At 49.2% G+C, this 71,364-nt stretch overlaps 2 protein-coding genes across 5 annotated transcripts; one reads left to right on the plus strand and one right to left on the minus strand.

The window, feature by feature from the left end:
- Positions 1-759: 759 nt before the first annotated feature.
- On the minus strand, positions 760-51,998 carry IRF8 (interferon regulatory factor 8). 4 transcript variants are annotated; one of them, XM_070388601.1, is made up of 9 exons: positions 51,978-51,998; positions 17,893-18,067; positions 11,847-12,030; positions 9,258-9,346; positions 8,117-8,222; positions 7,046-7,093; positions 2,641-3,027; positions 1,875-1,990; positions 760-1,446 (listed from the first exon to the last, which is right to left on the minus strand). In XM_070388601.1, the coding sequence occupies exons 2-9, from the start codon at positions 18,064-18,066 to the stop codon at positions 1,270-1,272; spliced, it is 1,281 nt and encodes a 426-aa protein (XP_070244702.1). In that variant the 5' UTR covers position 18,067; positions 51,978-51,998; the 3' UTR covers positions 760-1,269. The 4 variants fall into 4 exon arrangements, with proteins under 4 accessions (XP_070244702.1, XP_070244698.1, XP_070244699.1 ...); XM_070388597.1 differs by lacking the exon at positions 51,978-51,998 and adding an exon at positions 21,928-22,068; XM_070388598.1 differs by lacking the exon at positions 51,978-51,998 and adding an exon at positions 21,843-21,969.
- On the plus strand, positions 21,604-22,020 carry LOC138991661 (uncharacterized). The gene has a single exon (XM_070386773.1). It carries the CDS (start codon positions 21,604-21,606, stop codon positions 22,018-22,020), a length of 417 nt encoding a protein of 138 aa, XP_070242874.1.
- Positions 51,999-71,364: the final 19,366 nt, after the last annotated feature.

The following is a 71,364-nucleotide window of genomic DNA, read 5'->3' on the forward strand; positions in this document are numbered from 1 at the left end:
AGCTTCTTATCCACGCATCTGTTGATGGACACTTAGGTTGCTTCCATGTCTTGGCTGTTGTGAATATTGCGCTGACTACAGGGGTACGGGGATCTTTGCAAAGTATAGCTTTGTTTGCATACGTGCCCAGGAGTGGGACTGCAGGATGCTGAAAGCCCTGTTTTTAGTGTTTTAAGGAACCTCTGCACTGTTCTCCACAGTGGCTGCCCCAGTGGACATTCCCAACAGTGTAGGAGGGTTCCCTTCTCTCCACGCTGAGCAGGGTCATCTTTGACCCCCAAGGAGCACTAGGGCCAGGGGACCAGTGTCATGGTGAAAAGCAGACACATCCCATCCAATGTCCCCGAGCCGCCCTCACACATCCCACACCCCTGGCCCATGAATGGGTTGACTGAATCAAAGGCACAATCAAAAAGTCTATTCCATCCACATATTTTTGAACTTGTGGTTTATATCTTGCCCACTTTATATAAAAAAGATTCAAGACAGTTTACAATAGGACCATTAATTTAAAAAAAGTACAAATATTTTAAAAATAGGTCAAACCATTGAAAATGAAAGAGTTGTATGTTGGATGATTTAATTACAGAAATGAAAAATAAATTCAGCTCTAAGCTTCCTGGCAACAAAGGCCCAAGAGGGAAGTTTTCATCATCTGAAGATGGAGACACCAGCTCACCTGGCAGGGAGACGCATGCCTGACACCAAATTCTAGGACGAACACGCCTTCTTCCGAAGAGCCAGGAGTTCTGCTTTCACTTATGAAAGGTAGGCTGGTATCCAAGTGTTTTTAAATCTTATCAACATGCTTAAAGGTAAGGAGACACTTCACTGAATCAAGCACATGGAATCCTAACTCTAGCTCTAACCAAAGATAAAAACAAAAGTGGTCTTCTGCTTTTCCAGAATTTCTTTCGTGGAAACAGCTACCTGCTAGTAAAACTGAATGCCAGGTCTCTGGAAACATCAGGTAGCCCCAAATGCTGAAAAAGTCATAGCAACTAACGATGATCAGAGGGAAATGAAGGAAAGAATGTCCTAACCGCAGGACACAGCTCAGCCTCCAGAGCATCTGCTTGAGTTTCGATGCTTCTACCTGAGTGACAGAAGTGGGCATGGCGCTGTTCCCCGTCGGGTCCTCAGGACGCCCTTACTGAACGAAGAGCAGGGTGAAGCCCTCCACCCCCGGCAGGGGCCTCCACATCCGACAGTGATTGTAATAATGAGACTCTAGCTGTGGGGGCGGGTGGCCAGCAGTGCCCTGGAGACTTAAACTGTGATCTGTTGGTTTTCTCTGAAGAAAGGTCTCTGGTGGGAGGCACAGATCTCTGGAAACATCCGAAAGACCTGGTCTGGTGGGGGCTCCTCGGGGGCCTGCATCAAGGATCCAGGGCCGCAGCCCTTCCCCGCTTCTTCCACCAGCTGCCGGACGTATAGCTGCTCCACCTGGGACATCAGCGGACGGGTCAGAGACGAAGCTGGCGGGGGGGCGCTCTGCGCACCTGGTCCAGAGCTGTCACCCAGAACCTCCGGGACCCCCAGAGAGCACGCCACACCCTCCCAGCAGTGTCCCAGGCTGGTGAGCCGGGGCCCACAATTCCACCCGTGGGGTTCACTTCTGACTAGAGCTCACCAGGGCTGGCAAAACCCTCATCTATCGCCTAGACCTTAAGAAAACTGAACTGGGAGACTTTCTGAAAAGGTGGTTTCAAGTTTTTAAAAAAACTAAGAGTGGAAACCATGTAAATTTTGAGAGTCCTAGAAACAGAATTTAGTTCAGAGGTGAAGAGGATCCTCTTGCCCACTTAGGGTCTCACCCAGGCTTGCTCACACGTGAGTCCCTGTCCCGTGGCCTGGGCCCACCCTGCTCTCACCTGGACAAGGATGAGCTTGGAGCGCAGTGGGGTTGTGTCCGGAAACTCCTCTCCGAAGCATAGCACCACTCTGCTGTCGGGCAGCCGGCTCTGGCTGTTGTAGAACTGCTGCAGCTCTGTGGATGGAGCAGGGGGTCGGGGGAGGTAAGGGGGTTTGGTGAAGCCCGGCCACCCACCCCCTTGGCTAGATGGAGTCAGGGCTCTTGCACCTACGCCCGCCCACCCTTCCTGGTCCCTTCTCTAGGAAGCCCCCTAGGAGGTGTCTGGCAGCAGATGCTGCTGCTACAGAGAGAGGATCAGGGCTCTGGGGACTGGCCGGAGCCTCAGGACCAGAGTGAGTGATCCTCCGGCCTGAGCTTCCAGGGGGAGCTCCCGCAGCGGGAGCTTAACCACCCACCTCACAGGCAGAAGCAGCCCCAGGCAGCGCTCCCACACTGCGTGCACAAGGTCAGCGTGTCTCAGAATGTGGACACAGCCCCTGGGGGCCTTGTTGCCAAGATGTGGGTTCTGACCCCACGGGCCGGAGGTGGGGCCTGAGACTGTTCCTCCCAGCTCCCCGGCAAGGGGACAGCCCACAGCAGCGGGCGAGGCTCTCAGTGCTGTGACTCTCCCTCAGCGGTGCCCCCTCCAAATGGGGGGGTCAGGAAAGAGGGGCCTGGATGGCTCAGGGAGAACCGGCAGAGCTCAAAGGCAGGGGCACCCCAGCCCAGGCCCCTCGGCAGGCCAGCCGTGGACGCAGATAGGAGGGAGGCGCGTGGGCACTGACCTCGGAAGAACTGGCTGGTGTCGAAGACCCTGACCACCTCGTCGCGCTCCAGCTTGTTGGGCCGGTCGCGGGCGGGCGCGGCGTTCCCGCTGTAGAACACGCGGCCCTGGCACAGCCGCTTGACCAGCACGCCCTGCCTGCTGCTGTGCAGGAGGACGCCGCGCTCCAGGTGCCCGAACAGCTTCCGCGTCACCTGCCGCTGCCGCTCGCTGGGGATGGCGTCAGCCGGTGGGAAGCGCACCAGCTCCAGGCCCTCCGGCCCGTACAGCTTCCCACCCGGCAGGCCAGGCTGACCCAGCGACAGGCGGCAGCCCTCGGGGCACGTGGTGGTAGTCTGGCCCACCAGCTTGCCCCCGTAGTAGAAGCTGATGACCATCTGGGAGAAGGCTGTGGGGAGACGGGGACGGTCAGGGGCCGCGGCGGGGCGGGGGCACTATCCCTGCTGTGCCCACCTGTCCCGAGCCTGCCTGCCCGGGAGGGTGGGAGGGGGTGGCCCTCTGCACCTGGGGCCTCCTCACTTTCTGGGGAACTTCACGCACCCCTTCTAGAAATAACGTTTTTATAAGCATGAATAAATACCGAGCATCACCAAGGAAGCCAGTGAGTCAAAGTAGTAATATTCACTGTGGTACCCCCACCCCAGTTCTGTCTCTCAACTGCTGTAATTTACAAGTCACAGCTGAGGGTCAGCCGTGTTAATTTCTTAGGAAAACAGCTCCACCTCACAGGCACTGCTACAGCATTGACATACCACAGCATGCAATGTTGGACTACGACGTGTACCCATGTATATACATATATATAAATGTACATACATACGTACACACACACAGCACTGCCCACATTCATAATGAAAGGAAACGCTAGATGTGATTTCCAGGTTAGGGAAAGCAAAGATGTAATCTGTTTCCTGGCAAATTCACAGTCGCTTTGGGGTTGCCTGAATTTCCAATTAAGAATCTCAAACCTTTCATCCAAACCTATTCTTGGGAAGAAGTCTGAAAAGTACTCAATTTAAGGCAATGTTTCCCAAAATGTGCCACACATAAGATTACCGTGGGGGGAGGAGTGGAAACAGCATTTAATAAATGAAAAGGTTATCCCACTTTCCACACACTCTCAGTGTCTGGTCACCTCAGGAAGAAAACCCCAGTGCGATGCTGATGAGTCTTAACAATGCCGCCCACCTCCCTCAGACCAGACAGAGGCCGTGAGCCGTGGGGGCGGACGGCGCAGGGTCTGGGCTCCCCTGAACCTGCTGTGGCCTCGCCTTCCTACTGAGAGCAAGCACAACTGGTTCTGTTTTACAGGCAACGATGGATCGTCTCCACTTAAGTTTAAATTGTAAAAGTGAGACTGACAGAAAACGCAAGACATTGACAGTAGTCTAGGCAACACCCTGATGTGAGAACCGATGGCAAAGGTGGGGCCTCAAGTGACTAATGTTGGGGCACCTCTGCGGTGGGAGTGAACAGAGCATCAGATCCTAGGGACCACCCCTTCCCCAGAAGGACCTCTATTGTCATAGGACTCAGTAACACCCAGCATCTGCTACAAGAACCACACACACACTACCGATGGGCCTGGGGCCCCAGCCCCACCGAGGGCCACCTGCGGAGCCACACCAGCCGTGAATGGCCCAACTCCACTGTGTCCCCGAATGTGTGCGGTGTACCAACCACCTGCCCCACTGTTGGGGGTGGCCCTGCAGGCGGCCACCTGCCAGGCCCAGGCGGACCCTCGCGCTGGGCTCTGCACAAGGAACCCCTGCTCAGATGGTGAGGCTGCCTGCTGTAGCTGCAGGCACCATCTTCTCCCAGCTGGAGCTCAGCGGGGTCCCGGCTCACACACTGTTGGGGTCTTCGGGTGCCCTGGTCTACCTCATTTACTTGACTTTCGGGAAACTGAGCCCCCAGGGCTCTGCGCCTGTGTCCCCAACCCACATCTCATCCCCTCCCCCCACGCCTCGTCTGCACGCCCGACACTCCCTCCCCTCCAGAGCAGTGCCAACCTTTGTCCCAAGTGAACAGAACACTCCAGCTCAACTGTCACCACTCTGCCCCTTGGCCTTGTCATCACCGAGGCCTTATCTCACACCAGCGCCTCTGACCGTGTGAACGTCTGCCGCACAGGTGCTCTGGAGAGGCAGGGGCAAGGGGGTGGGGGGCCCAGGAGGGCCTGAGCAAGGTCATGCACCCACCCCAGCCCTGCAGAGGGGGCCCCGAGGAGAAGCGCCTCAGCACGGCCCCCAGTGAGCCCACCACAACCCTGCCCTGCTCCTGGAGGATGGCCCTGCTGGGGGAGAGTCTGACCACGGCAGCGGCGCAAAGACACCAGGAGCAGGGACCCTGGGACCCAGCCACCTGATGCGGGGGCCCAGCCAGGGGTTGGGGCAGGGAGTCCCCTGCTCCGTGCCTCAGTCTCCCCCTCAGCAAAGTGGAGACGACAGCCCCGCCAGGTGGCTGAGGGCCATGGGAGTGTGTGTGTCTGGCACGAGTAAGCACCGTGTCAGCAGTGGCTCCATGGACTGGGATGACACGGAGCTGAGAGCCGAATCCCGTCACAGCCCCACTCTCAGCTGCACCAGGTGCCGTGCCCCGGCCTCGCTCACCGAGTCCTTGCACCCACCCGAGGACGAGGCCATCACACCAGCCTCCAGGCAGGGGTCGCGTGCACAAGGTGACGGGCTAACCCTGACCACACAGCTTCCAGGTGGGGACCTGGCCCCAGCCCTCCCCGGCAGACCGCCCCACGTCCACGGCGCGGTCCGCTCCAGATGTCGCCCGCGACCCCGGCCACCGCATGGACACAGCGCACACCAGCACCCAGGCACATGTGGACCGCTGGCGGCAGGGGCCCTGAACACGCATGCGCTGCCCACATTTTGTATGGAAGGTTTCACACAGAAACCCAGATGCCAAGTCTCTAGAAAATGTGGGGGAGGTGAGCCCAGCTGTGTCTGTGTCTACAGGGCCGCCCAGAGGCGGGGTCCCCGCTCCCCACTGCGCCCTCCCGCCTCGCTCGCTGCCTCCTCCCTGCAGGGCTGAGGACAGGGGACCCTTGACGACCTGTTTACCCAGCGGGGCGTGTGTGTGAACCGAGCAGAGGGACCGAAGTCCACCACCTCCGCAGGAGCGGCGGTCGACTTTCCTCACTGGGCCACGGCCGTGGGTCTCCCCACCTGCTGGACGGCTCCGGCACCACCCAGGGCTCTTCCTCCCCAGGCTGTCTTCTCGCCCCCAGGCCCCCAGCCCTGTGCCTGTGACTCCCCGGCCCAGAAAGCACCAGTTAGCAGGCTACCCTAGACGCTGCCTCTGGTGGGCACAGATGCCCAGGTCTGAACCCTGAACCCTGCTTCCCTGGCTGTGGGACCCCTGGCAGAGTACTGAACCTCTAAGCCTAGTTCCTCCTGTGAAGCTGAGTCCTGACCACCCCCAGCTCACAGGCTGCTGGCAACGGCGATGAGCTCTAAGGCCGGGGTAGTTTCCCCTATCCTCCTGCCTGGGGAGACCCAGCTCCACCTCCCCCCAGTACCCGTCTGGTGAGGGCCATGGTTGAGACATGGCCCACCGAGCCCCGTTCCCTCCGCTACACCGGGAAGCCCAAAACCCACAGCCCTGATGTCCCGTGGTCCGTCTGGATGAGCCAGGCTGCTCGCTTCTCACAGAGCCAGGTAGCTGCTGGGGAAGACAGCGCCTTCCTCCACCCTGAAGATGCCACCGCTGAGCCCGAGTGTGAAGCCAAGAGGCCACAGTCCGCACCCCCAGCAAAACAAGACCACCAGAAAGCAGCACAAGCACCTCTGCTGCGGAGACGGGAGCACATGGGGCCCGGGGCCTCCGAGCAGCGGCACCTGCCTGGAGGTGGCACAGTGATGAGCGGCGTGGATCCAGTGCCAGCTGGAAACGCGTGCAGTGACGTCCGCCACCGCCACTACCAGAGTCATCGTCGTAAGCTCAGGCGTGGGGACGGGATGTCAGCAAAGCAGACTGACATCAGCAACAGGGGCCAGCAAGCTGCAGTAACGCCACACCAGCCCTCAAGGCGCCGCTGGGGGGGCTGTCACGGCTGTTCCTACTTCACGGAGGAGGAGCCCGAGGTGCCGACGCTTCGCTCAGTCCACCTGGGCTCACCGAGTCCCCACACCCATCCTCCTGCAGGATCTCACCTGTCGGGAGCTCTGTGGCTCCGTCTGTGGGTCCAACCCAAGAACAGGCCCTGAGAGGCCGGTCGCTCACTCCCCAGCAGTGAGGAGGAGGAGCCGGGCTCCCCACCTCCAACACCAGATCGCACTCATTCACAACCCTCGGGGCACCCACTGATCCTGAGAGCTCTGTCTTCAAAGAACATGCTGCCCCATCCCCCCCAAGACCCCACCCTGCCCTGAGCCCCCGAGCCCCACTACCTGAGTGGTGGGCGTCATAGGCGCTGTACCCCGGCACCAGTGGCAGGCCTGCCGAAGAAAGAAAGCAGCGTCAGAGGCAGCCCCGTGTTCCTCCAGATTTCGCTAAAGGCCCCGCGCGCTCCCCAGGCCCTGCCATAGGCCTCCACCGTGCTGTGTTCTCCCCTCCAGCACAGCGACCATGTTTCAGAAAACCGGACCTCAACCTGACCGGCGTGGAGGAGACTTCCTCTGTCCTGTGGGACTGTGGACCGGTGACACTGTGGGGCCACACTTCCTTCCCACCCGGGGGGCTCTGCTCCTGAAACCACCTCTGGACTGTGGCCCCCACCCCAGCTTGATCTCGGAAGGGAACCTGGGGCTCGAGAGATCCCCATGTGTGTTGCTGCGGCTCAGGGACTCAGGGCAACACCAGGCCCTGAAGTCTGGCCACCTCTGAGGCCACTGGGCCAGCGGTCACCTCCTGGTCTACCACAGGGGACAGGGGACAGAAAGGTGAGGGAGGAAGCAGAGCAGCCAGTTCCCGGGCGAGGAGGGTCGTTTCAAGGAGCAGGACGGGGCATCAGGAGCTAATGAGAGGGCGGAGACCTCAGTCCATCCTCACGACCCTGGGAGTGGGTCCTGGTGTCTCCACTTTATATCCAGTAAAAGGGGGCTCGAGGCAGGCACGCAGCCTCCGGCACAGGCTTCAAATCCAGGCTCCGTGCTCCCTCCGTCTCAGACACGCTGGGTCACCCCCGACTCCAAGGCCTCAGTGTCACAGAGGCTGACCTGACAGATCTACAGCCCCCGTGGCCTCCTGCCCCTCCGCCCACTCTCGCCAGGACCCCAGTGGGGAGCGCCACCTCCAACACGAAGGACACATTGCCTTCAGGGGACAGTGGCAAGCGGGGCCTAGCCATGGCCGGGCTCTGCCTGTGGGGTCGGAAGCCACCACAGTTCGCTGGGCGCGGTCACCCTCAGGAAAACAGGAATCAGGACTGCCCTGCTGCCCGACCGCCCCCAGCAGCAAGGCATGAAGACTGATGGCCGTCAGGGCACGTCCGCCCCACGGTGCGGGGCTCCCGCCCTCACCTGCGCTGGGCTGCTGCACCCACCAGTCCGGGAGGAGCTGGCTCCGGCAGGCCTCGGGCGGTGAGGGGCTCCTCTTCACCATCCCCATGTAGTCATCCCCGGGAGGCTGCAAGAGGAGAGTGAGGCCATCACTGGGCTTCGAGTCTTAACTAGACCCATACCATCACCTCCATCACACGAGAGGAAGGGGAGACCCAAGACGATAAACCCACCAGGCTGAGCGATCACAGCATGTGACCGAACCACTAGCCTCTGCGGGGCCCTCACCTGTTCTCTGGCCTTTTACAGGGAACTGCCCGCTGAAGCACCCATGAGCCCAGTCACCCGGCTGCCCTGACGCCCTTGGGGAGCCCGCAGCGATGCTAGGCAGTCTGCCACACTCCAGCCGCCCCCAGAGACGTAATGGCTGTCACCTCCAGGGAGGAGGGCAGCCCAGAGGAGGCTGCACTCAGCTACCTGCATCCTCTACCTTCAAGCTTCTCCAGAAGGTTCTGTCACTGCCCTGCGGGTTCTGAGAACTGCTAGAGCACCTACACCACCTTCTACAAAAGCTGCGTGGGATTACTTTAGCTAGGCAGTGTCAGCCTCGCGATGGCCACAGAAAGAGAGCTAAGGAGCTAAGGTAGCTATAATCAGTATTCAAAACCATGTGTTTTGCCTAAGGAGACCCTGGGAAGCCTTTCCTTACAGCCTGTGAATTGTGAGCTTACATACGATTCTAATAAGCCTGGTTAGACGGCTCTCCAGCTCCTTGAGGACTAGGAGCAGCACCCACAGGACAGGCACCAAGCCGCCTGAGGGCTGGTGGGTAATCCGTGTCATGAACCCAGCCCCCAGCAGCAAGGGAAATTTATGGGTTTTTTCCCACTGCAGCCTGCCTAAAAAAGGCCAGGTGATACATGGTGCCATCCAAAATGTTCAAAACCTGACAAGTCTAGGGCTGAGGGGAACTCGGTGGATGCAGAGGCAGCTGGGCGCCAGCCCTCGGGACAAGGGACGGAATGCGAGGTGCAGGCGCTGGCAAGTGGGCGAGGCCAGGCCCTCCTGTCCCATCCTGGCAGGCGTGCCAGCCCGAGGCCCCCGGTGCCCCAGGCGAGGCACCGCTCTCCCCTCGACGCCCTGGACACGCCGCCCCGCTCACCTCCTTGATCAGCTCGTCGATCTCAGATCGCCCACACTCCATCTCCACAGCCTCGCTCACACAGCCCGGGGCCGCCACACCTAATTTGCCTAGGGAAAAACGGACAAGCGCGTGACAGAGGGCACCGAGGCGTCACAGCCACCAGCAAGGCCACAGGCGGCGGTTTTCTAAGGCTAGGTTGAAGGAAACAGAAGTCAGCGTGTGTCTTCTCTGGTTTGGGAAAGGCCGCGCGTGCGTCTTCCCATGCTGCACCAGTCATCTAACCAGCAGGGTCGAGGAGCAGCTGGCCGCTGCTGTGCCCAGCGCCCCAAGGGCCGAGGCAGGGCTTGGGTCTCTTCCTTCTGTCTGCCGAGATCTAAAGTGAGCTCACATCCACTTTGCTCCACACCCAGCAGGGCTTACAGTTATAAGCTTGGGCATCTGAAAACACGCAAAGATTTCCTGGCAAATGTGTGTGCAGGCTGGAGTCTTTTTTTGAAGTCAATGGGCAGGAAATCCCTTTCTGGCCTTTCCAAATATACACATGTGCATCTGTGTGCACACACGCTGAGCACCACAGGCTCAAGGGTGCCCAGGCTGGAACCCGACCGCAGCAGGGACCGTCCACAGGCGCACCAGTGTTCCCATGACAACCACTCTGGACCGGGCTATTTTCTCCCTCTATCACCAGGCCGCTTCCTGGGCCAGAAACTCGCCTCGTTATACCTGTCCAACGTATTATGACCAACAAACACTGGTTTGCTGGATTTCGTCACTCCTCGTCATCTGGAGAATCAACCCACCGCTTCACCCGGGCTGAACTTTTTGGATTCCATTTTGACAGATTCGGGAATTCACTTGGAAGCTGCTGACGGGGGAAGCAGGGGGCAGGTGGGGCACCCCCAGGGCAGCCAGGAGAGTGCGCCCACCTGGACATTATGCAAATGCATGGCTCCCTGGCCCCTGAGAACCCTGTTTCTGTAACATCCACCCTGCAGGTGAGGCTGGCTGCACTCTGGGCTATAAACACACCAGGGTCACCTGCCTGGTCGAGCCTGGCTGACCCTGGGGGCGGGAGATCAGAGAAACTTCCCTATTCCTTCAAGTCACAGTTAGCTCCGTGCTGATGAGAAATGATACAAAACTGATAAGTAAACTGGGAAGAGAGCCTCCCAGTCTTCGCTGAGAGGCGTCCCCCTGAGGGGAGGCCAGCAGATCCCCCAGGGGAAGGTCAGTCTGTCTGACTTACTGCTGATTATCGATGAGGGTTCAGAGTCTGTAGAGCTGGGTGTTAATTTACAGACAACTAAGCTACAAATGATCAGCAGAAGAGATCACCCCCAACCATGGCCCGGCAGGATAGGCAGTTTCGGCTCAGCCTCCTGCCACTGACTGTGGGCCACAGCAACACGTGTTGTCCCGCAAGACTTCTGACCACGCAGGCGCCCTTGTTAACTGGCTCAGCACCTCTCTGACCCAGGCTCACCACATACTGGGTTGGCCAAAAAGTTCGTTTGGGCTTTTCCATAGGATCTTGCGGGGAAACCCAAAAGAACTTTTTGCTCAACCCGGTGTTTGTGACAGTCCCAATTTTTAACTTTGCAAAAACTACATGTCAACATCATTTTCAACCTCCCTGCAGTGCTAAGAGCTCCCTCAAAAATTCTGAATTTCTGCCCAGCCCTAGGCAGTTTGAAGGTTCAACTTCTTCCCAGCTGGCATGACTAGACGACTAAGTTAAGTGGCTAAGGACAAAAGGATGCTGTGCCAAGACTAACTGCAACGTCAGAGGCTAAGAGAACCAGGATTAGAAGATTTTAAACCCAGGATGGTAATGAGGCTTCATCCCGCTGGGCCAGCTCTGACCTGGAGCGGCCACAGAGCACAGCACCGTGAAAACGACTGAGGCCAGACCAGACAGCCACACCAGATGGATTAGTGATGTCTGCCCAGAGCAGTGCGTGGGAAGCAGGACTGTGTTCCGAGGTGGCTTCGGTTATTCTGCTGTAATCGCCTCAAAGTTGCTTTCCTGGGGATTTACAGCGGGAGGAGACTGTGGGAATTATCACATCCTGCAGTTCCCAATTGGCCATCAGGACCCAGCATCTAGAAGCCTATCCAGTCTCCAGCCCTGAAGCCAGCAGTGTGCCACATGCAAATTCACTCCAGAACCTTGCTGGAGTGAATCACCTATCAGCCGTCCCTTCTCTGTCCACCTTCCTCTCTCCTAGCCCACTCTGTGGGCTGCTGGGAAACAGAAGGGATCCCTCATCCACACCATCGGGGGAGCCTAGCTCCCATCCAGGCTGGTTGCTGGGCCCCAGGGAGGCCCCAGCACATGCTCCTGGTCCTATGGTCAGCGGGCCCCTCACCAGCAGCTGCCCCATCTCCCCACCACCTCTCACCCACCATGAGGCTGCCCCATCTCCCCACCATGAGGCTGCCCCATCAGTCGGCAGATGGTGGGTGAGGTCAGCGGAAAGAGACCTTGGCCTCTGCTGACACAAGAGAGAGCGCTATTTGTTTAGCTGGACCCCGTGGGCGGCCACTCGGATCCCAGACCCAGGCGGTCTCTATTGGGCCGAGTGCCCATAAAGAAAGCACACTTACATTTCTGCTCCTCCTCGGGGACGATGCGGTAAACTTTATACGGCTCAGAAATGTCCAGCTGGGACCGGTCTGTCACTTCCTCAAAATCTGGGCTCTTGTTCAAAGCGCAGCGTAGCCTCGTCTTCCACGTGGCTGGCTCAGCCTTGTCCCCTTCCTTAAACTTCCCTTTAAAAACGGCCCAGGCCTGAAGGAAGACAAGAAACACATGAAACATGCAGCTGGCCCCGGGACGGCACACCCAGGACCACAGGCAGGACCTGCTCTGTCTATCCCCCCGGAAGTCCTCCTGAGCCAGTCACGCTCAGCTGAGGAATTTCAGGGATCAGAGACTCCCGTCGGACCACTCGCTTTGACAGAAGTGAGAAGACACACACACACACATGCACACACGCACGCAGCGTGGCTCTGCCTCCTGCACAGAAGTGAGGAGACAGACACACATACACACGCACGCACACACAACATGGCTCTGCCTCCTGCACAGAAGTGAGGAGAGACAGACACACACACACGCACACGCAGCATGGCTCTGCCTCCCGCATACCCTCTCCCGGACCCAAGGAACCCAAGGTTAAGGGCACACAGAGAAAGCTGCAGTTGCCTGGAGTTCCACTACAATGTTCAAAACAAAAAAGAATTTAGTTGCTTTTTCAAATCACCCTGGAGCTCAAACTCAGCCTGAAAAGGGAACATCTGCAAAAAGTCTGAATGTGCCCTGCTACTTGTGACAGAAATGTGGTTCTGCATTTTGGCCTTCGGTCTAAACCTCCCTGCCCCCTCTCTCCCCTTCCACTCCCCAGGGTACTGTTTAAGATGCAAAGAAGTGTTTTCCCTCTCTGTGGGTTTCTTCACAGCTCTGTCTTCTGACCTCTCCAAACCTCAGAATCTCAACTGAGACCAGAAAGTCGAAGCTGGAATCTTTAAGTCAAAATGTAAACTGGAGCAGTATTAAAATAATAATAATAATAACGTGGATGAGCAAGTTTTCAGATCTCAAAATTGGAATACAGACACACTGACTGGGAGCTCACTACTGTCAGGTCAAAGTAACACTTGGCGTCAGGAAAATCAGACATCCTTCCCGCCTGAAGGGACCGATCGAGGAGGACTCTCAGCCCCGACTCAGGAGAAACGCAATCCTGAGAGCTCGCTCTCCCAAGGTGATCTGGTCTGGAAACCAGCTATTCTGACTTCCAAGGAATTTCAAGCCAGCAAGCAGCAGGTGTTTCCGACTTCAATGCACACCCAGTACCTGGGGAAACTTGTTCCGATGAGGATTCCGGGGCCTGCCCCCCAGAGTTTCCCTGGCTGTGTGGGTTACCTCTGGGAACCTGCACTTTTAGCCAGCGTCCCAGGGATTCTGACTTAGGCTGCTAGGAGGCCACACTTCTGGAAACCCCTTAACACCCCTGAGTCACATCCTCATTTAAAACAGTCTTAGATTTTTCCCTGGTGGTCAGGCCTGCACTGTCTCCCTGCTGATGCCGAGGGCGGGGTCTGCAGCCCTGCCCCGGGGGAGAGACCAAAGGAGCACCCCGCATCCTACTAGAGAGCGTGAGCAGTCCCTCCCTCCTCTCAGAGACATAGGACTCCCCTCTAGAAGCCTCTGTGAAAGTAAACGGTTTCCAATCCTTTTAGTTTATTAACTGCATCACAATGCACTGATTTTTTTTTCACGGAAATTGAAGAGTAAACTCTGTACATGCTGAACAGTAACTTCAAATTCATACTATGCCACATCTGAGTTTCTCCACCTGGCACCCCTGACACTGGTCACTCTTCACGGTGGGGTGTCCTGGGCTTGTGGGGACATCCCACAGCACCCCGGCCTCCTCCATGACAGGAGCAGCCCTGCTCCCCGCTGCGACACCCAAACGTCTCCACATACTGCTGAGTGTCCCCCAGGGAAATAACATCATGCCTCACAGACGGCCTCATTTGAGAACCACTGAGCTGGTTAATCCACATCACAAATGGGGCTGGAAGAGTGTGGATTTGGGGGCCATATCAGGATAGCAGCAGAGCCCACAGGGCGCTGCAGTGGGCGCTCACCCCCATGGGAAATCCAGGACACCCACGGAGCAAAGCAGGGGCCCCCGAGCCAGGACAAGCACTGGGCTGGCATCAGGTGCCAGCCTGTCCTGAGCCCTCTCTGCCTGGAAAATGCCACCCACCTCAGCTGGGTGACCTCTCAGGACACGAGACAGAACAGTGACCTGAGGCCCGACAACAACAGCCACGCATCAGCTCAGAACTGAGGTCTGCGGAGCCAAGGCCTCCTCCCTGTGCTGCTCTGTGCTCATCGGCAGCCAGCGCTAAACCCAGCACCACCAGTCCCCCCAGTTTAACACAGTGTCTCAGAGAACAGACGTGTGGGTGCCAAGGGGGACCAGACGGAGCGGGTGACTGGGAGGCTGGGCTAAGCAGACGCAAACTACAACAGACAGGATGGATGAACAACGAGGTCCTCCCGTAGAGCACAGGGAACTCTACTCAACACCTGAGATAAGCCTTAACGGGAGAGAATATGAAGAAGAATGTATATACACGTATAACTTAGTCACTCTGCTGTACAGTAGAAAGTGACAGAACACTGAATCAACTACACTTCAGTAAGATTTAAAAGAAAAACAACATCATTGTCTCGTCTCATCTCGTGCTTTAAAAATCAAATGAGATTTTTTTTTTTTCTCGAAGGCCTACTGAATTTGAAACACCTGCTACTACATAGGTTCTAACTTATTCAGGCCTGTCACAAAGCCTGGTCAATGGCAGAAGAATTAGTGAATCACAATCCTCAGTTCTGGACATGAGAATTTGAGCAAACTCCAGGAGATGGTAAAAGACATGGAAGCCTAGCGTGCTGCAGTCCACGGGGTCGCAAAGACTCAGACGTGACTGAGCGACTCAACAACAACAACCCCCAGTTAACCAGATCTTCCCCCAACTTTATGAAAAGGAGGCAAAAATACTTTCTTAAAAATAAGTATGACCTGCTACCAGGGCCTCATCGGTACAGTCAGGGATGCTGGAAAATGAGCTGATGTCGTTCACTCTCCTGTCTCTGGTCCACACCACGAGGCTGACCTCAGAACGACACCTGGAGACAATGAGGGATCCTCTGGTATAAGTGGCTTCTTATGACCTGTGACTAAGGCCAGAATGCAGGCTCATTTTTTCTATTAACTCATAATAAATGTTTGAAACAAAGGGTTCTCTACTTAAGCAGAAAACTCCCAGGATGGCTCAAGGCCTGACTATTGGCATCTTCCAACAGCAAAGTTCTGCTCGGGGACCTGGCAGAGAAGGCCCCTCAGAGGATGAACTGAACACAAGTCAGGGACAGGCCAGACAGGTCCCTCCACCATCTTGCACCCACCAGCCTGGGCTATCACCCTCCAGGGGGCCGCCCAACTCTGGGTGGGCACCCGGCTCCCTCCCGCCCCCATTCCTGCCGAGATTGTAGACTCATCTCAGATTGCCACACTGAGCGACTGCGTAATCAACGGAAACATTGGGAATCTTACACATTTTTCTCAACGCTGTTGAAACGGCCATGAAGAGCATTGCATAAGACGTATAAATCTGGGGCTCGATTTCATTACCCCCCGGAGCAGAGCTCACGCAGGGAGCAGGGGGAAGGCAGAGGCCTGCATCCCTGCAAGAAGCCACAAGCCGGACCGTGCAGCCGCTGGTCCCAGCCCCAATGGCCTCCCGAGGTGGTCTGACTGATGGTCAGCCAGCAACTGTGCCCTCAGCGCCCCACGCCTTCACTTCAACCTGCTTGTCCTGGTCTTGGTCAGCTCCTAGAGGGGTTCTCAATGGAGAGGGAGAGTGTGCCCGCTGGGGGGGCACCTGGCAATGCCAGGGAACTGCCTGGCTGTCATGGTGGGGTGGGGATGCCACTGGCATCTGGCCGGCGAAGGCCAGGGTGCTGCTGACACCCTTAGGTGCACAAGACAGACCCACACAAGCAACTGGCCCCAGGTGCCCACAGTGCCAAAGCCCTGGCTCGTAGCCATCTGTGATTCAGAACTCCCACTGGACTGGCTGGACCAGGGACAGCGGGCAGTATTAAAATTCAGACAGAGCCATTCCCAAGGATGTTCACTGTGACACCAAAGCCAAAACCTTCTCTGAGAAAAGCACCCACAACACGACCAAGAAGACTGGAGGCAGGAGCAGTGCCCAGGCTCCCAACCTGGGTCCCCAGGGAAGAACCGCCAGAGGTCCAAACCGCAAGGGGCCCTGAAGGTAGCACAGAATGCCCACATGAGCCCACTTTTCTTGGAGAGACCAGCAACTGGCATCAGACCACCAAAGAGCTCTGACCTGGAAGAGAACCGCTAAGACGCACAGCACCCCCTGCAGACACCAAGCGGAGCCGTGAAGGACTGAAATGCCTCCTGAGCCCGCGATGACCACTGGTGCTCTGCTCTGGGCCTGAGGCATGATCTCTTATTTTGGTTGTGTTGGGACACTCATTCCCGGCAAGAGTCCAGGGCTGCCCTGGGGTCCTACAGGCCCTTGCTCCCGTCGCTCACGCCCATGAGGGTCTGGCTCTGGCCCTCCCCGCTCCTCTACACTCACTCACCCTCCCCTCCCAGACTGCCCCAAATGTCCACAATCACACATGGCAGCAGTCTGTAACCTGGACTTCGAGTTGGATCAGCTATAAGTCTGTTTGCACACAGGGAGGCCTGGGCGCACCTTGGCCTGGGCTCCAAATCTCCTGGGGTTGGGGGAGAATGGAGCCCACACTTCTGGAGCCTCAGAGAAGCCCATGGGTGACTCTGACAACCTGGCTGGGCTACAGAGCTGGGCAGCCCCAGCTCCCAGCTCCTCTGCCTGGATCTAGTGACAGATACAGCCGGGGGCTGGGAGTCTGGATTCAAATGCTGGCTCCATCACCTAGGAGCGGGGAAGCCTTGGACAAGTCACTCCTCGTGGAGCCTCCACAGAGCAAGGACAGGAACAGCACCAAGTGCACAGGAGTATGTGAGGTGAAACAGCACGTGAGCCACGCCTGGAGCTGGACGAAGGCTCAGCGTGGTGCTGCCGTCACGACTCGCACCATGGAACTGACCAGCAGGTCGCTCCAGGCTCAGGGGAACAGACGATTCTCAAGGGAAGTGGGCTATTTTTAGACATTTGCTGCAGGTTCAGGACAGCCACATGACCTGCCCCGGAAGTCATGACAGATGGTGTCTCTCATCTAAGCTGACCCTCCACTGCCAAGCAGAAGTAAAAACTATGAAACAATGAAGAATTAAACCTTTCCTAGAACTGTAAGTGGAATTTAGGTGGCAGACCACGGGGGAAAGGTCTTAGTCTGAAAGAAGTACGTTCCCTATGAGTCTGCTAATCCTCATGCAAGTTTCCCTGGTGGCTCAATCAGTAGAGAACCTGCCTGCAGTTCAGGAGAGCCAGGTTCAATCCCCGGGTCAGGAAGCCCCTGGAGCGAGGAACAGCAACCCACTCCAGCATTCCTGCCTGGGAAATCTCATGGGCGGAGAAGCCTGGTGGGCTACAGTCCATGGGGTCACAAGACTCAGACAGGACTTTAGCGACTAAATCACCATGCAAAGGCAATGGCAGAGCAGAAGAAAGTGCCCTTGGTTTCTTATAGGAAAGTGCCAGCTATAGAGAACTGACCTTGTAAGTGGTTAAATCATACGACAGACGTGAAGGCACCTACTACTGTGTTTTTTCTGAGACATGTTCAGCACTCAATATTTGTTTTAAGAAACTGGAGCGGGACTTCCTTTGTGGTCCAATGGTTGAGAATCTGCCTTGCAATTAGAGGGACGTGGGTTCGATCCCTGGTCGGAGAACTAAGACCTAGCCTGCTGCAGGGGCAAGTAAGTCTGCAGGCCATGACCAGAGTCGGTGTGCCACGATCAAAGACCTTGCCTGCCGCAACTAAGACCTGATGCAGCCAAATAAATATCTTAAAAAAAAAAAAAAAACTGGATTCATTTTCAAGGGAAGAAGAGACATCAATCGCTCGACAGCTCTGCAGGGCCCCTGGGGGCCGGGTCTCTACCTTGAAGATAGAGGCGTCCACTTCCTGGTTGTAGTCCTGCTTGCCGGCGTGTTTCCAGGGGATCCGGAACATGGTCTTCTCGTCGTTCTCCCAGATCAGCCCCGGGTACATGGTGCTGTCGATCTGCTCAATCAGCCACTGCCGCAGCCGTCGGCCGCCATTCCGGTCACACATCCTTGGGAAGAGAAAACACATCCTGTGAAACTTACAAACACAGTCTCATTATTCGCAGCGCTCCAGGTACTCAACAGCCAGGAGCTGCTAACAGGAAAGTCAGAGGATCTCAACACAGGTGGGGCTCGGGGAAACCCAGGGATCCAGGAACTTGGGCCATGTGCGATGAGAAGACAATGCACCTGCCTCCAGGACCTCCGACCCCAGCGGAAACAGAAAGCTCCCTGGGAAGTCTGCAGCCGCGCCCTGGCCAGATGTGGGCCCAAGCAAAGCATTGGCTACGCTCACCCCAGCTCTCACCCTGCTCTGTTTCATGCAAACAGCTGCACCTGAGGGCATCACTCATCACTCCATTTTTAGCACACAGTGGGGGAAATCACTTTCACCTTTTCAGGCTCCCTCAATGAGCAGTCCATCATTCTGAGAGCCAATTCTATTACTTAATGTTCGGCTGGAACATTGTATGTGAGCAAATGTGACGTTTGTGCTCTTGGAAAAAGAGGAGAAGTCCACAAGGCTGTCTGTCCCATCTAGAATGCCCTTCACAGCTGCTCTGGGAATGGGACAGGGCTGGGGTCCCATTTGAGTCCCACCACCTGTCAGCTGGGTGACCCTGGATCGTCACCAATGCTGATACACGAGGGTAACCTCAGGCACCTGGCGTCACTGTGGTGGGGACTCAGAGGACCCGTGGACAGCAGCCCACACAGCACCTGGACCTTAGAAGAGTGTCACTGAACAGGACATGTTGTATTACTGTCCCAACTTTCTTTCCTGGAACTCATGACCAACCGGAGCCTCGCAATCAGGGTGCCCAGAGACGTGGCGGGGGAGGAAGATTCCTGCAGAGTGGGCAGCTTCCTGATGGCACAGAGAGAGCGCAGCCCTGTTGTGCAGACTCACAGCCCACAGTTACAAGAACAGGCTGGAAATCCCCCAGGCTGTTGGACAGACGCCCACCCAAAAAAAAAAAAAAAGCCCAGCATTTCAATTCTTCCGATTAAAATGTGACCTCTTCGGGCCAAACAGTTTGAAACAATCAGCAGTGACAAGACATACTGTCCCTAAGAACATGGTCACATCCAGAGCCACTCCGGCCCATAAAGCAAGAAACGTGTGTTTTGGACACCCGAGCCACCCTGCAGGTGGCTCTGCGGTTGGAGACTGGGTCCCAGGCAGGAGGGGGTTCAGGCCCGTGAGCGCCACCTGAAACCTTTTCATCCAGTAACTCCAGCTTCCTGCTTGTGGATTTACAGGAGTGAAGCAAGCGACGTGGGAAGCGGACTTCAATTCTGAAACTCTAGACCCCAGAGAAGGCTCTTCTCTAACTAGACCTCAGGAAAGCCACTTGGCCATCTCTCTCTCTGAAGCTCTCCTCATCTGCAGAGACAATGGATCTCAAAGTCCCAGAATTTGAGTACAGCCCCTCGCACTTGTAAGCAAAAAGGGAGAGACTTGGGAGGGACACCTGGTGGGAGAAAAAAAAGGCCACCACCACGCACCCCAGAAAATAACCTAGCCAGGCAGAGGTTTCCCAGAGTTTTCCCAGAAGAGAGACGGAACAGCTCCCCTAACCCCAGGAAGGAGCTGGGTGAAGGGTGAGAGGGGCCCAAACATGAGAGAAGGCAGGGGTCTGTCTTAACTCGCTAATCTCTCGATTAAATGAGATGGTCCCGCTTGGCAGCATTTTGCTCACTTCCTTAGTACAAAGTTCATAAACTGGAGTCCACGCTCCAGGAGTCTCCTGAAATAAAACGCAAAGCTTTTGTTTGTGCAGGCATTTTTCTAGAAAGTGGAGCAACACCTTCCCATCAGGATTTCTAATGGATCCATAACCCCCAAAACTGTTAAGAACAAACTCGTGGTGATTTAGAAGAAAAAGAAAAAAGAAAGTAAAGAGAATGGCATTGAGAGGAAGAGTGAGTCATAGAACATCAAATACTCTAGAAATCATCTAATCCAGCTCCCCTTCCTTCAAAGGAGGAAAAACTGAGGCCCAGGCCCCCACACACCCCAGCAGGGTCTGGTTTCACTCACCTGGAGGCAAAAAACCACGGTTACAAGTGAGAACCTCAGCACATGGACAGCTCATCTCAATCATCACTGACATACCCCACCCCCGCCCCCAGATTAGAGCCCTGCATTCAAAGCCTCTTACAGTGTGATCCATAACGACTTACTGAAGACGAACCAATTAATTCCACCAAATGCCGAGCCGGGAAACATTTATAGGCGCAGTCACATGTTGATGACTTCCTCTTCCTTGATTTTTAGGTAATAATTCTCTTTATGGGCCAAGTCCTATCTGAAGCTAATCTGCATCTCTGCAAATCAGCCAGAGGCCAGGCTTCCCAAGCGGGAGGTGATAAAAGGCTGCTCTGGGCCCACCCCACGTGGACTCCAGGAAGGGTCTGGAGGTGGGACAGGTGCAGAACACTTGCCTTCCCCACGCCTCTCAGGGCGCCTGGTCTTTGGCCCTGGATGCCAGGAAGACCAAAACCATGAAAGCCATTTCTCCTTCTAGCCCCAATCTTGCTGAAATGCCTGTGTGCGGGCGGGTGTAGTCACTCAGTCGTGTCCTACTCTTTGTGACCCCATGGACTGTTGCCCACCAGGCTCCTCTGTCCATGAGATTCTCCAGGCGAGAAAACTGGAGTGGCTTACCATACCTTGTCCATGGGATCTTCCCCACCCAGGGATCGAACACTGCAGATCTCCAGCACTGCAGGCAGATTCTTTACCATCTGAGCCACCGGGAAAGCCCACTGAAATGCCTGTACTGGAGTGGGGTGCCACTGCCTTCTCTGACTGAAATGCCTACGCTCCTCCAGTTCAGGTGGGAACCTGACAAAATCCAAAAGAACTGTCTCCAAAAAGGCTGGCTCCTAATTTGGGTTTCAAAAAAAAGTGTTACATCCCTCATAAATTTGGGAGGTGGGGGGTAGCTGAAAACTCTGGAAAATTCAGTTTCTAGCTTCCATTCACGCTCTGAGCAAGGAGCACACCTCACCTTAGAGAGCCTGCCCTTTGCCCTGCAGCTCAAGTTACACCACAGAGCTCTCTCAGCTGTGACCCCTTAGCAGACTTTCTTGCTAGGAACGACTGGAATACGATGGAAGCAAAAGACCTCCAGCCGCACTCAGACATCTTAAGTGTCATCAATCAGAATTTAAAAACTCCTGTACGCCCCGCTTCACACTCTAACCCCACTCGCGCGGCTGCTCGGGGCGGGGGACAGTTTCACTGTCAGAACTCCAGCCCTGTTTCAAGAGCAGGATTTGAGCGGGAAAAGGAGCAAGTCTTACGATAATGGGTCAATATTCTCCCTCTCTGTATGCGCCATTCTGAAGTTTTCCAAATAAAACCAAATTTTAAGAAAAATGGGGTTATTTTAAAGCACCGGCCAATCTCTGGAAGCAGCCGCACCTGGACGGTCAGTTTGTATTCGGGAGGAAACAGGCCGCGAGAGCACGGGCGCCGCCTCGCCGCCAGGTGCCTTCCGCGCCCCGTGCCCGCCATCCACCTGCGCCGCCGGCCATGCTCCAGACCTCTGGCCTCCCCGGCCGCCGTCCGCGCCCCGCGCCCGCCACCCACTTGCGCCGCCGGCCGCTCTCCCGCGCCTCCCGGCCGCCCGCTGCCGTCGATGCCCCGGGCCCCGCTCCCGACCCCCGGCCCCCGTGCCCGCCGCCCGCCCGCGCCCCACGGCCGCCGGCCGCACCCCCAGCCCGGAGCCCGCCAGCCCCGTCCGCGCCCCGGGCCCCCAGCAGGCAGCCCACCTGCCCCGCGGGCCGCACCCCAGCCCGGAGTCCGCCAGCCGCGCCGACCCCGTCCGCGCCCCGGGTGCCCCTGCACGCAGCCCACCTGCGCCACGGGCTGCCGCCGCCGCCCGCGTTCCCACGTTCGCCGCTGAGCTCCGAAGATGCGCTTCTGCCCGCGGCGCCCGCGCAGATTTAAGGCCGGGGGCGGGCCCGGCGTGCGGAGCGACGGCCGCGACGGCCAACGGGCGCTGGAGGGCGGGAAGGGCCGCCCCCGGGGCGCGGCGCGCCGGGCCCGCCTTCTTCGAAGCGCTCGGCTTTCCGAGAAATCACTTTGCGCGGAGGCGTCGGCGGCCCCGGGTCCTGTCGTCTTCCGCGGTTCGCTCCGGGGGTCCCGGCAGCGTCCGCAGAAATTCCCGAGGGCCGCGGGGGCGTCCGCCGGCCCAGGTCAAGGTCAGGGCGGGTGGTGGGTACCAGATGGCGGAAGTCAAGCCAGTTAGGACAGAAGCGGGAAGGCAGATGGCGGAGGTTAGGACTGTGGGGGGATGGAGGGAGGGTGTCAAACGGCCAGGTCGAGGCCGAAGTGGAGATCAGATAGCGCAGGTCAAGGCTGGGGTGGCGGGGGTACAGAGGTCAGTGCTGCAGACGGCCAGTGGGCCCCCCAGAGCCCCCACCCTGGCCGGGTTATCTCAGCCAGTGTGGCCAGAGCGCCTGGGGCTGCGTGGGAGGATCGCCCCCATCCTGACGAAGCCCCTCGGAAGGTGTCCAGACAGTCATGACCTTCCACCTGAGATGTGGTTGAGGAAAGAACCAGCGACTTACAGATCCGGTCCTAGAGAACCAGTCACTTGCAATTCACTGGAGGTGTCAGAAAAGGAAAAAAAAAAAAAAAAAAGCCAGCTGAAGGCATGTCTGAAACCACTGCCTCTGAACATCGGAAGTAAGAGCGGCAGTGTCTATCTGTTAATGCTACAATGTCCGATTAGGGAAAAGTTTTCATCATAAGTTCTTTTCCCCAGAAAAGATCGGTCGAGAAGGGTCCCTTGCATGTCTCTCCTGCGTGTCAGCTAGCACTTGTAAATATGGGGGGGGGTGGGGGGGGACCGAAATAAGAAAGTTCTGGAAACAAAATGAAAAAAGAGGTATTTTTCAGTGTTCTGTCCTGGGGTAGCCTTAGAATAGAGAAAATGAGCTTTTCATTGACTTTTGCACCACATTGACCAGTGATACACAAGCAGCAGTGTTCACTGGGCTATTTTATTCATGAGGCTTTTCAAGAACCTATGAAAAGATTTGGGACTGAAAAAGAAATTTTATTAGCCCCAAAATGCAAGAAAAAAAAAATACACTGCAAATTTGAAGTGAATAAATGTTCAAAGAAAGATTCCCGAAATATAACATGTCAACTTCATAATTTATCTGTTGATAAACATGTCATTATTATTTGAAAACCACGTGTAAGAATTTCCTAACTCCATGATTCCCAGGAAGTCATAGCAATCATAAATAAGTTCCCCATTGCCAAACAATTTCCAGTGAAAACTATTTTAAAGCTTCAATTGTTTAACACTATTTACTGCTGCTAAGTTGCTTCAGTCATGTCTGACTCTGTGCGACCCCATGGACTGCAGCCTACCAGGCTTCTCCGTCCATGGGATTCTCCAGGCAAGAACACTGGAGTGGGTTGCCGTTTCCTTCTCCATTAACACTATTTAATGTGGGAGTATTCTAATATGTTTGTTATGATGTGGGTTGAGTGTCCAGAACTCAGAGCACCTAGGACCTTAGAAGTTCTTACAACACCCTGTATGTGTGTTTATACTCACATCTTTTCACAAATGTGTCCCTTAAGCCTACCCAGGCTTACTTACCTATAAATGCTGTTCACTGCACAATGACGTGTGATCAAATTTCAGCTGAACACTGCACTTAAAAAGAGTGATAAATATAGAGAAGTTGGTGGAAGGGTCCCAGCCTATATTATTGGCAGTAGGTGTCACTATATACATGACAGGAATTGTTCACAGTGCACAGGCTTGCATCAAAGCTGCTCCCGAAACCCTGTATTTTCAGTGTGGTAATTCCTCGCTGCTAGGAACAATTGCTGGGCTTCCCTAGTAAAGACTCGCCTGCGATGCGGGAGATCTGGGTTCTATCTCTGGATTGGGAAGATCTCCTGGAGGAGGGCATGGCAACCCACTTCAGTCTTCTTGGCTGGAGAACCCCCGTTGTCAGGGGAGCCTGGCAGGCTACAGTCCATGGGGTGGCAAAGAGTCGGACATGACTGAGCAACTAAGCACCTGAACAATTACTAACCTTATCTGCTTAGTTCTGTTCTTATTTAATGAGCATTTATTGAGCAACTGCTATGCACTAGAGGTGGTGCCAAGGAAGGAGACCCACAAAGCTTTCCTTCACCGAAGATCACCTCCAGCGTCTCCCAGTCATGGTGAAGTTCACCCTGATCTCCATAGCAACCTACCCGCCTTCCTGCCTCCATCACGTGTCCCTGTTTATCCTACTCTCTGCTCCCCCAGCTTAAGCCTTTCTATCTACACTGGCTTCCCCGTGGCTGCCATGGCAGGTCCAGACACTCATCCTGGCATCTAAAAACTGTGCTCTTCCAACCTTCTCTCTCCCCAGCATCCAGCAGGAGCCCCTTCAGGAGACAGCAGCCTGTCACTGCGCCTAGAATGGCAGGATCTGGAGTCAAGCCCCTGTCAAGTCTAAGCTTGCTAACTCACTAAATGTGTGGCCTTGAGCAAATGACTTGACCTTCCTAAACCTTAGTTTCCTCATCTGTGTAGTGGTATTGATGATATTACTATGTTAAATGATATGAGATTGTCTACTGGACTATTTTTCTATCTAAGGAAAGGATAGTTTCCTAGGGTAGAACCTAATCATTCCTGCCTCTAGGATTAGTGGGATCCAGTGGGCTAGGGTGGGTCGGGGAGGTTGGCCAGGAGATGAGGGAGAGAGCTGGGAGCTGGGAGACAGCGTTTCCATTTGTGAGTGCCTGCCTTCCCTGCACATTTCCCAAGCCTAAGTGCAGGAAGGGGGTTCAGGAGAGCTCTGAAGTGTGTTTGCTGAGAGGACAGGTGTCAGTGCTCCTGAGAAAACCAAAGTCACCAAGAGCAGGGTTCTGACTGCCCTGGAAATCTTCAGGACAAGGGGGGCGCTTGGTGGTGGCACCACAACCGTGCCCATGTGCCCTCTTCCACACTCAAGCCCCTGTGATTACACATCCCATCCTCACAGTCCAGCACCTGCTCCCCACGTTAAGGTCAGCTGATTAGCAACCTTGATTCCATCAGCAACCATGCTCCCCTTTGCCCTGCAAGGTGACATATTCCCAGGCCCCAAAGGTTAGGGTGTGGGTGTCTCTGGGGCCACTGTTCCGCCAGCCACCCTGCCCTTAAGATCAGCGTCAGGTCATCTGTTTCCTACCTTAGCCTTCAGTGACTCTCATTTTAAAAACACGAGTCACCACTTTCTGACATAACTTGGGACTTAGTACGTACATTCCTGAATTATTTCATTTCACTGAATGCTGCTTTAGATAAAGGGTAAAATCTTATTCTGATTCAGTATCCCTGCTTAGCACAGCACTGAATGAGGGGCACCTTAAGTAGGAAGGGTAAGTTCATTGCAAGATCTCGGGGGAACAGCAGGAAAGGAGGGAGAAGCATAGCCATAGTCTCTGTGCTCCTGGACGAGCTGGGGGTCTCCAAGAACATGTCTAGGATCAGTGATTCATTGGGAGGAGGTGGGCACTCAGCACAGAGCCGTCATTACAGCTGACCTATTACAGCAAGAGGATGCAGAGCAAGGTCAGCCCAGGGGCCGGGAGGTGGGTGGTGAAGTCCCGGGGACCAGCCCCCAGCGTCCTCTCCAGTGAAGTCGCACAGGACGTGCTCAACCCCCCCAGAAGCGAGCCGAGGGGGCACGTGCACAGTGCTGTCCAGCAGGGACGCGTCAGAGTCAGCGCCCAGGGTTTTTACTGAGAGGCCAGTCCCACGAGCACCCTCTGTCCAACACCCACTCTCACCCCAGACTCGCAGGAGGACAGCAGGCACCCAGTGCCGGCCCCGCTGTCTGTACACACGGCTTAGGACAGGGAGCCGCTCGCCATTCCTAGGGGGTGGGGGTTGGGGGGTGGGGGGGACCCTCCCCAGGTCCGAGCTCCCAGATGCCAGCCGAGGGCCCACCTTGGAAGCAGCCTTTCTGGGGACCCCTGTCTCGGGCCTCTGTGTTAACTCTTCTGCACGTACTCCTAATCCTGAGGGGGACTTGACATGCAAACCTGCTGCACGCACTCCGGAGGCAACGCACCCCTTGGCAGTGCCGCCACGGCTGCTCCCTCCTCCACCAGCCCCTTCTCTGCAGCGCCTGCTGGCTCCCGGCTCTGTCAGCCACGTGGATCTCAACAGGTCTCAGGTTTTCCCCTCTTCGGTTTGTCTCCAGTGTCTTCCAAGTATAGCTCAACACAGGAAACACAGATTTGGGGTATTCTTCCTGATTGCATATTTCCACAAGACACTAACATTAAAAGATGACTCTAATGAAATTGATCCCCTTCGACATATCAGGTTGACCCTAAGTTGAATTTTCTGCTTAAGAACACAGTGGCACAAGGCAACGATGGCCTTCCTCCAAGAAGGGCGGCACCAAATCAGACAAATGATCATTCACTACGAGAGATGGCATTAGTGCTGGAACTGTGAACGGGCAGACCAAAGGACACCGGACGGACAGGTCCAAGACACAGGAAGTGTGAGAGGTCTATCAGGCAACAGATAAGAGAGGCTTTGGTAAATATCCGTGTGATGGTGTCAGGGCAGCTGGTAGGCTGGGAATTCAGAGCAGATGAAACAGGATGTTTGCAGAGAAATAAACTCACAGTCAAGAAAAGAGTTGGGCAGAGATTTCTAAACAGGACAGAGAATGTACTGACCAGAAAAGAATAGCTAGATAGATTGGACTTCATTATAATTAAGAGCTTGTGTTCAATGAAAGACAGCATGCAGATTAGCAGAGGCAAGCCAAGGCCGGGAGGAAAAGACACTAATATTTCCAAGAAAAAGCTTATACCCAGACATACAAAGAAATGCTATGAATCAATAAAAAGAAAGTTTCCATCCTGAATTCTCAGGCGGAGGCTGTTTACTTCGTGGATCTTTGCATATGATTTAACTTAGAAAATGCAATAGGGGCCGTGGCTATTACAGGATTGCACTTTGCTCAGTCATATTTGAATAGCTGCAGTGTTTAATGATCCACTTGGTCGTTACGGAAGAATTCTTAGCTGTAATTGGTGGTTGCACCAGAATAGTATATTGCCTGTACACTTCCCACTCCAGTGGATTTTTTATGGACCAAGTTTTAATAGTTTTGAGCCTGGGCAAGCACTTACACTTTTTAAAAGACATGTGATTGAACTGCACAAAGTTGATCTGTTTTGAGAGATCCTTAATGTCCTTGAAGTGGTTTTCGTGGGTATAAAACAAATGGTAAATTTGAATTGGTCCCTCTTGTAAGAGTTTTGAAATCAAGTCTGCTGAACGAAGTTATGCCCTTGCTCTAATTTTATATACTTGTGTCTATCAATAAATATTGTGATACCTGAATTTATAAAGAAAATAGATTGAATAGCCACTACACTAACCAAAGAGCCAAGAAGCACATGAAAATACAATAAAAAAGATTAGCCAGGAAAACGCAAATTAAAAATAACAAGATATCACTACGTAACCACCAAAATGGCTAAAATTTAAAAGATTAGAACTTTCCTACACAGGTGGTGGCTAGTGGTAAAGAATCCACCTGCCAGTGCAGGAGCCCTAAGAGACAATGGTTTGATCCCTGCGTCAGGGAGACCCCTTGGAGAAGGGCATGGCAACCCACTCCAGTATTCTTGCCTGGAGAATCCCATGGACAGAGGAGCCTGGCGGGCTACAGTCCATGGGGTTGCAAAGAGTTGGACACGACTGCAGTAAATTAGCATGCACGCACACTGCTGGTGGGAATGAAAACTGGTACAATCACTTTGGAAAATGTCTATCCTAAGCCCAAGAGGAAGGAGGATGTGAGGTACACTAAAGACACATACATGGAACTTAATTTTAGCTTTATTCCTATTAAGTCCAAATAGCAATCAGCTGGAGACCAGGAAAGCCGACCGTGGTATATTCTACAAAGAAAGGCTACATAACAATTAGAACAAAGCATTGATCATGACACTTGGCAGCAAAGATGAAACTCACAGACATTATGCTGGATGCAAGAAGCCAGGGCAAAAAATACTTTATACAAAGTTCAAAAACAGGCAAAACTAAGATGACAGAGGTCAGACAGGTCACTTCTGGGCAGAAGAGGAGGGTTGAATGGGAATTGACTGGGACGAGCCACCAGGGAGCCTTTCTGGGGCTAGAACATTTCACATGTTGCTCTGGGGGTGGGAGGTGGCGCACACATGGGAAATTCATCCCACTGTACAACTATGGTTTGTACAAAACACGAACACACTGGCAACTGACAAATTTAAGGCAAATGACGAAGATATTGACTCGAGCAAAGATTCCTGATACACCTTCACTAGGTCAGGAGCCAAGCCCCAATTCCACACATGGGCAGCCCTGGGCCCCCAGGTGCTAGAAGGTACATGATTCATCCAGGAAAACCAAGGCGTACTTGAAAGCTGGCAGTTTATCCCGGCAGATAAGGAAAAGATTCATTTGTTAGTTTATCCAATATAGAAAAATGGCTACTGTGTATTGGGCAATTAAATATACAGAGTGTGTGTGTGTGTGCGCGCGTGCACATGCGCCCATGCATATATGGGTATGTGCACAAATGGTCCGATTTTTCATACAAGAGGCTATTCTCCAGTAAAAGTGGGATTTCTTCATGGTGGAGAATCAGAGCTGACTGAAGTGCCTTGGGAAGTGAAATACTCAAAAACTGGGTAAAACCTGCTGCTCTGAAGATGAGACCTTTACTCCCACTTGCTTAGGTGTAGTTTCTCTTTTAACTGAGTCAGTCTCTTTATTTGTTCAAGGTGGATTTATGGTAATTCATAGTTACTAGGGTTTCCCTGATAGCTCAGTTGGTAAAGAATTTGCCTGCAATGCAGGAGACTCCGGTTTGATTCCTGGGTTGGGAAGATCTACTGGAGAAGGGATAGGCTACCCACTCCAGTATTCTTGGGCTTCCCTGGTGGCTCAGCTGGTAAAGAATCTGCCTGCAATGGGGGAGACCTGGGTTCGATCCCTGGGTTAGGAAGATCCCTCAGAGAAGGGAAAGGCTACCCACTCCAGTATTCTGGCCTGGAGAATTCCATGGACTGTATAGTCCATGGGGTTGCAAAGAGTCGGACATGACTGAGTGACTTTCACCTTCACTTTATAGCTGCTAATACTGTCCTGATGTATTTCTTTACTCTGAAAGCATAATCTGAGATAAGTCTATGTTTGTTTATATCCTGAAATTCATCACTTTAAAAGGCACTGTGCATTAATTTATTGAATGTTTATCAAATTCCCGCTATGTGTTATGTATCTAATTCATAACCAAATTCCAAGGTGGGAGGGGGGTCAAAGCATATACAACTGTAATGTAAAAAGAATTATGTTAAGTTATTTGATAACTTTTTTGCCTCTCAAATGTAAATTTTATTCACATTAATTACTAGCAAAAGAGACTGAAACCATTTTGGAAAGTAACAGCTCTTCAAAGTAAAAAGATATTAAGCATAAGGAGTTAAAGCAAGTTCTAGGAGATGGTGAAGGACATGGAAGCCTGGCATGCTACAGTCCATGGGCTCACAAAGAGATGGACATGACTGAACAACTGAACAACAAAGCATAGTTCAAAAGTATCTATTGTTGTGATGTATGTCGGAGAGTGTTTTGCCTATGTTCTCCTCTAGGAGTTTTATAGTTCCTGGTCTTACGTTTAGATCTTTAATCCATTTTGAGTTGATTTTTGTGTATGGTGTTAGGAAGTGTTCTAGTTTCATTCTTTTACAAGTGGTTGGCCAGTTTTCCCAGCACCACTTGTTAAAGATATTGTCTTTAATCCATTGTATATTCTTGACTCCTTTGTCAAAGACAAGGTGTCCATAGGTGCATGGGTTTATCTCTGGGCTTTCTATTTTGTTCCATTGATCTATATTTCTGTCTTTGTGCCAGTACCATACTGTCTTGATGACTGTGGCTTTGTAGTAGAGCCTGAAGTCAGGCAGGTTGATTCCTCCAGTTCCATTCTTCTTTCTCAAGATTGCTTTGGCAATTTGAGTTTTTTTTGTATTTCCATACAAATCTTGAAATTATTTGTTCTAGCTCTGTGAAAAAATACCGTTGGTAGCTTGATAGGGATTACATTGAATCTATAGATTGCTTTGGGTAGTATACTCATTTTCACTATATTGATTCTTCTGGTCCATGAACATGGTATATTTCTCCATCTATTAGTGTCCTCTTTGATTTCTTTCACCAGTGTTTTATAGTTTCCTATATACAGGTCTTTAGTTTCTTTAGGTAGATATATTCCTAAGTATTTTATTATTTTCATTGCAATGGTGAACGGAATTGTTTCCTTAATTTTTATTTCTATTTTCTCATTATTAGTGTATAGGAATGCAAGGGATTTCTGTGTGTTGATTTTATATCCTGCAACTTTACTATATTCATTGATTAGCTCTAGTAATTTTCTGGTGGAGTCTTTAGGGTTTTCTATGTAGAGGATCATGTCATCTGCAAACAGTGAGAGTTTTACTTCTTCTTTTCCAATTTGGATTCCTTTTATTTCTTTTTCTGCTCTGATTTCTGTGGCCAAAACTTCCAAAACTTTGTTGAATAGTAGTGGTGAGAGTGGGGCATACACACCGAGGAAACCAGAATTGAAAGAGACACGTGTACCCCAATGTTCATTGCAGCACTGTTTATAATAGCCAGGACCTGGAAGCAACCTAGATGTCCATCAGCAGATGAATGGATAGGAAAGCTGTGGTACATATACACAATGGAGTATTACTCAGCCATTAAAAAAAGAATACATTTGAATCAGTTCTAATGAGGTGGATGAAACTGGAGCCTATTATACAGAGTGAAGTAAGCCAGAAATAAAAACACCAATACAGTATACTAACGCATATATATGGAATTTAGAAAGATGGTAACAATAACCTGTATGCAAGACAGCAAAAGAGACACAGATGTATAGAACAGTCTTTTGGACTCTGTGGGAGAGGGAGAGGGAGAGGGAGAGGGTGGGATGATTTGGGAGAATGGCATTGAAACATGTATAATATCATATAAGAAATGAATCGCCAGTCCAGGTTTGATGCAGGATACAGGATGCTTGGGGCTGGTGCACTGGGATGACCCAGAGGGATGGTATGGGGAGGGAGGTGGGAGGGGGGTTCAGGATGGGGAACACATGTATACCCATGGAGGATTCATGTTGATGTATGGCAAAACTAATACAATATTGTAAAGTAATTAGCCTCCAATTAAAATAAATAAATTTAAATTAAAAAAAAGAAAATGGAAAAAAAAGTATCTATTGTTGTTTAGTCACTCATTTGTGTCTGACTCTGAAATCCCATGGACTGTAGCCCACCAGAATCTATTAATCAAATTCAGGTTATTGCCAGGAGACACTGGTTTACCAAAAATATACTTTTTTTTTGGCCATACTTTGCACCTTGTGGAATCTCAGTTCCCCAACCAGGATATAACCCAGGCCCTCGGCAGTGAAAGTATGAGTCCTACTAGTGGATTGTAGGGAATTCTAAGATTACCAAAAATATAAATTCTGACTTGCAGCATGTTGTTGTTGCTGTTTTAGTCACTAACTCGTGTCTGACCCTTGGCAACCCCATGGACAGGAGCCTGGTGGGCTGCAGACTGTATGTATCCCGTGATTAAAGCACAGCTTATTAGTATTAAATTGTTGTTGTGCTATTTTTACAGTCTATAGCCCACCAGGCTCCTCTGTCCATGGAATTCTCCAGGCAAGAATACCAGAATGGGTAGCCATTTCCTCCTTCATGGAATCTTCCCGACCCAGGGATCGAACCCACATTTCCTGCATTGACAGGCCGATTCTTTACTGTTGAGCCTCCGGAAAAGCCCAACTTGCAGCATATATGAGTGTTTTTCAGTTTTAATCTGCATATGTAACATGGGGCACTTGGTACATTTGGGGTAAATGTATAATTGTTAGTCGCTCAGTCATGTCCAACTTTGCAACCCCATGGACTGTAGCCCACCAGGCTCCTCAGTCCGTGGGTATCTCCAGGCAAAAATACTGATGTGGGTTGCCATGCCCTCCTCCAGGGGATCTTCCCAACCCAGGGATTGAATCCACAAGTCTTATGTCTCCTGCATTGGCAGGTGAGTTCTTTATCACTAGCCCCACCTGAGAACCCAAGTAATCCAGATGAGCTAATCCAAATCCATCTCCAGGTTAGCCTCCCACACACATAACAAATAGATCTCCAATAAATGTTTGGCTTAGTCACAGAGAAAAAAAAAAAAAAACAGCATAAAAACAATGATTTACCTTGAAACAAGAATCACAAATTCTGGGAATTCTAAGAAACTTTTAAAATAGTGCGCTAGAACTCTATTCTATGCGGTATCTAAGGGACAAGACTGAAGACTGTAATGGCTTTATTTGTAAACAATCTTAACTTCAGACTTATGTGCCATGTGTGGCATTTCAGGCTTATGTGGCACGTGGCAATTGTGTGTCGGTGGGCAGAATTCCTCCCGTGTTCCCTTAGTCCACTTGATACTGAGCTGTGCTTTAGTCATCTTTCTAAAAATGGCACAAAGTGCCTGGAGAGGCGGGGACCCACCCTCCCTGGAAGCATGAAAGGCCAAGTGCTTGGTCACCTGTGAGTGATTTCTGCAGAATGTGTTCCTGGGTTACTCGGGAGAGTGCACTGCTTAGCCCACACGGCCCAGTCCCTTTAAGATTCTGTGATTCCAGTTCCACTTCTCTGTCACCTACGGGGTCTTTGGTAAATAACTCTTGAACAGAGGCAGTTAAACTCATTCCAGGCCATGATTTCTTTCATTGTCATCACATGGTCAGCTGTGATGTTCCCATAACCCGCTATGGAGGAAGGATTCAGAGAAGAGATCAAAGGTGGCACCAGGTCTCCAGGCCAAGGCAAGAAGCGAGACCCTTTTGTTCCTAGAACTGTGTTGCAGAACTCAGCAGAGAAGGCGAAGGGGAAGGACTAGTTAGCTGTGCAGACCTGGGTGAGACTGGCCATAGCAACGTCGTCCTGCAGCTGCTGTCTCTTCTACAAAACACTTGATCTCAAATTGTCTCATCTGGCTCTCATAACAACCTAGAGGAGGGACACGTACGACTGTCCCCATTTGACAGATGGGAAAACTGAGGCCCAGAGAAGCTGAAGCCTCTCAACGTCAGGCTTCCAAGCTGCTCTGCTCAGGGGATGGAGGTGCAGCTGAGGCAGAGGGGTGCAACACACATCTGTCTCCTCCTCTGGAAAGTTAAAGGGCTAAGCTAGACAGGTGCTTTGGTTTCTTTTAGACCTAAATGCCTCATTTCTCCAGGCAGGGTTGTGCCAAACCAGAAAATGAAACAACTGGGAAGTCTTGGTGGGAGAGGCACTGGGGAGAGGACACCAACAGTCAAAATTTCTTTACAAGTTAGTCATTTCCTCCCGGACATCCTTCTTGTTCTGACCTCTTCATCTTCACCTCTGTCACCCACTCATGCCAACATATGCATCATCACCTGCGAGTCCAGCTAGAGATGAGTGCAAATAACACTTCATTCATGTCCTGCTCCCAGAACGAGGATAAAAGTCATATTCATATGAGGGTCAGTTTGCATGAGGGTCATGAATGTTCACACCAAGCCTTGGAGGTGTTCAGTTCTCTTTCCTCAGTCAGCTCCAGTTCTTTGGGGGTGCCCTTAGGGCCGCCAAGAGTTTGGGACCTTCCTTTTGTAGAATAATAGCCAGAGACTCTCTTTCAGATCTGTCTGTTTCATCCCAAGATGCAGGATTCCAGATGCTGCTTCCAACCCCTGAAACCCCCCACAGTGAGCAGGCAGAGTTACTCTTTCAAGCTACACAAGTCAGATTTCTTTTCCCTAAAGACTATTCTTATGCTGTTATTTCCTTGTTTGTTGCTTGCATTAGATTATTGTTTCTACACCTAAATTTCCCTGAACGATACTATGGTGTGAATGTTTGTGTCCTCCCAAAATCCATATGTTGAAATCTAATGCCCAGTGCAATGGTTTTAGGAGGTGGGGCCTTTGGGAGGTGATTAGGCAAGAGGGTGGAGCCCTTAGGAATGGGATCGATGCCCTCATACAGGACAGACCATTTGCCCTCCCCACTATGTGGAGGTCACAGCTAGAAGGCACCATCTACGAACAAGAAATCACCCTGTTACTGGATGTTACAAAAGAAAACATGACTGAATAGAGACTATGCCATGTTCATGGATTAGAAAATACATACCATAGGCAAAAGCCAAGACAAGCTGGAAGGACAATATGTAGGACTTACCCTCCCAGATGTCCAGTCTCATCATAAATGTGTTGGAACTAAGAGAATATGATAGTGACACAGGTTAGAGCCTGAAACTAGTGAATCCTCAGGATCAATCCAGTAACTGTCTCCCTGTATATATAACTCGATGTGTGATAAAGGGAGACTTAGAAATCAATGGAGAAGGACGGAAAAAGAAAATGAAAGTGTCAGTTGCTCAGTCATGTCCGACTCTCTGCAACCCACCAGGCTCCTCTGTCCATGGGATTCTCCAGGCAAGAATACTGGAATGGGTTGCCATTCCCTTCTCCAGGGGATTTTCCCGACCCAGGGATAGAACCCGGGTCTCCCACATTGCAGGTAGATTCTTTACTATCTGAGCCAGCAGGGAAGCCCAAAGAAAGGCAGGCTTACTCATAAATGGTGGAAGGACACTGACCATCTGTAAGGAAGTAAAAGAAAATTAGTTTTTATGTTGCACAACAAATATCTAACAAAATCCAGGCAGGTTAAAGGTCTAATTATAAAAGGCAACCTACAAAAACCCTTAGAAGAAGATGTACGGAAATAACTTCATGGCCTCAGAGTAGGGAGGATTTTTCAGACCAGACACAAAGAAGCACAAACCATACAGGAAATAAATAATATATTTAGGTTTTCTACACCACCAAAAAAGAAAAAGTGAATACGACCACAGCCTGGAAGATATGTGCAACAAAGAATACAGAGACTTTTAGCCAGAAAGTGTAAGAATTCTGATGAAACAGGTGGGGGGGAAGTGGGGGTGGGGAGCAAGCAAACACTAAAAGAAAAATATTCAAAAGCTATAAGTAAAATATAGAATTACCATGTGACTCAGCAATTCTACTCCTAGGTGTATATTCCGCTCCTAGGTGTGACCCAGCAATTCCACTCCTAGAAATGAAAACACACGTCCATACAAGACCTTATACACAAAAGTTCACAGCAGCCATCACCCGTGATAACCAAAAAAGTAGAAACAAACAAACTAAACACCCATTACCTGGTTACTAAACCAAACGTGACACATCCTTACAGTGGACTATTACTGAATCTTGAAAGCAACATGCTAAGTAAAAGAATCAGCTACAGAGGACCACATACTATATGATTCCATCTATGATATCTCCAGAACGAACACATCTATAGAGACAGGAAGTGGACTGGTGGCTGGCAGGGGAGTTTGGAGGAGCGAGGGTAAGGGTTTCCTTTTATTCATGCTGTAAACTGATTGAGGTGGTGTTTGCAAAATTCTGTGAATACACTAAAAGCCACTGAATCACACATTTTAAATGGGTGAATCGTATCTCAGAAAAAATGTGAATTATATCTCAAAAAAGCTATTCTTGGGGATCCCAGGTGGCTCAGTGGTGAAGAATCTGCTAGTCAATGCAGGAGTTGCAGGAGATGTGGGTTAGATTCCTGGGTGAGGAAGATCCCCTGGAGAAGGAAATGGCAACCTACTCCAATACTCTTGCTGGGATAATCCCGTGGACAGAGGAGCGAGCCATGCAGGCTACGGTCCATGGGGTCACAAAGAGCTGGACGCAACTGACGCAACTCAGCATGCATGCACACAAAGCTATTCTTAAATATTTCTTATCTAAATGGATAATTCACAGAAGAGAAAAATCTAATACGCACTTGAAAGATGGTCATTTGCAACACTAATGAGGAAAAGGCAAGTGAAACAATGAGGCAGAAGTTCATGCTCATGCTCATCGTACCAGCAAAAATCTCAAAGACTAGCAGTGTCAAGCATGAACAAGAGAGTAGAGAAACACTGAGCTTCAGACACGCTGCTGGAGGGAAGCTGATGTCCCCTCATCAAAAAACTCTGGGGATGTCGAAAAAGGGTGAAGATGCTCACACTCTCCAAGGCAACAATCCCGCTTGCAGACAGAGACCCTGGAGACAGCCTCACACGGAAGTTCCAGAAGACACAGCAAAAGGATCTGGGGCAAAGTCTGCTACCCTGAAACGTGGGGACACAGATGTCAGTTCAGCAGTGGGCAGGTAAGCTGTGGTGTGGGAATACGGGAGAGTATGACCCCACAGGTCCCATGGCAAATCTCACAAATATAATATTGAATTAAAACCACAAGTTGCAGACTAAGCATACCCACTATCATGTCATTTATATAAAGTTTGAAAGTATGCACAACAGAACTATGTGCTGTGTATGGAATCGTACATACATGAAAATAAAATTAATCTCCTCTAAATTCGTGTGAGTTGCTCCCTCTGAGAGGGAAGAAGTAAGATGAGCTCCTGAGTGTCCAGCCAGGCTGGGCTGGATCTATTATGGTTTGTGCAATAAAAACAGGCTGGTATGGGTATCATGTCATGTGAAGATGAGTCAAATTGGAGGTGGGTGATTACTGAGTTGTTCTCTTCTATATCTTTCGAATCTTCAACATTTTTGAGAAAAAGCATAGGTATCCATTGCCATCCTAAAGGAAATCAGTCCTGAATATTCATTGGAAGGACTGATGCTGAAGCTGAAACTCCAATACTTTGGCCACCTGATGTGAAGAACTGACTCTTCAAAAGAACAGGTCTTTGAAAAGACCCTGATGCTGGGAAAGATTGAAGGTGGGAGGAGAAGGGGGCAGCAGAGGATGAGATGGTTGGATGGCATCACCGACTCAATGGACACAAGTTTGAGTGAGCTCCAGGAGATGGTGATGATCAGGGAAGCCTGGAATGCCGCAGTCCATGGGGTCGCAAGGAGTCAGACACAACTGAGCGACTGAACTGAACTGATCTATTGCTACCCTGCAATGTTCCCATGAATACATATGTGTTAATGTGGAGACCCCCAGGCAGCTCCCTGTGGTGGGTGGTGTCCAGAGAGACCAGAAGCCTGGCTGCCAAAGACGAGGTCCTGATGTGGTGGGGTGAGGGGTCGGGAGAGTGGAAATCGGGAACTCAGCAGTCAGAACAATGGATACCGGGCGCCCTGGCAGGTAGACCTCAGGAGCAGGTCTGGGAGCAACCACCAGTGGACAGCAGGGCGTCAGCTAAAAGCAGAAATCAGAAAAAGGACAAATCCAGAGATGAGCACCAGACAAAACAAGAGAGAGGCAGGCGAGAATCCGTGTGCTCACAGTGAAACACAGAGGATGAGGAGAGGGTTCTGGGCCTAGGACCACTGTTCAGAAAATGTACACACGCAGCGTATGCTGAGTAACCGGGAAGGACGGGCAAGAGGAACCATGTCTCCTCTCTCAGGAAGCCTGGGACCTCTGCCTGGGGAGGATGGGCCAGGTGCACAGATCACGGTAATTCAAAGCAAAGTGTTCATGTAGTCGGAGGGCTCTGTGTGGGGCACGAGAGACAAAGAGAGAATGCTGAAGTGAGGTGGAGGCCACCATCACCCAGCAGGACCCGATGAGGCCTTCCCAGAACAGACCCCTGCTGCATCCTCCGCTGCCTTTTGTCTGTAGAAAAACTTCAGTCAAGGCATAAATTTAATCAGAGAAGTGATAAAATGCAGGAAGAAAGGAAAACAGTCAAGCAAGATAAAAATACTTTAGCCATTAAACAAAGTTCAGTTCAGTTGCTCAGTCATGTCTGACTCTTTGCAACCCCATGAATCGCAGCACACCAGGCCTCCCTGTCCATCACCAACTCCCAGAGTTTACCCAAACTCATGTCCATCGAGTTGGTGATGCCATCCAGCCATCTCATCCTCTGTCATCCCCTTCTCCTCCTGCCCACAATCCCTCCCAGCATCAGGGTCTTTTCCAATGAGTCAGCTCTTCGCATGAGGTGGCCAAAGTACTGGAGTTTCAGCTTCAGCATCAGTCCTTCCAAAGAACACCCAGGAATGATCTCCTTTAGGATGGACTGGTTGGATCTCCTTGCAGTCCAAGGGACTCTCAAGAGTCTTCTCCAATACCACAGTTCAAAAGCATCAATTCTTCGGTGCTCAGCTTTCTCCACAGTCCAACTCTCACATCCATACATGACCACTGGAAAAACCATAACCTTGACTAGATGGACCTTTGTTGGCAAAGTAATGTCTCTGCTTTTTAATATGCTGTCTAGGTTGGTCATAACTTTCCTTCCAAGGAGTAAGCATCATTTTAATTTCATGGCTGCAATCACCATCTGCAGTGATTTTGGAGCCCAAAAAAATAAAGTCTGGGGGAGGGAAGTGGGAGGGGGATTCAGGATGGGGAACACATGTACACCCATGGCGGATTCATGCTGATGTATGGCAAAGCCAATACAATATTGTAAAGTAATTAGCCTCCAATTAAAATAAATAAATTTAAATTAAAAAATAAATAAATTTAGCATATGTTATTTGAAAGAAAAAATAAATAAAGTCTGACACTGTTTCCACAGTTTCCCCATCTATTTCCCATGAAGTGATGGGACCAGATGCCATGATCTTAGTTTTCTGAATGTTGAGCTTTAAGCCAACTTTTTCAGTCTCCTCTTTCACTTTCATCAAGAGGCTTTTTAGTTCCTCTTCACTTTCTGCCATAAGGGTGGTGTCATCTGCATATCTGAGGTTATTGATATTTCTCCTGGCAATCTTGATTCTTCAGGGACAACAGATAATATTCCAAGCCATGTCCTTTGAGCTGTTGAGCAGGCACTGAAACCCCCACCAGGTGGGAGAAGTCAACTGCAAGCTGCCCACAAGCACGTCAGATGGGCGGGAAGCACCTTAGATGGGTTGAGGAGCATGTCAGATGGGTTGGAAGCAGAAGGTTGATGATGCTGACGCCCCATTACCTCACCACCAGCCAATCAGAAGAGTGTCCATGAGCTGACCACGCCCTGCTCCTTGACTCTGGGTGGCACACATAGTCTTGAGGGCATTTGCCTGCTGTGGCCAGCTTTGCCTGGCAAATTTCTACTTCACCCAACTCTGTCTCTGAGATTTCATCCAGCACAGGTGAACAAAGGCCAAATCTCGGCAACAACATCAACAAAGTTCCTCCCCAGGCTGCTTGCCCAGCTTCCTGACCATCAGTGAAGGCAGACAGCTGCCCAGCAGCATCCCACCCCAATGAACACACGCAGAAACTAAGAGGCAGCGAGGCCCCAAGAATCAACCTTGGGAGCAGAGAAGGAGGAAACCCAGATTCTCCGATGTGAAGGAAAGAGGCTTACTCCCTGAACGGAATTTACCCCTAGTCGGAATATTCAAGAAAGGCTTCCTGGGGGAAGCAGCATTTGGTGAAAAAGGCTTTTCACAGGTGGAGGAAGAGAAGACCAAAGCAGGAGAGATTCGTGCCAGGGACCCCTGGGGCGGGGGTGCAGAGACAGGGGATAGAAAGCCCAGTTTCATTCTTGGAACCAACGGTGCATCCTGCATGTAACAGCAGTGTTGTCACGAACACGCTGAGTGTGCCAGGGGACAGGTGTGACCCTGTGGGTGGTGTCCAGGTTACGGCATGGAGAGAAAGGGGCACACTGGGGAGGGGTCGGAGGCCATGCTGGGTCGACTCCTGAGCGGGTCTGGACATGGGCGAGGAGTCCCTTAGGAAGGTCCCCACAACGGATCACAGGGAGTCTCTGAGGTGTCTCCACATCAAGTCATTGATAGGATGAAAGGGCGCCTTGTGTCACTGAAAAGAGTTTTCTGTGGGCGCTGGGTCTCCCTGATCATGACCCTGGGGCTTTCCAGGGTGGCAGTTCTCCTTCCTGGACTCCCTCCTCCCACCCTTGTCTTGTCCCAAACACAACACACTCTGTGCAGAAAACATTAATTTTTCATATCCTCAATTTTTTTAATGTGATTTTAATTCTGTGTCCCTTAATAAACACTACGCAAATCCCATATTCAGAAAAAGTTTACAACTATCTGCCTCTGCAATAGCCACACGTCCCAACACCACTCCGGTCCACCTTGTGAATGTACTAAAATCCACTCAACTGCACACTTTGAAACGGTGCATTTTTATGACATGTGGAATCTAACTCAATAAAAAGAAATGAAGAGAAACTAGCGTAAAACAGCTGTCGTGGGTCTGCGAATGGAAGCGTTTCAAGCTGAGTATAACGGTCGATTTTTAGCTACTGTGCTATTTCAGAAAAATTATAAGTGAACATTCAAACTAAAATCGCCAAAATTTTATTCTACCTAAGCTGTCGAGCGACATGGTTTTCACCCAAGATTTCCCACTTCTCTCTTCTGGTTTTGACTGGAGGAAATTTAAAAATTATGTCATCCCGAGGCATTGAGGTTGCCCGTCTGCTCACTGTGTAGATATCATCAGGAAAGAAGAGAAGGGCAAACACAAGAAGCCTCGGGGCAGAGGGGGTGGTCAGGCAGCCTCGAGGGGGTGACGCTTAAGGTGGGACCTGAGAGAAGTCAGGTGGCTTCTGAAGTTGGGCGGGTGAGAGTGGTCTGGAAACGACAAGGCTCCCAGTCACCTCGGATCCAGTGGATGGGGGCTGCCAGCGTCTCAGGAGAAGTGGCAGGGAATGTGGGTGTTGAACTTGAGACTGAACTACGTGAAACCAACCACTGTCCCAGGCCCCGCGGGAGTTTCCTCCTCCCAAAAAGCATTCAGGAAGTTTCACGCCATCGGAAGGATGGGGGTTTTGACTCATGTCCACTCAGTGCTTTCCCGATTAGATAATTTGGGGGAGTTTAAAAAAAAAAAAAGGTCAGTCCTCACCATAACTTAATCCTGTTCAGAAGCTCTTTAACGAAGGGGTTCGGGTGGAAGGAGGTGGTAAACGGAATAAATTGTTATTTTCAAATCGCAAGACAAAAATGCAGACAAGCTACGGCAGCAAAAACCAGGAAACTGAAATTTTGTCAAGAAAAATTTGGAATCCTTTAGGAAGGTGGGGGTACCTCTTAGCCTTTCTTTGTGCCGGGGGCTCCCTGGTGAGTTCAATGGTGATCGCTCCAGATAGATGGCCACGTGCTAAGCCCCAGGGCCTGGGAATGTGACCTTACTGGAAAAGCGGCCTTTGCAAATAAAATTAAGTTAAGGATCTTGAGGTGAGGTCATCCTGGATTTAGGGTGTCCTTATAAAAAGAGAGGACTCGGCCACATGCAGAGGGAACCAGAGATGGGAGTGAGGCAGCCACAAGACAAAGACCACCAGGGCAGCCAGTGGCCACCAGAAAGCAAGCACAGAAAGCACAGAGTGCATTCCCCTTCACAGCCGGCCAACACCTTGACTTCAGGCTTCTGCCTCCAGAGCTGTGAAAAAACACACTTCTCAACAGAAACCTTTTAGCAATTCATTACAGCATCCACAGGAATGGTGAGGCTTAATGCGCCCCTTGTCAAGAAGGTTTCTGAAATGTGAATATAATGAAGTGCACAGGATTGGGGAAACAAAAACAAAAACAGTTGTACTGAAGTACACGCCGCTCTCTGATAACAGAAGACACCCCGGGAACCCTGATAACTGGTGACTACCATGAATCAGAAACACTTAAGAATAGCCACTTGGCCAGGGGAGGGGTCACCTGTCACTGGCAGCTGTGTATGAATTCCGCCATAAACACAGAGGGGTCCCGAGGCTTCCTCCCCAGGACATTCAGACTCAAATGCAATGCCAAGCTTCAGTGCCAATGTGAAACCCCGAACAATGGCTTTGAACAGGCATAAAGGGATACAAACCATTTCTGTCAAAAATCGTCCATTGAACTTCCTAGTGAAAGCCACTAGAGCACTGCACACCTTTACCTCTGGGAATGGGTGCACAGTTGACTCGTCAAGGGGCCCAGGTGGCCTCCAACATAGGATCTGCTCAAGTCCAGGCTGTGCCCAGAGCATGTGTGCATGGCCTGCTGTGGATCAGGGTTCCTCGCCCTGAAATGGGATCCAATATTCATAACCAGGTGGGAAAAAGGATTATGATGACCAGCTTCTCAACAAATACTGTTTTGCATTCAAAATATTCAAGATACTCTTGCCCTAAAATCACCACCGCATTCAGAAACCCCAAAAGAGCAACAGTGTCAGCATCAAATCACAGTGTCCCCTGGTCTGTGTACTCAGCAGGAAGACTGATCACCAGTTGGCTGTGGTCAAACCCTTGGGAAGATGGTTAGCTTGGAGAAAAAGAGAGAACTCCCAGAAACAATCACCAGAATCAGCACGACATCAAACTACAGATGCCTCGGCCCCTGCAGCACTTCCCCTTCCCCTCCTCCAGGGAGCCGCAGCCTTAGAACACCCCGTATACCTTACTGTGACATCCAGACAGGTAGTGGGAGGGCCTGCCACACACTGAGCCTCACTTGTAGTAACAGGGTGAACAGAACCCAAAACTAGCCCACAAGGTTTCCTATCCCGATCCCTGGATTATGAAGGGATGAGACACCACACCCTGACTTTGTTATTTTATGGGGCAGAAGGAGTTCGGCAGGTGTAATTAAGGTTACTCATCTGTTGGCCTTGAGTGAATCGAAAGGGAGATGATCTGGGTGAGCCTAATCAAATCACACGCACCCTTAAAAGGCAGAGAATTTTCTCCAGCTGGTGGCAAAAGGGGAAGTCAAAGGGTCAAAGCATGAAGGGGCCCTGTGGAAAGCATGAGAAGGGATGTGCATGGCATCTGGGAGCAGAGACTGGTCCTGGATAACCTCCAGCAAGGAAATAGAGACCCTCAGTCCTACAGCCACAAGGACCCAAAGTCTGCCAACAAACTGGGTGAGCTTTCCCCAGCCGAGCGTCCAGATGAGAATGCAGCCCAGTTGACACCTTGGCTGCAGCCCGTGAGACCCTCAGCAGAGAACACAGTTGGGTCCCCATGAACTTCCAACCTGCAGAATCAAGATGACAAATGGGTGTTGTTGAAAGTGACTAAGTTTGTGGCAACTTGTTATCCAGCAATAGGAAACAGACACAAGTAACATTCCATCAGGAGCAGCCAGCTGCTTGACCAGCTGCTGCTGCTGCTGCTAAGTCCCTTCAGTCGTGTCCCAGAGATGGCAGCCCACCAAGGGCCCCTGTCCCTGGGACTCTCCAGGAAAGAACACTGGAGTGGGTTGCTATTTTCTTCTCCAAAACCAGCTAGAACAGCTCAATTCACATAGGGGCGATGCAGCAAGGAGTCCACATGGCACCTGTTACTGATGGTCCCATCTACTCCTTCTCCATCCAACAGGGCAGCCACCAGCCACATGTGGACACCACATATTTGAAACGTAACTGGTATACAACATACCAGATTTTGGAGACTCAGTATAAGAAAAAAGAATGTAAACTATCTCTTTAACACCTTTTATATTGATTACATGTAGCATTGATAATATTATGATTCTACTGGGATAAATGAATCTATATTATTAATGTTGCTGTTGTTTAGTCAGTAAGTCATGTCCAGCTGTTTGCAACCGCATGGACTGCAGCATGCCAGGCTTCCCCGTCCTTCACTGTTTCCCAGAGTTTGCTTAAACTTATGTCCATTGAATGGACGGTCCAGTGATGCCGTCCAGCCATCTCATCCTCTGTCGTCCCCTTCTCCTCCTGTCTTCAATCTTTCCCAGCATCAGGGTCTTTTCAAATGAGTCAGTTCTTCGCATCAGGCAGCCAAAGTATTGGAGCTTCAGCTTCAGCATCAGTCTTTCCAATGAATATTCAGGGTTGATTTCCTTTAAGATTGACTGGTTTGATCTCCTTGCTGTCCAAGGACTCTCCAGAGTCTTCTCCAACACCCCAGTTTGAAAGCATCAATTCTTCAGCACTCAGCCTTCTTTATGGTCCAACTCTAATATCCGTACATGACTACTGGAAAAACCATAGCTTTGACTAGATGGACCTTTGTTGGCAAAGTGAAGTGTCTGCTTTTTAAAACACTGTATAGGTTTGTCAGAGCTTCTTTTCAAAGGAGCAAGTATCTTTTCTTTTCATGGCTGCAGTCAAAATCCACAGTGATTTTGGAGCCCAAGAAAATAAAATCTGCCACTGTTTCCATTTTTCCCTCAGTATATGCCATGAAGTGACGGGACTGTATGCCATAGTTTTTTGAATGTTGAGTTTTAAGCCAGCTTTTTCATTCTCCTCTTTCACCTTCATCAAGAGGCACTTTAGTTCCTCTTCACTTTTCTGCCATTAGAGTAGCATCATCTGCTTATCCAAGATTGTTGATATTTCTCTGAGCAATCTTGATTCCAGCTTCCGAATTATCCAACCTAGCGTTTTGCATCATGTACTCTGCATATAAGTTAAATAAGCAGGGTGACAATATACAGCCTTGATGTTATATGAACATTGATTTCACCTATTTCTTTTTAGTTTTTAAATGTGACTTCTAGAAAATGTTAAATTAGGCCTATGGGCCACCTCATATTTCCACTGGACAAAGCTGATCTAGGTATTATCTCCTGCAATTTTCCTAGCTCCCTGTGGGGTGGGTGCTACCCAGTGGTCCAGAGGAGAAAACTGAGACTTTACAGAGTAAATTGATCAACATCACAGGGTGAGGGAGTGAACCAGAGATGGGAATCAGGTTCGCCAGAGCCCAAATCCCACTCTCTCCCAGGTTGGCAGATGACCCTCTCAAATGACTGCAAAGGCCTGCATTCTCAACAGAGGCTGCTTGTGCCTTAAATCAAACAAATGGCTGCAGATGGGGACAAAGCCACAAGCAGATCAGCTTAAGGAAGTATTTTGGGGTGGGGGGAGACTTTTCACCACCCTTCAAATTTTACTCTAAGAACTCACTCTGATAAGCCCAAGGAAAAAGATCTTAGAAATGAGAAATGAAGCAGTCATTAGGGAAATTTGGGGGTTCTTGGTCTCCTTTTCTGTGATATCCAAGGACATGTTATAAGAAAAAAAAGGTTTAGGGAATTCCCTGGTGATCTAGTAATTAGGACTCCACAATTTCACTGCCAAGGGCACACGTTTGATCCTTAGTCGGGGAACTAAGATCCCACAAGCTGAGCAGCACAGCCAAAAACAATTTTTTAAATTAAAAACAAAAGGTAAGAAGGGTTATTAAATGTCCATTGCCAGATGAATAGATAATGAAGATGTAGTGCATATATACAATGGAATACTACTCAGCAATTAAAAAAAGAATGGAATAATGCCATTTGCAGCATGGATGCAACTAGAGATTATCATACTAAGTGAAGTAAGACAGAAAGACAAATATCATCTGATATCACTTTTACGTGGAATCTAAAATATGGCACAAACGAGCCTATCTACAAAAGAGAAACAGACTCACAGACATAAGAGAACAGACTTGTGGTTTTCAAAGGGGAGGGAGGTAGGAGACAGAAGGACTCGTAGTTTGGGACTAGCAAATACAAGCTATTATATTGATATATAGGATGGATAAACAACAAGCTCCTACTATAGAGCACTGCTGCTGCTGCTGCTGCTGCTAAGTCGCCTCAGTCGTGTCCGACTCTGTGCGACCCCACAGACCAGAATGGAAAAGAATGTATACGTATAACTGAATCGCTTTGCTGTACAGCAGAAGCTAACACAGCACAGTAAATCAACCATTGTGGGTGTGTTAGTTGCTCAGTCTTGTCCAACTCTTGTCCATGCGACCTCATGGACAGTAGCCCCCTAGATTCCTCTGTTCATGGAGTTCTCCAGGCAAGAACACTGGAGTGGGTAGCCATTTCCTTCTCCAAGGGATCTTCCCGATCCAGGGATCAAACCGGGTCTTCTGCATTGCAGGCAGATTCTTTACCACCTGACCCACCAGGGAAGCCCAAGTCAACCACACTTCAATTGCACAAAAGAAAGAAAAGAGAGGTTATGGTCCATCTTTATAAATGCCTTTCATAAGCCCTAGCATTTCAATTACTAATATATGGGTAAATTGTTGGTTATTTTGATGTAAGTTCCACCCAATATCCATTCAATTACCCAAAACAAGGCTGCAGAGGAGCCAGCCCATTGGGCTCGTCCCGCTATGGACACAGTCTGGGAAAAGAACAGGCAGTGGTGGCCTGTGCCCAGCAGGACACAATCCCTCCACCTCCCTGAAGGCCAGCCCCTCAAGGGATCGGGGGCCAGGGTCACCCTTGACACCAGGAGAAACTGAGGGTTACTTTAGGAAGTGGCAGCTTACAGAGGTGGCTCAGTCCCTCATAATCACTCACTGTTTATCTGTTTTCAGTCTATCTGTTGATCTTAGTAATATTTTACGCTGCTAGTGTCCCATCAATTCGTATTCAATTTGCACTCCTTCCTAGCAAATGTTGATCACTTACAATTCAGTGATCATTGTATCAAGGATGCTGAGCTATAAATTCCTTTCTTAGAAAAGCTGTTACTGTAATTGCCATGCCTATCATCAAGGACTCAAAGATCTGCCAGGCATGCCACCTCCCAGGAGGCCTCCTGGAATTGTTCTTGGGGTGGAGGTCGGGAGAGGTGGGATGCTATTGGTAGGGGGATCTCCAGGGTCATGTTTTGAAATTTGCTGTAGACTTGTTTTTGCTAATAACATGTGATACTCTTGGTTACTTCTCAAAAACTCTTGCTTCAAAGATGCTGACCTTGCTCACATGGACTGTGGCTCCAGCAAGGAACTAGGGTCCTTCCTGCACATCCCAGGATAGGCTGAGCATGACCCGGGAGACTGTGCTTCCTTCTGAGTCACACGACCACATCGGGGTGACTGTGGGTCGGGAAAGACAAACACCCAACTCAAGCCCCAAGAGCTCCACAAGCTGATCATCATTTACATTGGAGATGAATTGAAATTCTTTGTTTACAAAATTATGGCTCTGCCCTTGAGCCTTTGGATATTTTAATTTTTATCAAGGGTTTTAACCTGCTGGCATATGGGCTAACTTTGGGTGCATTAACCTGAGTCTATCCTCTGCTTAGAATTAGAAGGAGATGCTGGAATCCCCTAGATCCCCTCCTTCCCGCAGTGGTCCACTGATTACCTGATTTGTACACATATATTCCTAGCAGCAAGATTCCTAGTAACCAAAAGGCTGAAACAACCCAAATGTTCACTGACAGACAAAGGAATAAACAAACGCAGCCGGTCCATACAACTATTAGTCTTAAAAAGGAAGGAAATGCTGATACACGCTACATCATGGATGGCCCATAAGGACACTGTGCTAAATGAAAGGAACCAGACACAGAAGGACACATACTGTGGGATTTTGCTTACATGAGGTATAATCAATAGGCAAATGTATAGGGACCGAAAGCAGGGCCTGGGGGAGGAAGTAGGAGGAGTCGGTGTTTAATAGGGAGCGTTTCAGTTTGGGAAGATGAGAAAGTCCTGGAGGTAGATGGTGGTGATGGTTGTACAACAATGTAAATGCACTTGATGCCACTCAACTGCATGCATAAAAGTAGCTAAAATGATACGCTTTATGTTATGTATATTTTACTACAATTTTTAAAATTTTAATACTTCAGCAACAGGAAAACAGATCAGATGTTATCTTCAACCGATAAATATTAACCTCATGAGAATGAAAACTTTCCAATTCTGAAATACTGAATCAGTAGCTAGCCAGGGAATGCAGCATTGTGGGGAAAAAAAAATGAAATTGCTATTAACTTGAGTAGGAGAAAAACATGGGATATAAATACATATTTTGGATGTAAAAATATATTTTAAAATATGTGTAAAATTTTTTGAGGAGTTGAAAGAGAATATAAAGGTCAATTTCCATGTGAGTCTGTAAATTGCTTGTTTTCACTTTCTAGTTCTTTTGTTTGCCTGTTCTTCACTATGGATCTCACTTAGGGCTGCTGCTGCTAAGTCATTCAGTCGTGTCTGACTCTGTGTGACCCCAGAGATGGTAGCCCACCAGGCTCCCCCGTCCCTGGGATTCTTCAGGCAAGAACACTGGAGTGGGTTGCCATTTCCTTCTCCAATGCATGAAAGTGAAAAGTGAAAGTGAAGTCGCTCAGTCGTGTCTGACTCCTAGCGACCCCATGGACTGCAGCCCACCAGGCTCCTCCGTCCATGGGATTTTCCAGGCAAGAGTACTGGAGTGGGGTGCCATTTCCTTCTCCAGGGCATGAAAAGAGAAAAGTGAAAGTGAAGTCGCTCAGTCGTGCCCAGCTCTTAGTGACCCCATGGACTGCAGCCTACCAGGCTCCTCCGTCCATGGGATTTTCCAGGCAAGAGTACTGGAGTGGGGTGCTATTACCTCTCCTTAGGGCAGTCCCCTACTAAAATGGTTTTATTTTTTTATAAAGATACTTCTAGGAAATGTCCACACTGTAGAAAAGCATAGGAAAAAAATTAAAATTCCCCCAAGTTAAATCACAAATCCCTAGCTATTCTAAGGGTTGGAGGTAGGTATTAGTTGGATAGATTAGTAGGATAGACAAATGATTGATAGATGGGTGGATAAATAGATAGATAATGGATAGATGATGGAGTGATGATGATAAACAGATAAAATTTACATAAATAGAATCATTATATTTATTTTCTCAGAAAAACACTGTATAGATCATTCCATGTTAAGGTATATATACCTATCTTCAGAATATATGATGATAAAATTCACCAAGAAGATGAAACAATCTAAATGTGTAGGCACCTAGCAACAGAGAATCAAAATAAGTGAAAAAATAAATTGAAACGAAGGGAGAAATAGTCAGATTCTAAAATCATGCTTTTAGGGAATTCCCTGGCAGTCCAGGGGTTAGGACTTGGCATTCTCCCTGCCAGAGCCCAGGTTCGCCAATTCCTGTTTGGGGAACTAAGATCACAAAAGCTGTGTGGCACAACAAAAATAAATAAATTATACTTGGAGACAGGAATATAAAAGAGCTGAACAGCACAGTAACCAACTTAACCAACACTTACAGAACAGCCCATTCAACAAAAGAAAACTCTAAAGATGGACCATGGCCTCAGCCACACAACAAACATTAACAAATCTGGAATAACTGAAATCATACAAAGTAGGTTCTCTGACCACAGTAGAATTAAACTACAAATTAATGACAAAAAAAAAAAAAACTGAGAACCCTCCCCACAGAAAAAATATGTAGAAATTAAACACACACCTAAATAATCCCTGGGTCAAAAAGTAAGTCACAAGGGAAATTATGAAATGTTTGGAATGGAATAAAAATGAAAATACAAAATATCAAAATCTGCAGGATGCCAGTAAAGCAGTGCTTAGAGGAAAGAATAGAGACATCAGAAGCTTATATTAGGAAAGAAGGTAGTTTTCAAATAAGTAATCTAAGCCTTTACCTTAAGAAATGAGGAAAAAAGAAGAAGAGCAAATTAAACCCAAACCAAGCAAAATGAGAGAAGAAATAAAGACAGGAACAAGTGTGAATTAAATTAAAAAAGAAAAACAGAAGATGAAATCAATAAAACCAAAAGTTGGTTCTTTGAAAAGATCAAGAAAATTGAGAAACCTCTAGCCAGACTGACCAAGAAAAAATTAGGAAAGACAAACATCACCAAAATAAGGAATACCATATTATCTCAGTGATATTAGACAAAGAACAAAGTAATACTATAAACAACTCTATAAGCAATTTGACAACTTGGATGGACTTGACCAATTCCTTCAAGAATACAGACTATCAAAACTCACTCAAGAAGTAGATATTCTAACCAGTTCTGTATTTAAAGAAATCGAGTTTGTATTTTTAAAAAAATCTTCCAAGAAAGAAATCCCAAGCCCTTTTCCAAACATTCAATAAAGGAATAATACAAATTCTGCAGTCTTTTCCAGAAAAATAAAAGATGGGAAAATTCCCAATTCATTCTGTGCAGCCCAAACCAGAGGAGTAATACACAAGAAAGGTAAACGATAGCCCAATATCCCACATGAATATAGGCACAAAAGCCCTCATTGAAATAGTAGCAAATCTCAGCCATTCATGAGCAAAACACATCAATACCAAGTCGAATCTAGTCTGGAATTCTAGGCTAGATCAACATGAGAAAATCAAGCAATTAGCAGATTAAAGAATAAAAACCACAGCAGTATCTGGATAGATAAACAAAATGCATTTGACTAAATTTAACATCCACTCATGACATTAAAAAAAAAACAAAAACCTCTCTCAGCAAATTAAGAATACAGGGAAACTTCTCTAACCTGATAGAGGACATTTACAAAATGTTAAAAAAAACTGAATGCTTTCCCCCTAAATTCAGGAATAAATTTGAGCAAGTCCACCCTCTCCCTACAGAACTGAAAATGTGTCTTTCCAAAAATCTGTACACAAAACTTACAGCTTTGGCTTTGCTCATAATTTCTCAAAAACAAAAATATAGAAATCCTTCAGTGGACGATTAGATATCGAAATCGTGATGTGTTTCCAAATAGTGGTATAGTACACGGTACATTCCCACTTGACAGAATATTGTTGTTTAGCTGCTAAGTTGTGTCCAACTCCTTTGAGACCCCATGGACAGAAGTCTGCCAGGCTCCTCTGTCCATGGAATTTCCCAGGTAAGAATGTTAGAGTCATTTGTCCAACCAGAGGTCCATGGTTGCTTTGGATTAGGGACAGAGGGGGAGTTCAGACTATAAAGGGGCAACCTGAAGATTGGGGGTGGGGGGGCACACTGTCTCCTGGTCTGGGGGTGGCTGCAGAGCCTCACATAGTTATTAAAACATAAAGATTCGTATCTCAAAAAAAGTGAAACTTACTATATGCGTGCGTGTGTGCCAAGTCGCTTCAGGCATGTCTGACTCTTTGTGATTCTATGGACTGTAGCCCCCTAGGTTCCTCTGTCCTTGGGATTCTCCATGCCCTCCTCCAGGGAATCTTCCCAGCCCAGGTCTCCTGAATCTCCTGCATTGGCAGGCGGGTTCTTTACCACTAGCGCCATCTGGGAAGCCTGAAACTTAGTATATGAAAACTTTTAAATACATCTTGTAGAAGCTAGAAACACACACACACACACACGTCTATTTTCTAGCCATCCTCCCAGCTGCATTCTTACAGATAAACTTTAGATTAATTGTGGGGTTTTTTTTTAAGCTCAAAAATAATTTGCTTTGAACTGTACTAAATTACAACTAACTCATGAGAAACGGACATATTTTCAACAGTAGATCTTTCTATCCAAGAACATCTGTATCATTTTTTACACTTTTTCACAGAGTCTTCAATCTTTTTCACTTTGGATCCTGCACATTTTTATGACAATTTTCCTAGGTTTTTAATGCATTTTGTTGTTACTGTGAATGAAATCATTTTTTTACATTACGATCTCTAAATGATCATTATGGGTTTAAAAGGAAAATATAGGTTTCTGAGTAGCTATTTTATAACTGGCCACCTCAACTGACCTCCTAGTTGGTATTAATTTCAGTTATTAATTAATAAGATGACACATGTGCTTGCATCACCCACAAACAGTGGCTGCTCTTGGCCACCATGTCTATGCCTGACTTCCCTTTTCTCACTGTGATGACTAACGCTTCGAAAACAATGTCAAGTAATTCCACTTTTATTTTCTAAGTTCCACCCGCAAGGAGGAGGCCAAGCAGCTCTCCAGCCTCTTGCGCTCCGGTGTCACTTTTCTAAACTCAAAAACAAAAGAGTGGAGCCTGTATACACATCTCTGTATTGCTCACAACATTCCAGTCATTAAAAACTAATGACTTGGCAACATTGGAAGTGTTGAAGGAAGAAGGCAGGTTGTTGCTCCCTTACCGCCCCAGCCAGCCGCCGTCCGCTGTGTGCGCCCATCCTGTGTAATTGGCACTCAGTTGTCGTCAGAACATAGGAAGTGTCAGTTCAGAGGTTGAAAGCACTTCCTGGATTCTGCACGCAGACTCCTAGACCCAGCCGGGCATGTGTGCACATTCCCACCTCCCCATCAGAAACGGTGGTGAAAGAGTGGAGCGCAGAAAACATCAGAGTGGCAACTCCTCTAAGGACCACGGTGAGATGACAGGAGGGGAAGGAACCAGGCGTGGAGGCACCCAGAGGGTGACAGAGCTGGAGAGGAAGAGGGCAGCTGGCATGGCCGCGCCATCAGGCTGGACTGGCCGATCTAGAGACTGGAAAGCCTGAGAGAACTGTCCCTGCCCTGGTCACTGGCTGTCTGGGTGACATGAACAACTCCCCTTAGTAAAGAGAGCAAACTGAATTTCCAAGGACACGTTCAGCTCCGAGTTCACGTATCTGTTCCCTAGGGGAAGCGAGGCACCCGGGATGAGGGCTGGGCTGTCAGAGCGAGACGACTGAGAAGCAATCCCAGGTGTTTCCAGACCATGAGGTCATCCGTGCTTTGTGTTGGAAAGGACCGGATGGCTGACCTAACATAATTCCCCCCACTTTAGGAATCCCCTCTCGAACACCCTTGACATCCCGAGACTGATTCTGACCCTGTGTCCTTCCCAGGGATCTAAATGGCAGTTCTCAGATTCTGGTACAGGAACAATGCCAGTCTGAGACAGTCTTCATCACTGGCAGCTCAAATATCCTTTCTTTCATGAATGATAACACTGCCATATGGTAGGTAGTTTTTAAAGTACCTTATTACAAAATCAAGACATCAACTCCCCAACACACCCAGGTTTTCCTTCCAACTAGTAAATTCCATGGACAGAGGAGCCTGGTGGGCTGCAGTCCATGGGGTCGCTAAGAGTCGGACACGACTGAGCGACTTCTCTTTCACTTTTCACTTTCATGTATTGGAGAAGGAAATGGCAACCCACTTCAGTGTTCTTGCCTGGAGAATCCCAGGGACGGGGGAGCCTGGTGGGCTGCTGTCTATGGGATCGCACAGAGTCGGACACAACTGAAGGGACTTAGCAGCAGCAGCAGCAGTGTTTGAAAGAATCCACCTTCAATGTGGGAGACCTGGGTTTGATCCCTGGATTGGGAAGATGCCCTGGAGAAGGGAAAGGCTTCACTCCAGTATTCTGGCCTGGAGAATTCCAGGGGTCACAAAGAATCAGACATGATTGAGCAACTTTCACTTTCATTTTCAGTGTTTGAAACACAAGAGAGTAAGAAGCCTTCAGTTCAGTTCAGTTCAGTTGCTCAGTCGTGTCCGACTCCTTGCGACCCCATGAATCACAGCACGCCAGGCCTCCCTGTCCATCACCAACTCCCAGAATTCACTCAGACTCATGTCCATTGAGTCAGTGATGCCATCCAGCCATCTCATCCTCTGTCGTCCCCTTCTCCTCCTGCCCCCAATCCCTCCCAGCATCAGAGTCTTTTCCAATGAGTCAACTCTTCGCATGAGGTGGCCAAAGTACTGGAGTTTCAGCTTTAGCATCATTCCTTCCAAAGAAATCCCAGGGCTGATCTCCTTTAGAAGCCTTAGAGAACATCATATATGAGCAAACGTGTCATAAAAGGAGGACACCACACGAGAGCGTCTATGAGTTTCTGTGCAGATGATAAAGACAAACACAAACACATGCTTTACGGTGGAGAGGAATTCTTAAGTACATTTTCACCTTTCTGCCCCTCACACCCTGCATGGTGAGTGTCCAACACAAGATGGGAATGTGGGAACACACACATCATCTAACACACACTTGTCTACAACTGATGAACTTGCATGTTAATTACCGAGCAAAGGGACAGAAGTTTGCCTTGGTAGTCTTATGTCTGACATTTGAATAAGCAGCAAAGGTTTAAGACAGTCCTCGAAACTGGGAAACATCACCAAGGTGTGGTGAGATGGGGATCTCCTAGGTGTGAGGCAGGGCTTCTCTTGAACACTCCCCAACCTGGGAGTTGTGTACAATTAAAAAAATGCAGGAGGAGGGGAAGGTGTGTATTTCAGGTATAAGCTGTACATCTCATCCTCAAAAGACATTAGACCATAGTGACCATTTGTTCCCACTGTAACATGAGTTACGGTATTTAAATTGTGTCCAGCTAAAAATGCTTTTGACCAGAGCATACTACAAACTTGCACAAACAAACAGACTATATTCTTCACAGGCAATGGAAATATTTTAATAAAAATGTTATTGGATAAAGTATGAATAGGCTTTCATGAGAGACACTGTGCTTAAATCTTACTTTTTCTGGAAAAATCAGAACAGAGCAGACCCTAGATCCACTTAGAAGAAATAGATCCAGTTCAGTTCAGTTCAGTCGCTCAGTCGTGTCCGACTCTTTGCGACCCCATGAATCGCAGCATGCCAGGCCTCCCTATCCATCACCAACTCCCGGAGTTCACTTAAACTCATGTTCATCGAGTCGGTAATGCCATCCAGCCATCTCATCCTCTGTTGTCCCCTTCTCCTCCTGCCCCCAATCCCTCCCAGCATCAGAGTCTTTTCCAATGAGTCAACTCTTCCCATGAGGTGGCCAAAGTACTGGAGTTTCAGCTTCAGCATCAGTCCTTCCAGTGAACACCCAGGACTGACCTCCTTTAGGATGGACTGGTTGGATCTCCTTGCAGTCCAAGGAACTCTCAAGAGTCTTCTCCAACACCACAGTTCAAAAACATCAATTCTTCGGCGCTCAGCTTTCTTCACAGTTAGAAGTGGCCAATTGATTTTCTACCAGTTAAAGGTAGAAAAGTGCCAAGGCAATTCAAAAGAGAAACAATAATCTCTTTAACTGCTGGTAGTCCCAATAGCTGAACCACTGGGCACTCATATAAGAAAAAAAAAAGAACAATGACTCATATCATATGCAAAAATGAACTGAAAATAAATCTGAGATACAAATGTAAGAGCTAAAACTATAAAACTAGAAGAAAACATAAGGTCATATAAGTGACCTTGGGTTGGGCAAAGATTTCTTAAACGGGACACAAAAAAGTACAAACTAAAAAGGAAATATTTGATAAATTGGACTTAATCAAAAATTGTTAAGTTTTGCTCTTAAGTGACACTGTTAAGAAAATGAAAAGCCAAACCATAAAAAACAGTTGCAAAACATATACCTGACAAAAGACTCGTATTTAGAATATAAAGAACTCTGGCAACTCAATAATAGGAAAACAAACAACTGAGTTTTTAAAAAAACAGTCAAATAATCTCAACAGACATTTCAACAAAGAAGATAAATAGATGGCAAATAAGCAAGCGAAAACATCATTGGTCATTGGGGAAATACAAATTAAAACCACAAATTAAAGTGATACCCCTATATGCTCATTCAGTTGGTTCAGTCACTCAGTCGTGTCCAACTCCTTGTGACCCCATGAACCGCAGCAGCAAGGCCTCCCTGTCCATCACCAACTCCCAGAGTTTACCCAGACTCATGTCCATTGTGTCGGTGATGTCATCCAACCATCTCATCTTCTGTCATCCTCTTCTCCTGCCTCAATCTTTCCCAGCATCATGGTCTTTTCCAATGAGTCAGCTCTTCACATCAGGTGGCCAAAGTATTGGAGTTTCAGCTTCAGCATCAGTCCTTCCAGTGAACACCCAGGACTGATCTCCTTTAGGATGGACTGGTTGGATCTCCTTGCAGTCCAAGGGACTCTCAAGAGTCTTCTCCAACACCACAGTTCAAAAGCATCAATTCTTCAGTGCTCAGCTTTCTTTATAGTCCAACTCTCACATCCATACATGACCACTGGAAACACCATAGCCTTGACTATACGGACCTTTGTTGGCCAATTAATGCTTTTTAATATGCTGTCTAGGTTGGTCATAACTTTCCTTCCAAGGAGGAAGCGTCTTTTAATTTCATGGCTGTAGTCACCATCTGCAGTGATTTTGGAGCCAAAAAAAAAAAAAAGTCTGACACTGTTTTCCCATCTATTTGCCATGAAGTGATAGGACCAGATGCCATGATCTTCGTTTTCTGAATGTTGAGCTGTAAGCCAACTTTTTCACTCTCCTCTTTCACTTTCATCAGGAGGCTCTTTAGTTCTTCACTTTCTGCCATAATGGTGGTGTCATCTGCATATCTGAGGTTATTGATATTTCTCCCGGCAATCTTGATTCCAGCTTGTGCTTCTTCCAGTCCAGCGTTTTTCATGATGTACTCTGCATATAAGTTAAATAAGCAGGGTAACAATATAGCCTTGACGTACTCCTTTTCCTATTTGGAACCAGTCTGTTGTTCCATGTCCAGTTCTCACTGTTGCTTCCTGACCTGCATACAGATTTCTCCAGAGGCAGGCCAGGTGGTCTGGTATTTCCATCTCTTTCAGAATTTTCCACAGTTTATTGTGATCCACACAGTCAAAGTCTTTGGCGTAGTCAGTAAAGCAGAAATAGATGTTTTTCTGGAACTCTCTTGCTTTTTCGATGATCCAGTGGATGTTGGCAACTTGCTCACTGGGAGAGTTAAAATTAAAACACCAACACCACCGAGTGCTGGCGCAGCTGTGGAGCAATGGGCACTTTCTGCACTGCTGGAGGGGTGTAGAATGGTACAGCCCCTTTGGCAAACATAAACCTATCACATGACCCATAATTCCACTCATAGGTGTTTGCCACAAACACAGAAAAACGTATGCTCACATTAATATCTGTAAACAAATGTGTGTAGTAGCATCACTCAAGGCTCCAGAAATTGGAAACAACCCAAGTGTCCATGAACTGGTGAATGGATAAACATACTGGGTGTGTCCGGGTCATGGGGTATCACACCCTGTTGCGGGTGAATTTGTAAGAGTGTGACATCAAGTTTAAAAAGCCAAACGTGAAGACTACCTACTGTAAGATTCCGTGTACATCCAATTATCTTAAAAGATCAAACCACAGCTCAGCTGGTAAAGAATATGCCTGCAGTGCAGAAGACCCCAGTTTGATTTTTGGGTTGGGAAGATCCACTGGAGAAGGGATAAGCTACCCACTCCAGTGTTCTTGGGCTTCCCTGGTGGCTCAGCTGGTAGAGAATCCGCCTGTAATGTGGGAGCCCTGGGTTCGCTCCCTGGGTTGGGAAGGGAAGGGTACCCACTCCAGTCCTCTGGCCTGGAGAATTCCATGGACTGTATAGTCCATGGGGTCGCAAGGAGTCGGATGTGACCAAGCAACTTTCACTTTCACAGTGAGAGAGCAGAGAGAGGAAGGAGGAGACTGGCTACGGGAGATGAGGGAACTCTGGGGACGATGGGAATGTTTTATCTCGTCACTGCAGGGGTTACACGCCCGTACACATTTGTCAAAACTCATCAGGTTGTACACTTAACACTGGTGAGTTGCATTGTACGTAAATTACACACTAGCAGAGCTGAACCCCCGAAGCGTCCCGAGTCCATGACCAAGAACAAGTCCAGTGCTGCAGTCACAACAGTGGGGAAGTAAGACTTCAGTTTCGTTCTGCCAGAGGATTCCTCTGAATCTAGGTGAGTGAAAGCAAAACACTGCAGACTTTCAGGCTTTCCCTGACGCCTCCCCACACTGGGCCCCTCGCCCAGCTGCGTGGCTCTCCGGGCACGTGGCCCAAGACTCTTGGTTTCTCTTCTTTTTAGACAACTTTGACCTCGTGCCCAGAGGGGTTTTGGTTCTCAGCTGCCCTGTCAGCGTGGACTTTCCATGTTGCGTTCCCCAGTCGACATCCCAGTCCGGGTCATCTGAAAGCACTCACCCTCACCCTTGCCCTTCATTTTCTGTGACACTTGGGGAACATTTGCACCATGGGCGATCCTGAAGAGAAGGTTCTGCAGGTGAGGATAGGTGGTCCTGGGATCCACCTGGAAAGGCATGAGTCAGACAAGGCAGAGAGGTCCGCTAGCCCTCTGGGCCCACCTCCAAGACAGCCTGTACAAGGCTGCCTTCAAAGGGAAGGTCCTGGCCATCCTGCATGGCAAGGGTCCCAAGGAGAGGACAGTGGCTTCTAGGATGACCAAGCATGGTCCCTCGAGCAGTGCTGGCCCCGCTGGGAGCAGCCTCAACCAGTCTGGTAGGCCATCACCCAAATTTCCTCACCCTGGGTTGGGGGCGGGGGGGCACCTTTCAGCTTGAGGACACCGACCCCTGCCTGTCAGTGCACAGGCCTGCATGCAGTCTGAAGGGCAAAAGCCCACAGCACCAGAAATTCCTAGGAAGGGCTTTCCGTAACCCATCTTCAAGCATCAGAGTAACAGGATTCAAGAGAAACTGATGTGAAAGGAAACTGACTGGTCGGGCACCACTTCCCATCAGCGGGACAACCACAGCAGGAAGCGGGGGAGTCCCTAGGGCTGCCTGAGGTGCAGATGCGGCCTATAAAAGGCACCCGGAATACACCTGTCAAGAGTAGCCCACCACACAGACAGAAACCTGGCCTTCAACGCTCCTGGCCCCTGGGTTTTCTTCCCACTGCCTGGCTCAGGGGCAAATTCAAGCCAGGCTGGGTCATAATTCCCAGGCGTGAATGAGAAATAACTTGTGAGCTGGTTAAATGTCATCTATAACTGTGTTCTGGTGTCAGCTGATCTCTCACAACCAGCATGTGAGTTTCCTGAGGATTTACACTTCTGTGCCCCCCACCTGTTGGTCATGGTGGCCGCTCAAGTTTGAAAATGATGGTGATGGTTGAAGTTGGCCCTCCGGGTGACCTTTCCATGGTAAGCTCTCTGTTCAGACAACAGTCCCTAGTAGGGGCATCAGGCCTGGGGCTCCCCTCCTGCCACGTGTTCACGAGATCAAAGTTAAGAGCTGGGATTTCCCTGATGGCCCAGTGGCTCAGACTCCAAGCTCCCAATGCAGGGGGCCCGGGTTCAATCCCTGGTCAGAGAACTAGATTCCCCATCTCAAAACTAAGATCAAAGATTCCACTTTGCCACAACTAAGACCTGGCAGAAACAAATAAATAAAAATAAAATTTGTCTTTAAAATCACGGAATTAAGGGCATCCTTGGAGGAAAGCCCACCAGGTCTGCCTGGCTCTGAAGTGTGCGTCCCGCTGTTCCAGGTGTCCGTGAGTACCACTCCCACCTCTGGACCTGCCCTCTGTCCACAGTGGGAGAGCCTACCTGCTCTGTACACACAGAGTGTCACCCACTTGGCCAACACCAAGCCTGGCTAAACGCCACCCTTTCTCCACACCTGCGCCCCGCGGCGGGGCACGGCTGCAGGAGAGCAGGCACCGGCTGGCCGCCTCCCTTTGGTCCCGACTTTCGTCCTCAGTGCACCTTTCTGCTGCTGGACCCGTCTCTCTCTCCCGCTCCCCCTGGAAACCATCGCATACTTTCTCCTCAGTCTCCAGCACCCCCTTGATCTGGTTTCTATTTCACTGAGAAAAAAATGTAAGCAACCAGAAGAGAAAGAGACAGGAGCCAAGGTCTTCCTTTAATCAGGGTCTTCGTGGAGTGTTTACTCCCCAGAGCCCAGCTTCCCAGGTCTGGCACTGCCCACAGCCCCAGGCCACTTACGGAGGCCGTGGTGCTTACCTTTGTGTGCCCTGACACTGGCTGGAAGCCCTGGGGTTCCAGTGCTGGTTTGGGGTTCATCCTCCCCTATTGCACAAACACATAGCTTGCAAGAGGACAGGAGTAGACCAAAGGAGGAAATTTCAATTCGAAGATCATTCAACCAGCATCCCTTGCTCAGTCCTGGGAACAGAACTGTGCGCAAGACAGAGCTTCCAGAACAGTGGGAGAGACAGCGCTGAAACATACACACACAGAAATCACCATGTGTGCAGATCCTGTGAAGGGAGTGGGGAGGGCGGGGTGCAGCGACGGCACAGAGAAGAGATGTGCTAAGGGTCTTGAAATGGGGGGTACCCTGCCTCATCCAAGCGTCTCTAGTGTCAGCACTAGCGTCAGGACTGAGAGAGTCAGAGTCAGGGAAAGGGATGTGATGACCGAAACCAAGACAGAAAGGAAGAGAAATTTGAAGCTGCTATGCTGCCGACTTTAAAGAGGAGGACAGGGTCCCCAAGCCAAGGAATGTGGGAGACTCTGGAAGGTGGAAAAGGCAAGGACACGGCCCTCCTCTGGAGGGCCAGGGAGGAGCACAGCCCTGCAACACCAGATGTCAGCCCAGGGAGACCCGCGCCAGACTGCTGACTCCAGGACTGTGGGGAAACAAGTCTGCATGCGTTTTAAAATTGAGGCAGAAGAAACATACCACCTTATATTGGTTTCAAGGATGCAGTGCAAGGATTCAATATCTGTATATACTGCGGAATGATCACCACAGTAGGTCTAACATCTGTCACCAGATGGAATTACAGAGTTTTCTTCTTGTGATGAGAACCTTTAAGGTCTACTCTCTTAGCAACTTTCAAACATATGTGGTTTTGTTAACTAGAGTCACCATACCATACGTCATATCCCCAGCACTTAAATTTGTCTTGTTTTAGGCCACTGAATTGGTGGTGATTTGTTTTAGCAGTGAGAGGAAACTACATGATCTTAAATGTCTCCTGCTAATATTTATTCCTTGAATAATGAAAAAACAAAAAAAGCAATTCAGGTACTATGACAAGGCAGCAAGCATCCATGACGGCTAAGTTATTTCAGTCATGTCTGATTCTGTGTGACACTATTGACTGCAGCCCTCCAGGCTTCTCCGTCCATGGGATCCTCCAGGAAAGAATACTGGAGTGGGTTGCCCTGCCCTCCTCCAGGGGGTCTTCCTGATCCAGGGATCGAACCCACGTCTCTTATGTCTCCTGTACTGGCAGGCAGGTTCTTTACCACTAGCCCTACCTAGGAAGCCCCAAGACAACGTGTCAGTTCAGTTCAGTCACTTAGTCGTGCCCGACTCTTTGTGACCCCATGGACTGCAGCACACCACACCTCCCTGTCCATCACCAACTCCCAGAGTTTACCCAGACTCATGTCCATGGGTCAGTGATGCCATCCAAACCATCTCATCCTCTGTCATTCCCTTCTCCTCCCACCCTCAATCTGTCCCAGCATCAGGGTCTTTTCCAATGAGTCAGTTCTTCACATCAGGCGGCCAAAGTATTGGAGTTTCAGCTTCAGCATCAGTCCTTCCATTGAATATTCAGGACTGATTTCCTTTAGGATGGACTGGTTGGATCTCCTTGCAGTCCAAGGGACTCTCAAGAGTCTTCTCCAACACCACAGTTCAAAAGCATCAATTCTTCAGTGCTCAGCTTTCTTTATAGTCCAACTCTCACATCCATACATGACCACTGGAAACACCATAGCCTTGACTAGATGAACCTTTGTTGGCAAAGTAACGTCTCTGCCTTTTAATATGCTGTCTAGATTGGTCATAACTTTCCTTCCAAGGAGGAAGCGTCTTTTAATTTCAGGGCTGTAGTCACCATCTGCAGTGATTTTGGAGCCCCCAAAAATAAAGTCTGCCACTGTTTCCACTGTTTTCCCATCTGTTTGCCATGAAGTGATAGGACCAGATGCCATGATCTTAGTTTTCTGAATGTTGAGCTGTAAGCCAACTTTTCAGTCTCCTCTTTCACTTTCATCAAGAGGCTCTTTAGTTCTTCTTTGCTTTCTGCCATAACGGTGGTGTCATCTGCATATCTGAGGTTATTGATATTTCTCCCGGCAATCTTGATTCCAGCTTGTGTTTCATCCAGCCCAGCGTTTCTCATGATGTACTCTGCATATAAGTTAAATAAGCAGGGTGACAATATACAGCCTTGACATACTCCTTTCCCTATTTGGAACCAGTCTATTGTTCCATGTCCAGTTCTAACTGTTGCTTTCTGATTTCTCAAGAAGCAGGTCAGGTGGTCTGGTATTCCCATCTCTTTCAGAATTTTCCACAGTTTATTGTGATCCACACAGACAAAAGCTTTGGCATAGTCAATAAAGGAGAAATAGATGTTTTTCTGGAACTCTCTTGCTTTTTTGATGATCCAGCAGATGTTGGCAATTTGATCTCTGGTTCCTCTGCCTTTTCTAAATTCAGGTTGAACATCTGGAAGCTCATGATTCAAGTATTGTTGAACCCTGGCTTGGAGAATTTTGAGCATTACTTTACTAGCATGTGAGATGAGTGCAATTGTGTGGTAGTTTGAGCTTTCTTTGGCATTGCCTTTCTTTGGGAATGGAATGAAAACTGACCTTTTCCAGTCTTGTGGCCACTGCTGAGTTTTCCAAATTTGCTGGCATATTGAGTGCAGCACTTTCACAGCATCATCTTTTAGGATTTGAAAGAGCTCAACTGGAATTCCATCACCTCCACTAGCTTTGTTCATAGTGATGCTTCCTAAGACCCACTCGACTTCACATTCCAGGATGTTTGGCTCTAGGTGAGTGATCATACCAAGGCAACGTGTACTAGTCATCAAATCAAATGTACCCCTGGTAAGCACATTAACAGTTGAGAGGCTTTCTAACTCCTGGAAAGAACTCAGCAAGAATTGTCTTGGGCTGCTGAGAACAGCTTCTCAAACAAAGACTCTCCTGCCCCCAAAGTGAGACACCTTGTGTTCATTATGTTCAATAGCCCCTCATAGAAAGATGGAGCCTGGGGGACAGTCAGGTGCTCGAGTGTAGCAGCTCTGGTTTAGCAGGCATCACCCTTGATGTCTCCTGGAATTGTTACTTCATCACTGATTCTCCAGGCCACTCACCCTGAGGAGTGCTATGCACAGTCAACAGCAGGAAGCAAGTCAACTTAACCACGAAAGAGTTTGAGGTCCTATGACCTTCTAGCCAGGCCCTGCACAGATCCGAGTCTGTCACGCAGTGCACTGAGCGCATAGCCTGCCTGCAGCACCCCAGCTGTGTGCTCCTGCCCCAAAGTCCCTTTGAACTGCCCTGAGCCTGTGTCCTCCTTTGCAAATGGCAGAGAGACGTTTCCACCTCAAAGAGCTGTTGTGGGAGGCTTCCCTGGGGGTTCAGTGATTAAGAATCTGCCTTGCAATGCAGGGGACGTGGGTTCAATCCCTGGTCAGGGAACTAAGATCCCACGTGCCACAGCTAAGCCTCCGCATCGCAGCTACAAAGTCCGTGTGCTTCAACTACAGCGTCTGCACCCTGGAGCCCATGGGCCACAACTAGAGAGACCATGCACTGCAACAAAAGATCCTATGTGCTACAAATAGGGCCTGACACAGCAAAATAAATAAGTAAATTAAAAAGAGAGAGAGAGAAAGCTGCTGTGAAGATGAAATGAGACACGAGAAGCAGCTGACGCCCAGTAGGCAGTGAGGATAGCAGTTGTCATCTGCATCCATACTCTGACACAGAAGAAGCGGAGGGGAGAGAAGGGTGGTCGGAAGTGAAGGAAAGAAAGTCAAAGGATTTCGGTCATGCCTACAACTTAAATGATTAGGACTTTTTTTTGGGTGGGGGCACACCGCATGGCTTGTGAGATCTTAGTCCCCCAACCAGAGATTGAACCAGGGCCCTCGGCAGTTAGAGTGGGGAGTCCTAACCACTGGACTGCCAGGGAATTCAGATAATTAGTCCTTTTAAGGGCAGCCGGGCTGGATGCAAACTCCACGAAGTTCAGAGGTCTGACTGATGGGGCAATTGGAGGAAGCCCTCACTTGATTTATATGGACGGACACTGAAATGAGTGGCTAATACAAGATGTCAGCGGTGGCTGCACATTCCTCAGGCATAACCCAGGAACCCTGGGCTCCCCATTGTGTGAAAGGGTAGTTTTAAGAGCCGCAGCCCTCTCAGAACTGCTCCCCCAGGTGATTCTGAGATGCACTCGGGTTTGAGAACAACTGCTCCAGGTAAAGTATTTTATTGCTTCCATGAGAGCAGTGCTCCCCAAGATAGGATCCAAGATCTTTCAATTGCTAGTTCCATAAACATGCATCTGAACTTGTACAATTAACATTGATGAATTACAGAAGGTTGAATGAATTATGGGAGGTCAAATCAGTCAACCCTAAAGGAAATCAACCCTGAATATTCATTGGAAGGACTGGTGCTGAAGCTGAAACTCCAATACTTTGGCCACCTAATGTGAAGAACTGACTCATTGGAAAAGACCCTGATGCTGGGAAAGACTGAGGTCAGGAGGATTAGCGGGTGACAGAGGATAAGATGGTTGAATGGTATCACTGAGTCAATGGACATGAGTTTGAGCAAACTCCAGGAGATGGTGAAGGACAGAGAAACCTGGAGTGCTGCAGTCCAAAGGGTCACAAAGAGTCGAACACATTTAGGAACTGAACAACAAAGGAGATAGATGGAAAAGAAATTGACATTTGACAGAATTTTCCAAAATAATTTTGTGAACAAACAGAAATGGAGCAGCAGTCCAGGTCACTGGGACCTCCCAGTGGTTGGGTCATTCTATTTTTTCCTTGTCCTTCCCCAAACTCTTAACTTCCTCATTGCAGCCCTCATTGAGTTGACCTCTCACTCCAGGCTCATTTCCAGAAGTGTTTAGACTCTCTGCTCTGAAAGTCTCTTTCTCTAAAGGCAGTATTTCATGATCCCTCAGATCCTGACTTTCCCTGACTGCACAAGGGGATCCACAGAAACCCTAAGTGTCTTCTGATACCGTGTGACTACCAAATAGCAGCTGCCAGTGACAGCGTGAAGCCCCCCTCACCCCACCTAAACTCATGCCTGTTGTGAAATCTAGGGTGTAGAGGGATGTTCAGAAAATAGCTTCTTCCTTCCTGTGGCCAATTTCATGTAGACATGTCAGAATTGCAGGGGGAAAATGAGAGGTTAAAAAAATACACTGGATTTGCTGAAAAAGTTATTTCTTGTAAAAGTTTCTCCCTTCCATTTAGGGACGACATGAACAAGCAGATTACTCTGTTTCCTTAATCCGCGAAGGTAGAGAAAACCCCACTTCAGCAAGGGCTCTGTGCCTGAGCCAGCCACCATCTCCAGCTGTAGGGTGAAAATAACATTGATGGTCCATCAAACCAAACCCCAGTGGGTTCTGTTTGAACATTTCTGCAGTCAGTCAGTAAGTTCAGTCACTCAGTCATGTCTGACTCTGCAACCCCATGGCCCGCAGCATGGCAGGCCTCCCTGTCCATCACCAACTCCCAGAGTTTACCCAACTCATGTCCATTGAGTTGGTGATACCATCCAACCATCTCATCCTCTGTCGTCCGCTTTTCCTCCCACCCTCAATCTTTCCCAGCATCAGGATCTTTTCAAATGGGTCAGCTCTTCGTATCAGGTGGCCAAAGTATTGGAGCCTCAGCTTCAACATAAGTCCTTCCAGGGAATATTAAGGGTTGATTTCCCTTAGGATGGACTGGTTGAATCTCCTTGCAGTCCAAGGGACTCTCAAGAGTCTTCTCCAACACCACAGTTCAAAAGCATCAATTCTTCAGCGCTCAGCTTTCTTTATAGTCCAACTCTCACATCCATACATGACCACTGGAAAAACCATAGCCTTGACTAGATGGACCTTTGTTGGCAACGTAATGTCTAGGGGAATTTTGAGCATTACTTTACTAGTGTGTGAGATGAGTGCAATTGTGCGGTAGTTCGAGCATGCTTTGGCATTTGAACATTTCTTATGACCTCAAAAATTAGTTATGGAATAGGGTCCCTGCAGAACCAGGCTGAGACGTGGGTAGATCTTGTATTCAGTCACTCCATTCCTGCCTACAGCCTTTAAAAGGTCTTTTATTTCAGGTCACTAGTGGTAACCCTCTGTGTCTTCACCTGAAATGTCTTTGTGTCACAATCCCTCCTGAGTGATGGCTTAGATTCTAGCTTGGCAGATACCCTTGCTCATCTCTTTGAAGATATTATTCTATTGTGTCCCACTTTATTTAAACATGCCAGGATAACTGGGCATCTATATGGGAAAAAAAGAAATTGGACCCTTACCTCACACCATACACAAAACTCAATTCTATGTAAATTATAGATCTACGTGTGAAGGCAATAATACAAAGGCTTTAAAATTAATATTAGAAATCTCTCTGCATGAATCTGGAATAGGTAAGTTTTCCTTAAGGCAAAAAGAAGTCATTAACCTCAAGGGAAAGATTGATAAATACAACTCTATTGAAATTTAATATCAAAAATGTCATTAAAAATCCACAGATGAGAGAAGATACTTATAATACATGTACCAAACAGCTGGTTCTTATCCAGAATATATGAAGATCTCCTTAAAGCTGTAAGAAAATGAAACACCATAATTGAAAAACTGGAGGAAACTTTTTACAAGAAAGCAAGAAGGCCAATAAATCACGAAAGTATGCTCAACCTCATTAATAATAACATAAATGCAAATTAAAATAAACAAGTTACAACTATATACCCTATGACACACAATTCCACATTTAGTATATGCCCAGCAAAACGCAAACACCAGAATACATGTGAATATATATATACACACACACACACACGTGTGTGTGTGTCTGTGTGTATGTGTATGTATATATGTCAATTTCCAAAGCCTAGGGGGGAAAATGTCCATCAACTTTAGAATGGGGGAAAAAACCACATTAGAATGGATAAATAACGTGTGTATATTTGTGCCAATGAATAATATCCAGCAATGAAGATAAACGGCCTAGGGCTCCACACCACATGGATGAACCTTAACATGGTATTGAGTGAAAGGAGCCAATCCCACCCCCCACAAAAAGATGCAAATGATACGGTTCCATTGATATCAATTTGGAAATACACAAAAATGGAACACGTCAGGATGAATACACAAGCAGTGGGTGCAGAAGGCAAAGTAGGGGTCTGATGACCATGAGGACAGTGGGACCTCCGGAGAGAGAGGGCCTGCTGGGAGGCGCCGCTTCTTGGGAACGCGTCAGTGGCACGTTTATATTTTATGTACTTTTCTGTGAAACATAACACAGCAAAAAGGGGACGTTAAGGGTTCCTAAAATAATAGGAACACAATCCATATCTTCCAAACTAGTGAATTAGAAAACCTGGGAAGAGGGGAGCAGAGGGGAAAATGAAAAGATCAACAAAACTTAAAGCACAACGTTGGAGACAAGAATAAAACCAAAAGGAGAGTAAATAGAAAGCACAACATAAATGCCACGGAGACGAGGTTCAAACTTGTGCGTGCTCACTCATGTCTGACTCTTTGCGACCCCATGGACTGTACCCTGACGGGCTCCTCTGTCCATGGGGTTCTCCAGGCAAGAATACTGGAATGGGTTGCTATTTCCTTCTCCATGGGATCTTCTTGACCCAGGGATCAAACCCATGTCTCCTGCGTTGCAGGCGGATTCTTTACCGCTACGCCACCTGGGAAGTAAATTAGGGGCATCTGCTCACTGGGTGACTGCCCCCTCAATGCCCACCGCATGCCACTGAGAGGAAATAGAGGTTCCCACACAGAGGCACCGTTACATTCTGTCTTTGTTTAAAATAAATGCACCTTAATACAGTTACACATACACATCTACAAGTTCTAAGGGACCAGTCAGTAAAACGTTAGTTATCTCTGTGTGATGGAACTGTGGGTCGTTTTTATTTCTATTTCTAATATTTCTATAATTAGGCTCTGTCTCTTAGATTTTTTTAAGACTTTATTTTTTTAAAGCAGTTGTAGGTTCACAGCAAAATTGAGAGGAAGGCAGAGAGAGTTCCAATACACCCCCAACCCTGTTCCTACACACACAGCCTCCCCCATATCAACATCCCCACCAGAGGGGTCCATTCATCATACCTTATGGATCTACCCTGACGGGTCATCTCCCAAGACTACCGTCTACCGTCTACCCTGGGGCTCACTCTGGGCACTGCATACTCTGGTTGGACAAATCTATAAGGTCCTGTAGCCCCCATGACAGAGTCACACAGAGTATCTTCACTGCCCTAAAACTGTGTTCCGTTTACTCATCCCTCCCTCCCCCTAACTTCTAGCATCCTCAGATCTTTTCATTCTCTCCATCGTTTTGCCTTTTACAGAATGTCACAGAGCTGGAATCACAGAGTATGTAGCTTTTTCAGATGGGCTTCCTTTACTTAGTATTAATAATATGCATTTAAGGTTCCACCTGGGGCTTCCCAGGTGCTGCCAGTGGTAAAGAACCCGCCTACCAATGCAGGAGACATAGAGACAAGGGTTCGATCCCTGGATCAGGAAGATCCCCTGGAGGAGGGCATGGCAACCCACTCCAGTATTCTTGCCTGGAGAATCCCATGGACAGAGGAGTCTGGAGGGCTACAGTTCATAGGATTGCACAGAGTCGGACACTACTGAAGTGACTTAGCATGCACACAAGGTTCCTCTGTGTCTTTTCATGTTTTAACAGCTCCTTTCTTTTTAGTACTGATGCTGCTTGGAAGAAAAGCTATGACAAACCTAGACAGTGTATTAAAAAGCAGAGAGACCACTTTGCCAACAAAGGTCTGTATAGTGAGAGTTTTTCCAGTAGTCATGTACAGATGTGAGAGTTGGACCATAAAGAAGGCTGAGCACCAAAGAATTTATGCTTTCAAATAGGGGTGCTGGAGAAGACTCTGGAGAGTTCCTTGGACTGCAAGAGTATCAAATCAGTCAATCGTAAAGGAAATCAACCCTGAATATTCATTGGAAGGACTGGTGCTGAAGCTGAAACTCCAATACTTTGGCCACCTGATGCGAAGAGCCAACTCGCTGGAAAAGACTCTAATGCTGGGAAAGATTAAGGGCAGGAAGAGAAGGGAGCGACAGGGGATGAGATGGTTGGATGGCATCACCAACTCAATGGATATGAGTTTGAGCAAACTCTGGGAGGTGGTGAAGGACAGGGAAGGCTGGCGTGCTGCAGTCCACGGGGTCACAGTTGGACACGACTTAGCAACTGAACGACAAGAAGTATTCCATTGTTTGGGCATACCACAGTTTAATCACTCACCTACTTAAAAGATATCTTGGTGCTTCCAAAATTTGGCACAATTGCTTTTTAAGTAATGGGAGTGACGTGGTAGTCAAGCTGAAGCCATGGTATGGAGATCCTCATGGGCCAGGCCAAGTTTAGATGTCATATGTCATACAGGAGCGAATGAAGATTCTGGAGCAGACACTCAATGGGACAGGAGCCGGCCTTGGGGAGGATCCATTCACTGAAGATTCGTGGTGTGGCGGGGTCAGAGGCAAGCGCTGAGCCAGAAGGCGCCCCAATTGGTCCAAAGGCAAGTGGGAGGGCAGGGATGATGCACAAAGGCCGGGGAGGAGAAAGGCGAATGGGGCTTTCAATTCTTTGAGGACATTTTGGAGGAAAGAAATAATAGAGCACAGTGAGATTCAGGCAGCTGGGTGGGACCCGGGAAGAGGGAGTAGTCAGGAAGAGGACGCCCAGCCTTGGAAACCAGGAGGGGAGGCTTTATTTAAGTCAGTTGGGGTTAACCTCAAGTACTCCCCGAATGTGTAAGATGATGCCCCAGGAAAGCCAGGTGCAGTTAGAGCATCTCCAAGGGACGAAGAGAGGCCGGTGAGGAAGCGCACTGGCCAGAGGGCAACTCGCCTGTCAGCTCTGGCGCCTCCCTCTGGCCCGACCGCAATCCTGCAAGGGGGGAAGTGTGGAGATGAGGACAGCTCCTCCCAGAGAGATGAGCCCACGTGTCCAAGGCCATGAGCAGTGGAGGATGTGACTAAGGTGTGAACTTGCCCCTCCTGTGGGCAAATCCCACTCTGCTCTCCGATAAACCGCTCCCATAGAGACGGTCCCGTCTGTGGGGCTGAGGAGCAGAGAAGGGGGCAAAGGATCCCATAAGTGTGTGACAGGCACAGCCTGCACCGTCTGGGGACCTGGCCTCCAGGTATGGTGATGAGTGGACAAAGACGCGCAGGTGGTCTCGTAGAAGAGACCTCCATGTGTGGGCGACAGGGGCGGGGGCACCGCATCCCCGGTCCTGGGGGTGGGGGGCACTTCACACACACTGCTCTTCCCCTGAGCTGGCGCTCAGGACTGTGGTCTTTCCTCCCTGTTACAACTGAGGAGTCAGAGGCCCCAAGGGGCTCACAAGTCCCAAGACGTCCTACTGCACAGGCTTTGAACACAGGCTTGGATCCAGGGCACAGGCTTTGGGTGTGGCTGTCTTGCTTCCCAGCCTCAGGCTCCCCATCTGTGAGATCGCAACCTCACAGACAGCTGTTACTCGCTAAAGCCTGTGAGCTATTATGATGACTGCGGCTAGGACCTCGTCATAAGAACTAGCATTTGCACTGAAGTGATGGCTTGTATTGATCAAGCATTTTCCACATTTCATAGCTCTGAACTCAGTTTTTTTTTTTTTTAAACTCTAGATCAAGCATGCTTTCTGGGATGTTATGCCGTTTTGTTGGAAGAAACAGTCTGTGGAAAGAAAGAAAATGTAGATGCTTGAAAATAAGGTTCTGGCTGAGCAGGAAAGGCAGGAAGTCTCCCCTCATAGTCTCCTGCGTTAGTTTCGGCCTTCCTGAGACCTTGGCTGGGGGATCGTGTCCTCCTTCCGCTGATACATCCGGAGGTCAGTGAGGGTGTCGTTTACTTCCGGTTGTTTTGTGAGCTCTAGGTAACTGGGCCCAGCGTGTCTTACCCATAGAAGGGTTTTGATAAATATTTGTGGAAGGAGGGGAAGACGAGGACAGGGAGAGCCAGAGAGCAGCCTGGATGCAAGACCTCTGAAGACCAAGACCTCCTGTGCAGAGTGTTTGTCTTGCCAATGTATAAATACGGGAGTTCCGAGATTATACAACTTTTTTTTCCCCTCAGAACTGACACACTGCCTACGGGAATGAGTTCAGTGTGGATGGCCTGGGCAGACAGGCCTCCTTCAGGTTGAAAAGCAGTGTCCTGTGCTAAAAATGACCCGAGACATGGAGAACCTGGCCCGGCTGGGAGAAGCAATGCGTGCCTCCCCATCTGTCAGCAACACGGGCATTCAAACAGCTGTTCTCAACTGCTGGCCGCGACCCTCTCTCGACCAATGAAGGGTCCTACGGGGCGCGTGGGATTTAGCTCCAGGGTCTGCCTTTTTCAGTGAGGTGAGACCCCTCCCCATCCTTTTGTCACACTCTGAAATTAAGAAGTGGGAACTTCTGGAAGCCACGGGACAAGGTGAACGTCACCCTGCTGGACGAGGTCAGGGGCTAAACACGCGCCCGCTGCACATGCGGAGCCCAGTGCCCTTTGCAAGTGGACAACTTACACTGCGCTTGACCTTCACACACCCACAGGCTATAAACAGCGTGAGAGAAGACGCAGCCGGCAGGGATCCGCTCTGCAGGGGGAAGTGGCCGTGTCACTGAAGGAGAGCACGTTAGTCACTAAGCTCGGCCTGGTTTCCTTCCAACAGCTGCCTTTTGCTACGTTATTAGATCTGGAAACGTTCAAGCAAAGA

Source organism: Bos mutus, chromosome 18, assembly GCF_027580195.1.
Source record: "Bos mutus isolate GX-2022 chromosome 18, NWIPB_WYAK_1.1, whole genome shotgun sequence".
Lineage (NCBI taxonomy): Eukaryota > Metazoa > Chordata > Mammalia > Artiodactyla > Bovidae > Bos > Bos mutus.

Coding starts and splice junctions, on each gene's coding strand:
- IRF8 (XM_070388601.1), bottom strand. CDS start 18,066: ATGTGTGACCGGAATGGCGGCCGACGGCTGCGGCAGTGGCTGATTGAG. Junction 12,031..17,892: donor TGGACGCCTCTATCTTCAAG/GTAGAGACCCGG, acceptor GTCTTCCTTCAG/GCCTGGGCCGTTTTTAAAGG. Junction 8,223..9,257: donor TCGACGAGCTGATCAAGGAG/GTGAGCGGGGCG, acceptor CTCCTCTTGCAG/CCTCCCGGGGATGACTACAT.
- LOC138991661 (XM_070386773.1), top strand. CDS start 21,604: ATGCTCCAGACCTCTGGCCTCCCCGGCCGCCGTCCGCGCCCCGCGCCC.